The 70683-nt window shown below is 49.7% G+C and overlaps 1 protein-coding gene across 6 annotated transcripts; it reads right to left on the reverse strand.

The window, feature by feature from the left end:
• Positions 1–3870: 3870 nt before the first annotated feature.
• On the reverse strand, positions 3871–46989 carry ANGPT4 (angiopoietin 4). Of its 6 annotated transcripts, none has more exons than XR_015139194.1 (10): positions 46352–46989; positions 23523–23678; positions 21875–21996; positions 19526–19673; positions 18968–19200; positions 14809–14924; positions 12663–12764; positions 11030–11196; positions 5653–5783; positions 3871–4705 (listed from the first exon to the last, which is right to left on the reverse strand). XR_015139194.1 is itself a non-coding variant. In XM_086332631.1 (9 exons), exons 1-9 carry the CDS (start codon positions 46658–46660, stop codon positions 4545–4547), a joined length of 1497 nt encoding a protein of 498 aa, XP_086188757.1. In that variant the 5' UTR covers positions 46661–46989; the 3' UTR covers positions 3871–4544. The 6 variants fall into 6 exon arrangements, 1 of the variants encoding a protein (XP_086188757.1); XR_015139192.1 differs by having other exon boundaries at positions 10217–11196; XR_015139193.1 differs by having other exon boundaries at positions 19526–19754.
• Between the last annotated feature and the right edge of the window lie 23694 nt (positions 46990–70683).

Raw genomic sequence — 70683 nt, forward strand, 5'->3', positions numbered from 1 at the left:
ACTTCTTTACCGTTCCTCATGACCACCCCAGGGCCTTGGCACGTGCTGTTCCCTCTAGTGGGAGAGCTCTTCCCACAGCTCCTCACCTGACAGCCGTTTCTCACATTTGGTCCTTGACTTAAGTGACTTTCTTCAGAGTCTTTCCCTGATCATCCTGCCCAGTTGGACCATCTGAAATCTTTTACCTATGGCTCCTATTTATTTTCTTCACTTATAATATATTAACTAATCAGTTAATTTAAATTTAAAAAATTTTGATTTTGGTGAGTCTTTCCCTTTAGTCTCTTAAGCACCATGATGTCTGGACCGTGGCTGTCTGTCTGTCTGTCTGTCTTGTTTGCTGCTCCCTCCCCATCACTGAGGCAGGCTCTGGCCCAGGCAGGTCCTCAGTACATACTCGCTATATGAATGAATGGATACGTGCATGAATGAATAAATTCCCGAGTGAACGTGCCAAGCCTGGACATTCACCACTGCCCTGAACCTGCACGACTTCCCTGTGACTAGATCACAGTCTCCCCATTGTACAGATGAAGAAAGTGAGGCTCAGAGAGGTCTTACAGGGGAGGGTAGGAAAGTGTGGGATGCTAAAGGCCATTGGACTTCCCTGCCCTCTGGACACATCCAACAGCAGCTCATAGGATACGTTACACATTAATCTAACACAAGAAGTAACACATTTATGCTGGTTGTGGCCTGAATCAGACTCCATTCTCTGAAGGGCTGCTCCATCAAAAGATGCTGATGCTGCTGTTGCCAAGGCAACACTGTTAGCTTTCCAAAGCATCTTTCATGAGAGAGGTGAAGGCCCACATGGACACTGTGGAGGGGGGACAGTCTGGAAAAAGGAGACAAATACCCTTTTCTACTGAGACAAACCATCCTGATGCTGGCTGCTCCCCTGCCCCCTGCAAAGGGCCACCTCATACCCCACCCATGGTTGCTGTCTCTGGGCTGTGCACAGTGAACTCTCTTCCCCAGTGTGGAAACTGCTTTTGCTGGAAACATCCAGAGATCTCAGGAACAATGTGTTCTCCCTGCCTGGCTCCACTGGGATTTACCAGACACCAGTGGGAAATACAGAGTAGTCTTGGAAAACTTTCCAGAAGGTTCGTTCATCCCTTGATATAGGTGGAGAGGACACCACTCCAGCCTTTTTGTGGTTGATGCCAAGATGCCTCCAGAGAGCTCTCGACGAGGGAGGCAACTGAAAGATGCAATGCACTGGAGGTGGTGTTGGCTCAGCTACTTGGATGAAACTCTTTCCCCTCTCTGAGCTCTAATTTCTTCATTGCTAAGGTGGGGAGAGTGCTGGTCTGATGCAGAGAGAGGTGACAAGGCTTCTAGGTAGGCATCGGCAGATGTAGGTATCCTTGAAGTTTCTGCAAGCAGTGGCTTCAGGAGACCTAGCCAAGGCCAAGGACATGCCAGCTAGGCCCCAGGGCCCTGTGCACTCCAAGTCCTTTATCTGGTCATGTCTACAGCTGTGGTGAGTCAGTGTTGCTGTCTTTTAGGCCTCCGCAGGTGCTCTGTCCTTATAGCACAGATGGGAACTGTAAAGGCTCAGAGAGGGCCAGGGGTGCTGCTCCAGGGGCAGAGCCGGGACTGTGAATTAGGATGTGACACCTCTGGGCAGGACACAGCAGTGTCCTTGATAGTCTGGGGCAAACCGGGGATTAGCTAGAGCCCGAGGGACAGGCCTTGGGGGCACGGAGGCTAGGAGAAGGGGCAGGGATAGAGATGAGAGCCAGGAATCTGCAAGAGGGAAGGAGAAAAAGTGAACCCCTGTTCTCGACTGCCCAGCATCCCTGCTTCCTGAAGCGGCTCCTCATTTTCTCCAAGGCCAATCCAACGCCTTGGAGGGGACTGACCTCAGTCCCTGGTTCTAGGCATGATCATGTGACCCAGGTCCGGTCAATCAGAATCACAGTGGTAAACGCAAGGATGGACATAGGACGAGTCCTGGCTGGAAAGAATTCTGCTCTTGTTGGAATCACTGGGACAGGGGAGCTTTCTGGCTGAGGGATGTTAAGCAGGCAGAACACGAGCCTGCGGTTGCTGGAGCCATCGTCAGGAGGGAACCTGATGGAGAATGAGGTCAGCATGATGGATGGCAGGCCTGAGAGGTGAGGAGCGACATCATTTGAGCACCCAGATCTAACCACACCCGAATCTGTCCCTAGACTCCCTGTATGTGAGTCAGTCCACTCCTCAGGATAAGTTTTCTGTCCCTTGCACTTGAGAATCCTGGCACAGAGAAGGAAGGAAAGTTAAAAAGGAAGGATGGACATTTTCAAGAAGAGATACGTGAGGGTTACCCCAATTGGGTTCTTGTGTTTTTAGACAACTGGAATGCAGGTAGAGATTGGAGCCTTCGCCCCACCCAGAGGAGCTCTGTTCCTGGGGCTCCCAGCAGTGCCTATACACTTGCAGTGAAAAAAAAAAAAAAATGCTGTAGCTACAAAGATAAAGCACTTAACTTCCCTAGGTCCAGGAGAAGGGGTGGCATGTACTACTAGGGCCGATTTCTCCACCCCATTCACTTCTTTGGGAACTAACATTTATTAGGCACCTGCTTCCTGCTGGGCTCTGCTAAGAGGCTGAAAGACAGTCTCATTTCCTCCTGCCCCAGCACAGTGAGGAGGGAGAATCACCATCTCCATCTCACAGACCAGACGATCGACCTTGAGAGGCAGGACCACTGGTTTCAAGCTCAAGAGCCGCAGCAGGTCTGTCTGAGTCCAAAGTCCTGCCCACGGCACCACGCTGCATACACTAGATGCTAAATGAAGGCTCGCCTAGCAAATGCTGGATAAGGTGCTGTCAGCCTTCTGGGCAGCAACCTGCCCCTAGGTACTTTTCCCTCCTGCCTGAAATGCCACCATTAGCAACCACACCCCTTGGTTTCCCAGAAGGAGATCAGCACTAATCTGTGCTGGTTTGGCACAGGGGATTGGCAGAGGTGGGACTCAGGAGGTGGGACAGAGCCAGGCGAAACGAAGGTGCCCTGCTCCACCCCACAGCCTTATGCAGGAGAAAATCTTCTGAAGATAGAGGGGTGTCCGGGCGGGAGGGCAGGTCGGTCCTGGCTGGACCCAGGTGTTGGCTGAGGATGACAGGGCTTCAGTGGCCTCATCAGGATTGAGGCCAGTGACACAGTAATGGGAGTGGGTGGCAGAGTGGCCATGGCCCCTCTCTGCTCCTCTCCTCTGAAAGAAGCTCATGAGGAGCCCCTGGTTGCCCAGACTCAGCAAAGCCCTGTCTCCATGGATAACTGCAGCATCGCTCTTGGATGAGAGAGGAGGAGACTAGGAGTTCTGGTTTGGAGGCAGAAAGGATCTGGACCCAGCGATTGGTTTCCTGCTCAAGACAGAGTGGGCAGTCCCCAAGAGTCCCTAAACTTGAGAGCTGGTGTGAGTTGGGGACACAAGAAGGGTGGACGGCAGCCCCAGCCAGAAAACTGGCTTCCTAGGGTCAGAGAAGCCTAGAAGCACTTAGTTCTAAGACCAAAGACTTAGTTCTAGACTCTTCTTCAGTGACAGCATGTCTGTTTCAACCCAAAGCCTCTTTCCAGTTGTTTTTAGAGGCTGTCTGAAAATGTTATGGTGGCCCTCATTGCTGAAAATGGTGAAAACAGCTGGGGATGGGGATGGGGCCTGGGGTTTAACTCATGACTCGGGAGAACCAATTTTCTCCAAGGGCATCCACAGCCCCAGGAGATGCTCTGAGATAATCAGGTCCCATTTTCAAATAAGTAAATTTGGGGAAAGTGGCCCACTCTAGCCCTTTCATGGGTGGTCACAAAGCACATGACCACAGTGATGGCTCTGACAATGCGTCTACATTGATTTAACCTGGTGTTTCCCTCCCTCATTAGACCACAGGTACCTTTATTCTCTCTGGAACATATTCTAGAACATTCTAGGGGTAAAGGAGTACCTCTTGGATCTCCTGGAGCCCCTGAGAAACCATGTCTGAGCTTTAGATGCTGGGGCCTAGGAGTGATGGACAGTGTGGGTGCAAATGGCGATTCCCATTATAGGAGGGACACAGCTCCTTCAGTCTTGAACAGAAAGTTCAAGGATGTGAGAAAGCTTGAAATAAGAGATGGCCTTCCCAACAACCCGGGGACAGAATCTGGGCCTCCACCTGAGTGGTTTCCTCCTGTAAATACCTTCCCACTTGCCTGAAATTCCACCACTAGCTGCATATTCCTTTGCAGAGCCCAGTTAAATCTGCTCTCCGCTTGTTCAGGATACTGCAGCCCTCAGGTGGGCAGGAGGTCCCTGCAGGAGGCAGGAGGGAAGAGGAGGAGGGACACTGAAGAGGCAGGAACCCCCAAATGTCCACCATTTCACAACTTGAGGGGAAAAGGGCTAGAGGCGACTCTTCTGGACTCCTGGGGCAAGGAGGGCTGGCTCAGGGGACCCCCAGGCTGTCCGGGACAAGGTCCTGGCATTGTGTCCTGTGTTCGAGTCCGGCTTGTCCAGGGGATACCATGGCCATGTCCTCCCTTGGGACCAGCCTCCAGGCGTGGCTGCCCCTTAGATGCCCGAGGGGCGCACCATCATGCGAGTGGCGCGCAGCGAGTAGCTGGGGCCCTGGAAGTAGTGCCAGCGGATGCCATTGAGCTTGCGCACGTGGTGACGGGCTGGATAGTAGATGCCATTGAGGTTTGAGAGGCCACAGGCGTCAAACCACCACCCTGGTGGAGGCGAGAGAAAGAGGCTTTAGGTAAATGGGGATGCAGTTAATAGGGTGAGGGCAGCCCCCTACCCCAAAGGTGAATCAGGGCTGCTGGCCCCTGAGAGAAGCCAGCTTGCTGAGGATGGGGTTGGGTGGGAATGGGTGGGAGATTCCCAGACCCTCTCCTCAGCCTGGGGCCTCCAGAGGCTGGGAGCTTGGGTCTGTCTCTCTGATGTCTCTGTCTCTTTGCTCCCTATGACCCTGCCTTTCTGGGTCTCTCTGCCTCTCACCCCGTTTCCATCCGTCTTTCGTGGATGAAACATGATCTGTGATTCTCTCTCCACCTTTCCCTCTGTACCTGCCCCTGTCCCCATGCAGCTCTGTGTCCACCTCTCTGTCTGTTCATCCTGGTGTTTCTCTCATTTCCGTCTGTCCCTGTCTCTGTGTCTCCTGAGGTCCCCTCCGATCTCTGTCCCTCTCATTCTGTCTCTCACATCCCATCTCCCACTCTCTGACGTAGCTCTCTGCAGAAAACACTGCCTGAGTCAGAGTTGGTGGGCAGCTGCCCCTCTGCCCCCAACCCAGGTCTCCCTCCTCCTGATCCTGCTTGGCCTGGAGGAGGGTTGCGGGGGAGTCTCAAATCTGGGGTTGGAGCAGATTAGGCATTTTACCCCCCTAGGGTGCACCCTGGTCCCCAGCATCAGTGCTGCTCTGAGGTCTTAGGGGAGAACTGGAGGTGCCAGCTTTAGGGGGCGGTGAGACCCTGGAGGGGACCTTAAGGACTCAGTGGAAGTAGGGAAGTTTGGATGAGGTACAGCCAGGCCAGCCTGCAAGTGAGTGAGACCCTGACCTGTACCCACTTCTTGATGGCACCTGGCTGCACAAAGACCCAAGTGGGGAGGCGATAAAGGTGTTCAGCCAGGTGAGCCTGTGCAGAGGCGTGGGTCCACCCCATCTTGCACCCACCTCCGGACAGCATCTGGGCGCACTTGCAGAGGCAGTTGTCATTGTCTGCGTCGCGCGTGCTGAAGTTGGTGCCCTGGAGGACCAGGCTGCTCTGGCGCCCTGCTGAGCCACTGTACCCACTCAGAGAAAGCCTGGAGGCCACCCGGAGGTGGTGATGGGAGAGAGGCACAGAGTCAGGTTGGGGCTGGTTGAGGAAGGGGCTCCCCTCTGGTTGTCCTGGGAAGGGAGCCCCATCCTGGATGCTGGGCCATCTTCCCTCCTGGATTGCCGTCCCTGCCTGCTGCCTCCAGGGACAGAGTCCCCATGTGTGCCAGGCCCCTCTCAGCTGGACCTGAGTCTTGGACAGTTGTGAGAGTGATCATGATAATAATAATAATAATAATAATGACTATGGCTAACACTTTTTGAACATGGACTATGTGCCAGGCATTGTTTAAAGCACTTAACGTGAGTTAACTCATTCTTGCTTAATCTTCACCATACCCTAAAACTCCTGTTTTACAGAAGAGGAAACAGAGCTCCTGTGAGCCAAAGGAGCCTTCCCCGAGTGTGAGAGCTGTGTGCCTTCCCTCCCCAGCTGACCATCCTGCAACCCCAGCCCTGTCACACCTCCTCATACTCATCCCCCCGCCCCCACTTCCAGGAAGACTTCCGTGACCACATCAGCCCACATGGATCGGGCCCCAAGGCACCCCAATACCTGTGACTTCTACCCTTGCAGCCAGGTGGGGAGGGTTTCTATTTATCAGGCTACAAGACCCTGGCAGACACCTTGAGGCCTGTGTGGTGATTGCAACCATGAGCTTTGGGGACAAAATGCCTGGATTCAAATCCCAGCTCTGCTGCTCGCCAGCTGCATGCCCTTGGGCAGATTGCTTCACCTCTCAGCTTCAGTTTCTTCACTTTTTAAAAACGGTAATGATAGCATATTAACCGTCATTGTGAGGGGGTGACCTCAGCATGTGACGAGTGTGGAGCGGTGCTGGCGCGTGCTAAGTGCCCAGCACGTTCAGGGCTTGTTGTTATCCGTCCTGTCCTGTCCGTGTGTTCCCAGCCCGGGGCGCGCGGCTGGCACAGGCTTCCACTGAGCCTGGCTGAAGACAGTGCTGGGGGCTTGTGGTGGGGGAGGGCCTCCACTGACAGCTGCGGCGGGAGCCACTTTGGGAGCAATCAAGGTCTTCTGGGTGGAGGCAAGGGGACACCAGGTACAGCCAGGGCAGTTCAGGGGAGCTCTGGTTCCCCAGGGCAGGGCCTGCGAGATGCCCCCAGAGGGATCTAGAGGGAAGGTGGTGCCTGGGCATGTGGCCTGGCTCAGTCCCTGTACCTCCCACCCATGGACTCTGCCTGCGGAGAGGGCAGGGCCAGCTCAGGGCAGACAGCCATGAAGCCTCAACAATGCCCTTAAATACATCACCCTGGGCTTGCATGACAGGTGTTGCAAACCCCCTTCCAAGAGGCCCACCTAGCCAGGGCCTCCCTGGGGTGGGAATAGGCTGGCCGGCCCACTTGCTCATATGGTCCCAGCTTCTTGTGGCTGTTGACGGCTCCCCTTAAGGGCTCAGACGTGTCACTTCAAGGCCAGGCTTGGGGCTCAGGCTGAGGTTGGGGGTCATGTTTAGTCTGGGGCCGCATGAAATCAGTGTTGGACAAAGCCAAATGATCTCATGAGGTCATTCAGCGGCATCAGCCCCTTACTGGGCCCAAGTCCTCAGCCTCCCTTCCCCGCTCCTCTGGGAGCGAGAAGGGGGATCTGCAGTCTCTAGGGGACCCTCAAGTCATGGGCCAGGAAACCCCACTTGACCCATTTTTCAGACACACTTTGAACATGTTCATGGCCGAGGCCTGGGGAACCCAAACAAACACACGGGTCCTTGGACGTCCCCAGGTGAGATACAGAAGGGGTGTGAGTTTGTGTGTCTGAGGTCGTGAGCATCTGGGTACGCGTCTTTGTGCCTGCGTGTGTATGTGTGCGTGTGTTTTGAGTTTGTGTGGCATTATCTATGGTGGATCTGGTGTGTGCTCTGCAATCTGTCTTTGTGGCTGGGTTGTGCATGTGTTTATCTGCAAGGGCTTCTCTGAGGCATGTTTGCACACGTGCCCGGTTGTGTGCTTGTGCTTGTTTGGGTAGCTATGGCACTTGTATGAGTCTCTGTGCTCTGAAGGCCCACGATATACCAAGGGGTGTGGTGAGCCCCTCCACACGAACATGTGTGTCTGTGCGTGTCCCTGTGTGCCTCTGTGTGTATCTGGTGCTCGTGCCGGGTCTGGGTGGGTGGCACCTCGGGGAGGCCTGTGCCTGCTGTCAGTGTGTGCTGTGCCTTGTCTGTGCCTCCCTCACCCCGCTCCATGGCTACTTCTCTGCAGGCTTCTGCATGCACCCCAGCTGGGCTCCAGAGGGTCCCCATCATTGTATCTGACATATAAGCGTGTCCCTCCTGCCCATGCCCCAGCTGCTGACTGCCAGGCTTCCCTGCCTCTGGGCATCCTTGAAAGGATCCTCCTCATCTTGTCAGGCAGCTGACTCTGGACAGTGGGGGCCCAGGGACCAGCGTTTGTTTCTGTCACTTTCCCCTAGCCCTTCTCTCGCAGTTTCCAGGCCCCTCTGTGTTTTCCAGGATCTTCCAAGCTGTTCCTGAATGAGCAGGGCCTATTCTTTAGGATCCCAGCAGCCTTTGAAAGAGCGTTGCTTAAGTTTAGGGTTTCTGTGGCCAGCTAGATGGCAACTCTTCTGTCTCTGCCTGGGGTGTCCTCTCTATCCTCTCTTTGTCTGGAGAATGCCTACTCTTCATAGGCATCACCTCCTCCAGGGAGCCCTCCTTGATAGCACTAGTGTCTCTGCTCCTGTGCTGTCCCCTTAGGCAACTCCTGTACTCCTGGGGGTGTGGGAAGACACACTCACCCCAAGATACACATGACGCACTGGACTGTGAACAACTTTGAGGGGTAGAGCGCAGGTCTGATTCTTCTCCAAATGACCAAGGCCAGCCCACACTTAGCTCAGGGCAAATGTTCAATATATTGTTATTATTATTTGGGGTCTGCTAAGGGTCAAATAGATGTGGGCCCTTTGAGACCTGAGAGTAATGGGCAGGGAGCTTCTCCAGATCTCAGATAAAAAGTCAGAGGCAGCACATCAAATTCACATAGGAGAGCACAGCAAGTGGTTCCAAATTTAACATAAATGCATATGTTCGTATAAATGGACATAAATAACTGAGATATGCATAGATGTAGAGATATTGTATTTCTGTCTTTGGATATATTGTTTATATATCTCTAACATTTACTTAACACTAACCATATGCTAGGCATTTTCCCACAGGTTATCTCAGTTATGACATAGATAGTGTGTTTTACTGAAGCACAGAGAGGTAAGTAACTTGTTTAAGGTCATGAATCCAACAAGTCAAAGAGTCAGGGTTCATACCCTGGGCAATCTGGCTCTAGGGCCATGTTCTTTAGCACAATGAGATATAATACTTTCTTGATATTTCTTCCCTAAGAAAAATGGCAGATCATGGACTTGGGGCCACAGAAGCTGCTGCCCCAGGACTGGGTCATGGAGATGAAATGAAGTTTAACTGTTACATGTGTAGGAAAGGGAGGCACCCCCACTTCCTGTTATGCACTTACTATGTCCCAGGCACTGGGGATGGGAACAGCAGTGAATTCGCACAGAACAGGCCAGCCAAGTGTGTGAAAGGATGGCTTGGGAACAGTAATTGTAATATAATAGTATAATATTATTTGTTGGATATTTACTAAGTGCTAGTGTTAATGCTCTATGTGTAGTATTTCATTCAAGCTTCACAGCACTTTGAGGTGAGTATACTTTGGGCACCCATTTCACAGATGAGACAGTGGAGGGAGCAACTTGCTCAGGGTCCCTCAGGGAGATAAGGATAAAGCCAGGATTTAAGCCTTGGCTTTGGTGGTCAGTGGCTTAAAGAGAGGTCAGCCAGGTGTTGTGGCTACTCACTGGTCAGCTCAAGGAGTCAGGGGGCATTCAGCTCAGCCAGCCTAGCCCAGACCTGGGGATGTTTCATTTAGCTCTAGACCTTACACTTTATGAAAGAGCATTATCAGATTGGGTTGAGTCCCATAAAGAGGGATGTCAGAAGCAGCCAACTGGATGAACCAGGAACATTTCACAGAGAGAGGGGCTGGGGGCACATCCCTGAGAGGCCATCAGAGAGGGAACTATGCATACAGTGCAAGGAGCCAGAGAGTCATGAGCGATTCTTTGGCAGGAAGTGGCTTCCCATTAATGGGAGCATTCCAGCATGGTTGGATGCTGACTGTGGCTGTAGAGGAGGTTCTAGCATCATGTGAAAAACCAGATGACATGTGAGGTCCCTTGTGGCCCTGGAACATGAATCTGTGAATTCAATTCTGTCCTGGTTCCAAGATAGCTTATCCTAATATCCTCGAGTTTCTCAGAGGCATAAAATGATGGGGGAGAAACACGAGTTTTGGCAGCAAAAATGAGTTTAAAACTATGCCTTCCCTACCTTGTAACTCTGGGCAGTTCCTACATCACTAAAGCAGGTATAGCAACACTTACCTCAGAAGGTTATGAGTGTGTGTGCTCTGTCACTCAGTCGTGTCCGACTCTTTGTGACCCTATGGACTGTATCCTGCCAGGCTCCTCTGCCCATGGGGAGTCTCTAGGCAAGAATACTAGAATGGGTTGCCATGCCCTCCTCCAGGGACCTTCCTGACCCCAGGGATCGAACCCAGGTCTCCTGCATTGCAGGCAGATTCTTTACCGTCTGAGCCACCAGGGAAGCCCTCAAAACGTTATGGGGAGGATTAAATGGAGCTATGTGCCTGGAACATAGTAGGTGCTCAAGAAATGCTCATTTCTTTTTCTGAATGGGACCAAGAACCCAGGCTGAGGGGGATGGTGGGAGACCTTGGTGATTTTATAAGTTGCTCATATTTAAGCCCATCCTGTGTTACAGAGCTACGGAGAAGCTGACTTGACTCGCCTGAGTTCACACAGCGAGCTGGAGAGAGTGAGAATGAGCCTAGGTCTCTTACTTCCCAGCCCGGAGACCTTTCCACTTCCCCTCATAACATAGGACAGACTGGGAACATCACTCCCGCGGTTCCAGGCCTCTGCAAAATGACTGACTGACCTTGGAAGGCCCCTTCCTGCTCCCGGCATGGCAGCGTCAGTGGCATTCTTTCCACCCCACCCAGTGGCCGGGCTGTGCTGAGTGCTAACCAGCTGCCTCCAGAGCCCATGACGCGCACCCAGATGGGGGACAGATGGCAGGAACAGGAGACGCCCAGGGACTGACCCCTGGCGCAGACTCTGTAGCCACTAGCCCAGGGTCCCCCACCCACCCACCAGCCTGGGCCCCGAGACCACCTGTACAGCTGCGCCTCGCTGCCCAGCTGGAAGTGCTCATACTGGGCGTAGGCCTCGTTGCCTTCCCAATCTTGCAGCTCCACTCGCAGAGAGTAGGTTGCCCTGCTGGTGAGCTGGTGCACCACTTCATTGCCTAGCCAGTGCTCTCCGGCTGGGTTGCCAAAGCCCTAGGGAAGGGGAGAATGCGGGTGGGTTGCATGTGGAGGACAGAGGCTACGCCTTTGGTTAAGGATCTGGGCTGGGCCGGGCTCTGGGGACATTCACCCAAAGCCACTTTGCTAAATGACCAAGTTCATAAAGAACAGTGTGGGCAGGCCTAAGGGTGGAGCTCCCCAACTTCTAGAGTAAAATGACTAAGACTTTTGTAAATGTAAAAACCTTTTAAAAGCAATTGAAATCACATTTCTACGAAGTTCAAGAACAGGTCAAAAAAAGTCTGTGGTGGTAGAAGTCAGAATAACCACTACTTTGGGGGTGTCTTGACTTGGAGGAGACACAAGGAGGTTTTCTGGGGTGCTGGGAATGTTGCATATCTATCTTTGAAAGGTGGTCACATGGGTGAATACATATTCACTGAAAGGTCACTGAATCTTACTTACACTTAGGATTTGGGCACAGAAATGCATGTATATTAAATCTCAGTTAAAAACTAGCTAAAAACTTAAATCCGCTGCATACATGGCTGAGCAAACTTTGTTCAGTGACATGGCAGCTACTGCAAAATTTCAGTAACAGAATTGTAAAACAAAGAGCACTGAGGTGGAAAGTGTCCCAGGGTGACAAGTATCCAACACCCTTAGCCAGGACAGTAATTCAGCACTAAGGACAGGGCACACCTAAGCCCCACTCCCCATTTTAGTACCACTGATCAGCCTAATGGTTTATAGTCAGCACTCTTGTGTATTTCTGCTTTTGAGCACCCTCTTGCTTTTTGCCATTTGAATAATTCTTTAAAACCCAATTGGTTTAAGAACAGTCATAGCTTAATTTGCTATTTATTTTCAAGTATTTATCAAATGGACAGCAAACAGACACACAAAAAATAGTATTGTTATATTTCCGTTTGAGTATCTTTTTCTATTTCTTTTGCTCTTAAAAACTTTAAGAGCTTTTAAGTCAGCTTGCCAAAAATCCTTTACTCAAAATTTAATTAAAAAATTGGAAGACAATCAGGCATTATCCCTCATCTTGTAAAATGCATGGGGTCTTTGAGCCAGCAATTCTGCATTAAAAAATCTCTCCTACAGATGTAGTCATGTATGTGTGTTAAGACAAAGACATTCATTTAAGCAGTGCATCCCGGGGTGGGCAGCAGAAGTTACTTTTTTCTGTTCCATTTTTTGGTAAAATTTTTCCATCAACATGTATCTTTTCCAAAAATTAAAATAAAATGAAAGCTAAACTTTCATTTTTAGGATATACGTCAGGACTTGCAAAGAGAAGGTTCAATTTTGGGTGTTGGAGTCCTTGACAGTGAATGTGCGCTGGCTAAACCTGTTTGAAGGGAGTTGGTTTAGGCAGGCTGATTTTTTTTTCTGAGAAGGGTTGAGGGCAAACCAGATGCCTGCCCACACCCCACATCCTGCCCCAGGTTTCAGGACTGACAAGATCCTCCCCAGGGCAGCAATGTTACCTGTTTGTAATCCTTCCAGTTCCGTTGGAAATTCACGCTACCATTCTCACGGCGCTGAATGAGGGTCCACCCACCTCCACTGGCCTCCATGTCACAGAACACCTGGAGAGAATTGAGAAGGTGGGGAGTTGGAAGCCCCTGGAGGCAGCCAGAAGCCAGGTCTGGGCCAGCATGAGGGTCATCTGACTGACAGAACATCACAAAGCAAACAGTGAGCTTGGTGGTCAAGGGCATCGCACAGATCCAGGCCCAAACCCTTCCTTTCTTCATTTGTCAAACGAGGATGCTAATACCTTCATCTTTTTGTGCCTTAGGTTCTTATCTGCACAATGGAATTGTCGTGAGAACTAGATGAGTCATCCATCTAAAGAACAGAACTCAGTAAACGGAGGCTTTTCATTCACTATTATTGCAGGGTTCCTTTAAAAATGAAATGCCAAGAGGTGTAAAGTGCTTGATATATGGCGTAGACTCAGGAAATGTTATTACAGGGGTTCCCTGGTGGCCTAGTGGTTAGGATTCAGTGCTTTTATTATGGAGGCCTGGGTTAAATCCCTGGTTGGGGAACCATTTTGCATGCCGCACGGTTGGGACAAGATACCAAAAAAAAAAAAAAAAAAAAGTTATTACATTTGGTGGACAAATGTTTTCTGAGCACTTAGTAGGTAGCAGGCTCCATTCAAGGCATCAGATCAGATCAGATCAGATCAGTCGCTCAGTCGTGTCCGACTCTTTGCGACCCCATGAATCGCAGCACGCCAGGCCTCCCTGTCCATCACCAACTCCCGGAGTTCACTGAGACTCACGTCCATTGAGTCAGTGATGCCATCCAGCCATCTCATCCTCTGTCGTCCCCTTCTCCTCTTGCCCCCAATCCCTCCCAGCATCAGAGTCTTTTCCAGTGAGTCAACTCTTCGCATGAGGTGGCCAAAGTACTGGAGTTTCAGCTTTAGCATCATTCCTTCCAAAGAAATCCCAGGGCTGATCTCCTTCAGAATGGACTGGTTGGATCTTGCAGTCCAAGGCATAGAGAGTGCCAATATGGATGAGACAAAGAGTTCATTCTTTTGAAGAGCTTACCATCCATTGCAATCACATCTTTCAGTTTAACTTTTGTTTACATATTAATTTTTCAGCCAGTTCAGTAGATTTCAATGTTTGATGAGGAAATACTTGGTATCTAGTCCCATATTATTAGTAGACAAATCAGAGACAAATGAGAGATAAATCAACCCCCAGGGCTGGTTAGATCTGGAGGAAGCTAGCAGACTGATATGGCTAGAAGGTCTAATACAGCTGGCAGACTACCGAATATGAACATCTGGGCAGCTACAAGATGAGTTCCCAAGAGTCAGGGACAGCTCGGGAAGGCTTCCCAGGGGAGTAGCATTGGAACAAGGCTTTGGATGTTGACATGCCTGCCAGGTAGAGATGAGTGGAAATAGCATTTCCAGTGGAGGAGGGGAGTAGCTGGAATAGAGGTTCTGAGATGTTAAAGGTCTGTTCAGGAGAGAAGACAGTGGTATATGTTGTGAGGGTAGCAGAGGTTGCAGGAAGGGAAACTGAGGTCCAGAAAGGGGAAAGTATATGCTCAAGGTGAATGGGTCAAAGTAAAGCTGAAGTCTGAGCCCAGATCTCTTACCTCCCAGGCCAGCTCTTCCCTCTCTATCAGTGCTCCCAAATTTTAGCTATTCACACTTCCCAAATCCCACCATAGCTGAATTTACTTAATTCCGTATAAAATATTTACTTTAAAAGTGGTGTCTTTTTTCACTTAAGTAAATACTCAGACTGAATGCATCTTAAAAAGGATGTCTCAAACTCTTCCTCTTTTGGGTTTGGCCCCCAAACCCTCCCTCCTGACATCCACATTTTGCCTTGACTGCGCTCCCTCCACACATTTGATAACTGGTCCTCAAAGTTCAGGGTCTCCATCAGTCCCAGTCCCTAATATCCCACATGGAACAAGCTAGAAAATATCTGCTTTAACCACATGATCTGACCCCTGATTGGGTCACCCCTACCTTCTCTGGGATCTCAGATGTTGGACAAGGCCTGAAGTGAATGTGGGGAGCAGGTGGGGGTGAGCAGGGGTCCTTTGGCTCAGCACCGTCTGATAGCCTCAGTCCCCAAGGAGCCCCCTAACCTTTCTGGGCTCTGTCACATTGGCCACATGGATGGTGTAGATGCCACTGGCATTGGCCCCAAAGCGCTGGATCTCTGCACAGTCCTGGAACAGCTGGTCAGCTGCCCTCATGGAGGCTGCAATGGGACAAGGTGAAAACAATTAGCAGAGAGCAAAACGCTTCCCAGGTGGCTCAGTAGCAAAGAATCCACCTGCCAATGCAGAGACACAGGAGATTCCGTTTCGACCCCTGGGTTGGGAAGATTCCCTGGAGCATGGCAACCTACTTCAGTATTCTTGCCTGGAAAATCCCATGGGCAGAGCCTACAGACTAGTCCACGATGTCACGAAGAGTCAGACCCGACTGAGCATGAATGTACATTGATGAAGATGGGGGTGGCTTAGTGATAAATAATTCACCTGCCAATGCAGGAGATGCGGGTTCGATCCTTGGGTCAGGAAGATCCCTTTAGAAAACTTATGAAATTTTGCCTAGCTAAAAATTTATGACAAATTTTGATTCTACTTCTTTGACTTAGTATGAATAGAACAGTATATTTCTAATTTAAAAGAAAATGGACACACAACAAGCAACAAAGGTTTACTGTATAGCACAGGGAACTATAATCAGTATCTTATAATAACCTATAATGGAAAATAATCTGAAAAATTATATATGTGTATATATATAACTGAATCATCTTGCTGTATACCTAAAACACTGTAAGTCAACTATACTTCAATAAAATATATATATTAACATTTTTTTAAAAAAGAAGGAAATAGTAACCCACTCCAGTATTCTTGCCTGGAAAATCCCATACAGAAGAGCCTGGCGGGCTACAGTCCATGGGGTTGCAAAGAGTCAGACGTGACTGATCAACTAAATAACAAGGTGAGAGGGAAAGGGCCAGGTGGGCACTTCTGCCTGCTCTGTGCCAGGTTCTGGGCTGGGAGATGTTGGGGACACAGAATGTATCAGGCCCGGGAGGGTTTCCTAGAGGAGCTGACAGTGAATTGGGACCTGGACGAGGAGCAGGGACTGCCCAGGCGTAGAAGGGAGGATTGTCTCAGGCTGAGGGAACAGCACAAGCACAGGCTCCAATGTGGGAACAGGACTGCTGTGTGCTGGGGTTGGGGTATGGTGAGGGGAATTTGGGGCTTCCCAGATGGTGTTAGTGGTAAAGAACCCACCCGCCAAAGCAGGGGACCTAAGAGACATGAGTTCAATCTCTGAGTGGGAATATCTCCAGTATTATTGCCTGGAGAATCCCATGGACAGAGAAGCCTGGCAGGCTACAGTCCATGGGGTTACAAAGAGTTGGACAGGACTGAACTGACTTAGCATGCATGCACGCGCCTGCACATGCATGCGCGCGCGCGCACACACACACACACACACACACACACACACACACGGAATTTGCCTGAGGCCACGGAGAGGAGATGACTCACACCCTGATCTCAGACCTGAGGCCAGAGGGAGCTCTAGCTGCTCAATGAACTGGAAAGTGTCATCAAGGAAGGAGAGAGGAGTCTTGAGATTTCAGTTTTGAACATGGGGCTGAGGAGCGCAGACTCTGGCAAGGAAGAGTGCTCTGGCCAGAGATTAGGACAGAGACTGGGAGGGATGAGACTCAAAGCAGGAAGGCCAGAGATGAGGCTGTTACAGTCTTTCAGGACAGGTACTGGGGCTCCAACTCCACTGAGGTACTTCTCTATTTCATAGACCAGAAAACTGAGGCCCAGGAGTGAGGTAACTGGCTCAAGGACACACGGCTGGGTCGGGTGGGAAGGGATGAGCAGGGCTTGCCTTCTCTCTGGGTCTCACTGGGGAGCTGTCCTTAGAGCTCCCTCGGGGTGGGTGGCCCAGAGTCTCCTCCACAGTCCACTCTACCAGCATCTCCTAGGTGGGCCCCTCCCCTACATTCTGCTTTCCCTGGGAGCTGACCATTGGCCTTAAGAGAGGATATGAATATAATGGCCAAATTCCACCAGGGCTCTGGGGGCCTCCAGGCTTAGCAAGAAAAAAGTGACTATTGGTAAATAAACTATTCAAATCCCCTCTCTGGCTCCTTTCGTGGAATCCATTAGAGCTTTGGGCTATGAATCCACCAGAATCCAATCTTGGGTAGGTGGGTATCCAATAACTAATAATGTTAGTCACTCAGTCTTGTCTGACTCTTTGCCACCCCAAGGACCCCAAGTAGTCTGCCAGGCTCCTCTGTCCATGGAATTCTCCAGGCAAGAATACTGGAGTGGGTAGCCATTCCCTTCTCAGGGGAATCTTCCTGACCCAGGGATCTAACCCAGGTCTCCCACATTGTGGGGAGATTCTTTAATGTCTGAGTCACTAAGTTTAAGGTGGGTATCCATGGACAGGGCTAAAGTTCCAGATGGATAGGTATCCTGGCGAGGGACAAACCAGGAAGCTATCAAGTGTGTGACTTCCTGTTTTTGGCTTCATACTTGAACCTGGATCCTGGATCTTGGAGCTGAGGCACTGTTGAAAGGAGGCTATTATTCCCAGATCGCAAATGAAAAGACAAAAGCCCCCAAATCCATCCCAGTCTGTGCAAAAACATTCCCTGGACAAGATCCCCATGGTCTCACTGGCCAGGCCCCTGGTCCCTGGGGAAGGGAAGCAGACATTGGGCCACAACTGGAGACTGGGTTGGCAGTGAGCCGGTGGGGTGAGGTGTTGGCCCCAGGCCCCATGCCTTTGGCTGAGCTACAGGATGAATTTAGGCAGCCTCATTGCCACTATGCACAAGCCAGTGATGGGTTCGGGTCACTGTTAATTACGGACGACATCCAATTCTCTTGCCTGTGGCCACCTCAGACCTTTTCAAACCTCCACCTCGGGGTGCCCAGCTTAGATGGCGCTATGGTGCTGTCCTCTGTCTCCACAATGCTGCCAGCCAACAGCGTCTGGAATCCATCACTATTGTTTGACTCCTGTGCCTTAAAGGCTTTCCAGCTTCCCCCTATGGTGACCCAGCAGCAGTAGGAACCCTTTCCCTGTCTTTCTCTCACCAAGCCATTCTCCCTTCCCTGGTTCCAATCACGCTTCCTAAATGTTAGTCCCTAGAAAATGAGTTAGTCCCTTCCTGCAGCCCTCAGATTAAAGTCTCCTCTCCTGCACACAGCCTTTTAGGCCTTCCATTGTCTGGAAAAGACCCTGAAGCTGGGAAAGATTGAAGGCAGGAGAAGAAGAGATGACAGAGGATGAGATGGTTGGATGGCATCAGTGACCCAATGGATATGCACTTGAGCAAACTCTGAGGGATGGTGAAGGACAGGGAAGCCTGATATGCTGCAATCCATGGGGTGGCAAAGAGTCAGACACAGCTGAGCGACTAAACAAGTCTGGAAACTTCAGGGACACTGCTAGCAGGGCACCTAGCACATACCAGGCACTTAACAAATATGCAAGTCCTCCTCCTTCCCTCAGAGACCCACAGAGAGGGGCTAGCCATGTTTTGTTTTGTTTTGTTTTGTTTTTGGCAAGAAACAGTTGTGGAACTATGCTGTTCACTGGTGTACCCCCAGCACCCAGCACTGGGTGGCTCAGTAAGTGCTTGTTGACTGAGTGACTGACTCTGGAACTGAGTGATTGAAGTCGGCCCCATTAGAAGTGGGGGCTGGGGAGCAGGCCCAGCCATTGTCCTTTCTTAGGAAACTGATCCAGAGGTGCCTCTCCTCTCCTGTTTGGTCCTCTTGGGTTAGAGGGGAGAGAAGTCCTTGGGGGGTAGGGTGGGGCTGAATCCAACCTCTCCATTCTGTAGACAGGGAAACTGAGGCTTGGGGATGAGGGGGCAAGCCCAAGCAAGCGGGGATGGAGGGTGGATCCTGGAATCCCCAACTTGTCAGTCTGGGCTGGTGGTGTCCTTCTTATCACCACCCGTATTGAACAGATGGGGAAAGGGAGACTAAGGGAGGGATGGGGCATGCTCAAGGTCACTCAGGGAGTCAGGAGGAGTCTGGATTGGTTCCTCTTAGGACTGTGGTTGTTGTCACCATGATGACTACTCTTTGTTGTTTCTGTTTCGTGATTGGGGGCGGGGATGGTCCTTCCTGCAGTGGCTGCCAGAACAAGCATGAAAGGGCAGGAGGGTAAGCAGGGTCTCCCTCCCCTCTGCTGCCCTCCTCCCACACCCCGGGCGCCCCGGGCGCTCACCCGGGCCCTGGGCCATGACGCGCACCAGGCGCTGCACCGACTCGAGCAGCTGGTGCTGCTGGCGCTGCAGGAGGCTGGAGTTGCTGCTGGCGGCGCGCAGGGTGCGCTCGAGGCCGGCGAGGGCGCCGTTCTGGCGGCCCAGCAGGCGCCGCAGTCGCTCCTTCTCGCCGCGGAGGCTGGCCAGCTCCGCCTGCTGCTGCGTCTCCAGGGCTTGCACCCGCGTCTCCAGCGCGCTGCAGGGAGGGGAGGGAGCGCACAGGGGTGAACCCGCCGCCCCCACCGTGCAGTCACACTCAAGGCTTTCCCCTGGGTCCTCGGGTGAGGCTCAGACCGCACCGGGGCTCGGAGAGGTAGCGTCCTGCCTAGGGTTCCACAGCCGGGAGGTCCGTGCCCACGGATAGCAGAGTGAGGAATGGAGGAAAGAGAGACCTGGCCCTGGAGTAAAATGCCTTGGGGTCCAGCAGAGGAAACAGGTGGGGTGGGAGGGACACACCAGCAACCAGCTAGCCGTGATCAAATCCCAAATACGTGTGTCTTTTGAAATAGCAGTCCACTCACCAGAGACAAGTTCCAGGGGGCATGGGCAAGAATGTCCTTTGGGAGAGTTGGTTGTAATGGGGAAAAACAAAACAGCCAAAACGCACAACAGCCAGGAGTGGCTGAAGCTCTTCTGTTCTGGTTTCCCTGGAAATGATCTGGAGCAGTTCTGAAGAGCAAGGAGGCTGAGCTCAGTTGTGCAGAAGGGAAAGAGGCCAGGGACTTGGAGTGGCACATCACTGCCTCCAGTCTAACCCCGCATGTGAGAAATTAAAAGAGAAAGAAAATGGTATTAATGTAAATTGTTGAGGGATACTCGGGAGCTTATAGGAAGAGGCGTGGATAGACATATGGAAGGACATGGTGGTACCTGAGTTTGTAGAGAATGTGAAAGAAAATCCACTAAGTGCTGGTACTTCTGTGGATCAGGTTTGAGCAGATGGAAATGAAAAGGAAGGGGTGGGTGGAGGGGGCCAACTTTACCTTTCATTTTGTACAAGTGTCTATTGTCTGAGGATATAATAAGCATGAGGCATTTTTGTAATGAGTTTTTTTTAAAAAGAAAGAAATTTTTGACTCAGCTTTTGCACTTCTGGCATTTTGTCCTACAGATTTGTTCACATGTGTGTTCAATAAGGTATGGGGAATATATTCATAGCACCACGTGTTGGAATCATAAGAGACTGGAACAACCTCAGTACCCATTAACTGGGCACTGGGAAATATATCTGGGGACAGGCGTCCAGTGGAACATTATGCAGCTGGAGAAAAGAATTCACAAGTGTGTCACGTAGCTATGGAACCATCTCCAGGATAATTGAAAAAAAAAAAGAAAATATCATCTTCCAAAGAATAGTATGTTCCACTTGGGTTTAAAAAGGGTTAAAAAGGGGACTGTGCATACATACTTGCCTCTGCTGCCAGTGGGTGGGTAGCTGAGAGATGACGCAGGAAGGAGATACTTTCTTATGCATGAGGCTATGCCAACCAGTCTCCAGTCTAAGAAAATGAGTCCAGCCAGGGCCGGAGGAATTTCTCTGGACCCCAGATTATGCCTCAGGAAGAGACAATTCCACCTGGACTCTAGAATTTTAGCTGTCTCCATGGGCCAAGCGTGTATTGATGACACCCTCCATCTTCACTGGTTTCTGTATGTGGTGGTCGCTCAGTTGTGTCCAACTCTTTGCGACCCCATGGACTGTAACCTGTCAGGCTTCTCCATCCATGGGATTTTCCAGGCAAGAATACTGGAGTGGGTTGACATTTCCTTCTCCAGGGGATCTTCCCAACCCCGGGATTGAACCCGGCTCACTGGTTTCTAGGCACTTTAATTCAGTTCAGAGTCATTGGTAGTATCCCAGTGCTTCCCCCTTCCCTTGGGATGGGGAGTAAGAATAAGGAGGTATACAAACTATCATTAATGGCCCCCAGATCACAGGGAGCTTGAGGATGCTTGTATCCTTATCTTGACTCAGCATATGAGCAACAATAACATCTCATTCTGTACACAGGCCTGTGACTGCTTACCTGTGTGGGTTTTGCTTTCTCCACCAGCCTGAGCTTGGCAGTTTTTTCTCCACTCAGCTCGAAACTGAGATGAAATCAGCTTCAGAGGTCCATGTCTCTGCCTTATCTGTACCCCAGGACTCTTTCTTTGTAATTTAAAGGGTGTTCCCTTTGTGTTTATTTGCTTATAAATGCTGAGACTCTCTGCTAATACAGACAAGAAACATATCACTGTGGTTGTTTCTGGGAAGGAGAGGAGTTGGTAGGTGAGATTATATTTATTTATTTACAGATATGTAGATCAAATTAAGATGTACAGGGTGAATTGTATGTTATCCAAATGGTGATTCAGAAAAGCTGTTAAAATCTATAAAATAAATAAAGGAAGATAGAAAAGAAGGAAAGAAAGAGAGAGAGAGAGAAAGAAGAGAGGAAAAATCAGGGTTTCCCACGTCCCAGGAAAATGCCTGTCTCCTGTCCCCACTCAGGACAGGGTGGTCAGGCCCCATGCCTGCCTAGCCCCTAGCCTCAGCCTCAGCCAAGCCCCAGTGTCCACCTTCACTCTCAACTTTAGTCTGATCTCCTACCCTGGTTTCAGGCCTTGCCCTAGCCCTGGCCACGTCCCAGCTCTAGCCCCAGCCCTAGTGCCCCCTCACTCCAGTCTTGAGGCCTCTACCTCTGGCCCTAGCCCCCATCCTGGGCACTAGCTCAAGTCCACCTTTTCATTTTGCCCCCTGACGGAGCCCAGCTCAGGCTGGTTCTGGGGCTCACCCCAGATCCCCAGCCCACTTGGGTCCCAGCCCAGCCCTGGAGCTCAGCTCTGGTCCCTGCCAGGGTGTCCCGTGTCAGGGTGCCAGTGCCCACCTGTTGTGGCCCTGCAGCCGGTGGAGCTCATGGCCCTGCAGCAGCAGCTGTTTCTCCAGCTTGTTGGTGGACAGTGAGGTCTCCAGCAGCTGGATCTCCATTCGTGACGTCTGGTTCAGGACCTGCCCCGACAAGGGAGGTGGGGAGAGGGGGCTTTGTAAGCCCTTTAGGAGCCCTGCCCAGCAGCCACACACTTGACCTCAGGCCCTGACATTCCAGAAACTTGCTGACCTATTTACACCCTCTCACTCATAGACCCTAATATCGTGGTCCTTTCTTTCCTTCTGCCTTGTTTCTGGAAATTCTTTCCCAACCCGTGCACAGACCATGACACCTAGCTAGGCTTGTGATTATCTTAAATTTGCTCTTCCCCATCCCTGTACATGGAGTTCCATTCCTCCTGCCATGTACGTGGGAGGAATCAGCCTTGACCTCCCCCCCAATATCTAATCCATCAGCAGTTAGATATTTGCTCCACCTCCCGAATGGCTACATGGCCACTCTCCTGGTCTCCTCTATGACCCGCTTGGCCCTGACCTCCATCTCTCACCCTGTGTCTTGTACTGGCCTCTTCACAGGGCTCCCAGTCCCCGACCTTGTCCTCTATAGGCCTCTGTTTGGTTGGTAGTCTGGGGTAGACTTTTAAAATGCGGACCCTCTGCTCAAAATCCTCCTGTGGCTCCCACCGCACATGGTGGTGGCTGGCAAAATCCTGTAATGCCACCTGTCCCCATCACCTCTGATGCTGGCCCACAAGTCTCCCTGGGTCATTCCAGCCATACTGGCCTCCTTGATGTTCCTGGAGCTTGCCAGCTCTGTTCCACCTCCAGGCCTTTGCACATACTGCTCTCCCTGTTGGGAAGGCTGTTCTAGTAAGCCTGGCCCCAACCCTACCTTCCCAGCAGTGCCTTCCTGGCTGTATTGTCTAAGCTTGCAACTTGTCCCTCTCGCCACTCCTGGCACACACTCTCCACCGGTCATTTCGTCCTTGCTGTTGTCTCCCTAGCACTATCACTGTCTCATACACATGCTATTTATCCTGCTTGTTTTCTTGGTGCTCATGAGAAGGAAGCTCCAGGGGCGTACGGATGCATACCTATTTTATTTACTGCTGTAAACTAGAACCAGGCATCGCCAACAGGGCTTGGCACATAGTAAGGTTTAAGAAACACGTGGCCCTTTGTCAGCTGTCTTTTCAGCCATTCATTTACTCACTCTCTCACTTATATTCCTGTCCCTTTCCTACCTCCCTCTCTGCTGCTCCCTGTGGCCTCCTCTTCCAGAGTTGTTGTCCCCCTGAGGTCTAATAAATAGGTCTAATTTATTATCCACATTTTCCTGAAGCGTTGTGAGCCCCCTGAGGGCAGGTGTGTTTGTGCTGCTGAATCCCAGCTTGGACCGGACACAGGACTCACAGAGGCAGAAGAGCCAAACCCAGTGTCTGCTGTCCCCCACTTCCTGCTCTGGGCTCGTGGCCTGGTGGGAGACAGTTCTGTGATGGGGTCATCAGGGAGGGGTCCCGGGGGCTGCAAGGTCAGAGGAGGCTCTGACCTTCCCCAGGGACAAGGGTCAAAGCAAGATGACCAGGGTTATGAGCCAGCCTGGCCAGCCACGGTGCCCCCAGTACCACCCCCTCACCCTCTAGTACCTGAGCCTCCACGTCAGTCAGCTTGCGGGTCTGGGCGGTGGTCTGGGTCAGGAGACTGGTGCCCAGCTCCAGCATGGTGGCTGTCTGGTTCTGGACCATGTGCTGCTGGGCCTGTGCCAGCTCCAACCTCAGGTTCATCTGGATGTACCTTTCCAGCTGTGAGGAGATAGACGGTGCACTGGGGTCATGGGTAAGGGTTAAAGGGAGCTTCCTGTCCCTTCCACATGTCCCCTGGAAGGATGTAGCGCAACTGGGGGAGGCCCTGATGCCAGGTCAGGCTGCCATCACCTCTTGCTTACTCTATTTGTTGCTTTCTCCTCAACCTCTCTGCCTCCATCCTTGTCCCATACACAGCCCATTCTCTACTCAGCAGCCAGAGGGATCCTGTTAAACTGAAGTCAGATCACACTTCTCCTCCGTTCAGAGCCCTCCCAGGGTTCCTATCTCACCAAAGTCTTCCTTGGAAAAGTCAGGGAGGAAAAGCCAGTCCTCCGTGACTGCAGGTGGTTTTACGACCTGGTCTCCTGCTACCACTCTGGTTTCCTGTCCTAGTCCCCCTCACTCCACTCCAGACACCTTGCCTCTGTGACACCCTTCCAACACAGCAAGCATGGACCTACCTCAGGGCCTTTGCACATGCTATTCCCTCTTGTCTGGATCCTACCACCCCACACCATCTACAAGGCTCACTCCCTCATGTCATTTCAGTTCTCTTCCAACCCCTTATCACACCCCAACTTTGTATTACATATTTTTTGTTTGTTGCCTTTTAAAACTTGCCCTTGACATGTCAATGCCATGAAGCCAGGAGCTTGGGCTTGCTCTCCACTTTATCTCCATGTCTAGCACAGTGCTTAACATACAGTGGGTGTTAAAAAAAAAAATGTGTTCAATGAGTCACTAAGAGGGGAAGCAACAATTGTCATCACAGTCCCCAACGTCATGCCTATGACTTAGCTTCGTAGGACTGAGTCAACAGTGGGAAGAGGGGATGCATCTTTCCCTATACCGGAGTTTGCAAGTCCATCCATCAAACCGGACTTTTATTTTCTGGCCCCCTCCATCTGTGAAGTGGAGTTGAACTGGCCAGTCTCCAAGGGTCCTCCCAGCTCAGATATCTTGGGATCTGACAAGCTAATGTTCATTTCTTTGACAGGGCTGCTTTTTCCCAAGAGCAGGAGAAGCTGGCATGAGACCAGGATCAAATTGCAAAGGTGAACGGCCTGTTCTCAGGGCTCAGTGCCTGAGGACAGAAAGCCGGTGCCTCTCCTCCACTCGCTCTCCATTGGGCATATTTGCTGGCCTCTCGCCACCATCTCGATCCCCCAGCTCTGGCTCCTTCCCACCCCCTGTCACTCAGCCCTCCAGGAGGTCCAACAGGGCAGCTCCCAAGGTCCCTGGGAAGACTGGTGTTTCCCAGGGAGATGGGGTGACCTTGGCTGGGGGTCAGGCTTCAGCTGCCTCTTCCTGAGTTCTTCACCTCTCTTCCATCTCAACTGTCTGCTCCCATACCTCCCTCACCTCTGTGCTTTCTAAGGGGGGCATGGCTCGTTGTAGTGCAATGTCAAATCCTGAAGGGGGCGCAAGTGGTGTAGATCAGAGCCTTGCTTCTTAAAGTGCGTCCTTGGGGCAAGCATCACCAGGGAGCTTGTGAGAAATCCAAGTTTCCAGATCCAGACCTACAAAATCAGAAATTCTGGGGAGAGACTCAGCCAACTGATGCTTGCCCAAGTGGAGAGGTCACAAAGGGGACTTGAGGACCAGGGAGATAAGTGTGTCTGAACTTCTCAAGCCTTTGTCCCTTTGACCCCTTCTTTCCTCTCCTGCCCCAGCCTCTGCATCAGGCAAATGTGTCCAAGGGTCCCTAGTTAAAAATTAAAGAAAAAAAATATCCTTGACTCCACAGATTCCCTCTATCTGTGTCTCCAATTTCTCTGCTCACCCCCAAACAACATAACTTCTTGGACAAATTATCTCCATTTTTCCCTCCCTCTCCATGCTTGCTGCTGCTAAGTCGCTTCAGTTGTGTCCGACTCTGTGCGACCCCAGAGACGGCAGCCCACCAGGTTCCCCTGTCCCTGGGATTCTCCCGGCAAGAACACTGGAGTGGGTTGCCATTTCCTTCTCCAATGCATGAAAGTGAAAAGTGAAAGTGAAGTTGACCCCATGGACTGCAGCCTACCTGGCTCCTCCATCCATGGGATTCTCCAGGCAAGAGTACTGGAGTGGGGTGCCACTGCCTTCTCCATGCTTACTTTTAAAAAAATAATATTATTATGGTGTTCTTCACACACACACATTCACACAGCATAAATAATAGTATAATAAAATCTGTGTTTTTACTACACTCAAGAGAAAAAATACAACCCATATGGTTGAATCCTGTGCACCACTGACCTGTCCCCAGCCCTGGAGAGACTCTTTAACACACCTCGTTGTAACTGTCTTTGACAAGGGTGGTCAGAAGACACTTCTGTGTCCTCAGCTTACTCTCCGTCTCAGCAGCAGTCACCCATATGGCCACTCCCTTTTTCTGGAAGAACTTCCCAGGTGTACCCTCCCCTAGTTTTTCTTCTCCCCTCCCTATTCCTTCCCCCTCCCCTCCCATCACCCTCTATCTGATTCCTTTTTCAGGCTTCTTGGGGGGCTCTCATGCCCTAATCCTGGGTATTCTGTCTGTAGGTCACAGGTGCCTAACTGGGGACCACAGGGCCTGTGAAGAGAATTCAGGGGGTCCATGAACTTGGGTGAAAGAATAATTACATTTTTCTTTTTTGTTCACTAACCTGTAATAAAAATTTGGCATTTCCTTCAATTACAAGCCAAGGTCCAAAATCATAACACTGTTAGCTGATCCTACAACTGGGCTTCCCCATAGCTCAGTTGGTAAAGAATCTGCCTATAATGAAGGATCTCCCCAGTTCAATTCCTGGGTTGAGAAGATCTGCTGGAGAAGGAATAGTCTACTCATTTCAGTATTCTTGGGTTTCCCTGGTAGCTCAGATGGTAAGAGTCCACCTGCAATGTGGGAGACCTGGGTTCGATCCCTGGGTTGGGAAGATTCCCTGGAGAAAGGAAAGGCTACCCACTCCAGTATTCTGGCCTGGAGAATTCCAAGGACTGTATAGTCCATGGGGTCGCAAAGAGTTGGACACAATTGAGCGGCTTTCACTTTTAATTATGAGCAGAGATTCCAAATCATAACACTGTTAGCTGATCCTGCAACTTCATTACCAACAGAAATCACAAATATTTCCTATCACAGCATAGATATTACAGTGTCATAAAATACCAATCATGACTTCAGAATATTGGACATTCTCAAACCCACCACTGGGTAATGTTACAACTACAGCGCATTATAATCACAATGTCACTAGGTGTTCTTATTTTATGCATTTAAAGCAATATTCTGGGCTTCTCTGGTGGTAGAGTGGAAGAGGAAGAATCCGCCTGCCACTAAAGGGGACATGGGTTCGATCTCTGGCTCAGGAAGATTCCACACACTGCGGAGCAACTAAGCCCGTGTTCCCCAGCTACTGAGCCTGCAAGCTCTAGGGTCCACAAGCCACTAGTACTGAGCCCTCGTGCTGCAAGTACTGAAGCCTGTGCGCCTAGAGCCTGTGCTCTGCAATAAGAAAAACTACCACAATGAGAAGCCCACACACTGCGACTAGAAAGGAGCTCCTGCTCTTCACAACTAGAGAAGAAAAGCCTGCAGGCAGCCACAAAGACACAGTGCAACCAAAAAAGTATGTAAATTAAAAAAAATTTTTTTAAGTAATATTCTGAAAAAGTATCCATAAGCTCCACCCAGGACCAGCAGCCCAAGTCCCCAAACTGAGATCCAGAAAACTTGCCTAAGGTCACCAGCTGATGGCCTGGGTTCCAAGACTCCCTCCCCAGGGGGCTTCTCAGGTCTGCACAGCAGGCCTGGGGCCTCAGGGTAGCTTGGGGTCCTCTCTAGTAATGGGAACCCCCTAAGCACTCTTATTAGTCCCCTATTTGTTCTGTGGCTACAAATGGCTGGGTGGGCGAAGGCCACCCACAGCTGGGACCCATCACCGAACTTGCATGCCCACTCGTGGGCTCTAGGATGGTAATCTGGGCAAGAAGGGCCTCAGTTCAGCCAGCCTGCAGCTCTGATGAGTAATGTCAGCCTGTGTGTAGGGGTTGGGTCCAGCCCAGGGCTCAGGCACCAACTGGAAGGGTGGGAAGGGAAAAGTCCTCATGGAGAGGAAACCCCAGATGGGATCTGCCCCAGCCCCCCAGCCCCACTCAGGATTGGACCTGCCCATTCTCTGTCACCCTCCTGCTGGTAAACTCTCAGGCCTGAGATGGGAAAGAGGGGCCCTGCATCTCAGCCACCTGACACCACCCACCCCAACACACACCACCCCCGGCCTGCAAAGAGGCTGATCTTTGGCCCTTGAGCTGCCCACTTCTCGCCTTGGCCCTGAGTTTGGTTCTGGCTCTGCTACGCCCAAGTGTGGGCCTCTTAGCAGTTGAAGGCTGCCTTTCCCTGAGCTTCACTTTACCAACCTGTGACACAGGGACAGTAAACCCTGCTTCTTTTGTGGGAGGGAGCATTTGAAAAGGGCCTTGAAGGAAAGGAAAAAGTTTTGATAGGCAGAGCCTGGGGGAGAAAGGAAAGAACTCTGGATAGAATATAGCTGAGCACATAGGCAGGAGAGTCTCAGTGGCCAAGGAGATTTGCTGAAGTCTGCTTTTTTCCTGCATTATCTAAATGAAAAAGACTTCATCTGGTAAATGGATAAGCAACTGTGGCCCAGTCATCCAATAAACTCTACTCAGCAATAAAAAGGAATGAATTACTGATGCATTCAACAGCATGGAGGCACCTCCAATTAGACTGCATTGAAAAAAGCCAGACTTAAAAGGCTACAGACTGTAGGATTCCATTCATATGACTTTCTGGAAAAGTCAGAATCACTTGTTGCTAGAGGCTGAGGCCCAGGGGTGGGGATTCACAGCAAAGGGACACAGGGGAACTTTTGGGGGGTGTTGGCAATATTTTGTATTGTGTGACAGTGGTTACATGATGATATACATTTGTCAGACTCATAGAGTTGTACATTAAAAGGGTGAATTTCACTGTATGTAGACTATATCTCAATATAAAATCCATCAACACAAGGTTCTATAAAATGTCCCATATAAAATATGTGTTATAATATGTATTATATATAAATATGGGCTGCCCTGGTGGCTCAGATGGTAAAGAATCTGCCCGCAGTGCAGGAGACCTGGGTTCGATCCCTAGGTTGGAAAGATTCCCTGAACAAGGGCAGGGCAGCCCACTCCAGTATTCTTGTCTGGAGAATCTCATGGACAGAGGAGCTTGGCAGGATACAGTCCATGGGAAACGTATGTTATAAATGTGTTTCCTCAAACTAATCCCTCACCTTCTGAGTTTCATTTATGTAGTCAAGAAATTATTTTTGAGTACCTATTATATGCTAGATCCTGTTTTAGGTACTCAAGAATAAGGAATGAACAAAACTGGCAAGCTTTCTAATTCCAGGACACTTCCATTGACTATATCAGTTAAATTCCAATAGTGATGAGCGCTACAAAGAAAATAAGACAGGGTAGTGAGTGGGGTCAGGGGCTTGTTTAGCCACAATGGCAGGGAAATGCTCAGCAGAGGGGGTCATCTGAGCTGAGCCGACGTGAAGAAGCCAACTATGGGAAAGTCAGGAGGAAGGGAATTCCAGGCGGGAAAGGCAGTGCAAAGGCCTTAAGGTGGGAATGTGTCTGGTGTGTCAGAGAATCAATAAGATCAATAACAACGATATGTCCTGCCTGTCTCTTTTGTAGAAACGGTTCAGATTTGGGAAAAGCGTTTTGTCAACTACAGATAAAAGCCAAGGCAGAAAGAAAGAGTAGTGCCTTATATATGGTGAGCCTGGGTTTGAATCACAGCTCTTTAGCTTAATGGCTCTGTGACCTTGGGCTATGTGACCTTGGGCTATGTGACCTCTACCTCTTTGGGCCACTTCTCTAGAATGCAGATAATCGTAGCTCCTATCTCCAGACGGTAGGGAAGATTCCAGGCATGATCCATTTAAAAGGCCTAGAGCATGATTACGTAATTGACACATGAAAAATTCTGGTATGTCTGTAAGTCTGTATCAGGGGTTACCAAGCAGCTGTTGAAAAGAACGAGGTCGACCTTCATCAGGAGTGGACGTGAAAAGATGTCCCAGATACACTCTTGAGAGAAAAAAGCAGGATACAGAACATTACCTACAGTGTGGACCCCTTTGCATGTAAGAAATCCCAGCTAATGTGTTTCCACGTGAACTCAGACAAAGGTCTAGGAGACACAAACTGGTGACCGCGGTGCTTTGCTTCAGGGAAGGCGATTACAGTGGTGGTGATGGTAATGTTTTGTTTTTGTTTTTTATATTCTGTATCTCTAAATTGTTTCTATTCTAAAAAAACCAGAATGAGATTGTATACAGGCATGCTTCATTTTATCATGCTTTGCAGATATTGCCTTTTTTCTTTTTCTTAACAAATTGAAGGTTTGTGGCAACTCTGTGCCAAGCAAGTTTGTTGGTTCCATTTTCCCAACAGCATTAACTAACTGCATATCCGTGTGTCATATTTTGGTAATTCTCACAGTATTTCTTTTTCATTACTATTATATTTTTATAGTGATCTGTGATCAGGCATCTTTGATGTAATTACTATGAAAGATTATGACTCGCTGAAGGCTCAGATGATGGTTAGCATTTTTTAGCAATGAAGTATATTTTAATTAAGGCCTGTACTTAAAAAAAAAGACACAATGCTATTGTACACTTAATGGACTACAATATAGTGTAAAAATAACTTTTGCAATGCACTGGGAAACTACAAAATTCATGATTCTCTTTATTGCAATATTCACTTTATTTTCAGCAGTTTGGAACCAAACTCTCAATATTTTCAAGGTCTGCCTGTACAGATATAATTACTGTAATATTGAAAAGCCAGTATGTCAGCCAGGCATTCTTAACAGCTATTCCTGGATCCCTGAGGGATCTGTGAATAGAATTCAGGGAATCTGTGGACTTGGATGGGAAATAGTTGTGTTCAGTTTGTTTTTTTATTTTGCTCATCTCTAATTGAAAGGCGCTTTTCCTACAGTGATGAATGTAGGCCACAAATTACTGCAGCGGTGGTGGTGCGCGTGACTTCACCAGCAGACGTCACAGATAATCCCTTGTCTCACTCCAGGGGTTGTGGACATTCATGACATACTGTTTATACTTATTACAACTTCAGAATGGTGGAAGGGGGACTTCCTGGCAGTCCAGTGGTTAAGAATCCATCTTCTAAGACAGCGGTTGTGGATTCGATCCCTGGTCAGGGAACTAAGATCCCACATGTCATGGGACAACTGAGCCCACACAGTGTAACCTCTGAGCTCACATGCTCTGGACCCACAGCTAGAGAAGCCCAAACGCTGCAATGAAGAGCCTGCACACTGCAAGACCCAGCACAGCCACAAAAAAAAAAAAAAAAAAAATGACAGCAAGTACTAGATCCACCAGAGGTCTTGTTATTTAATAGACTAGTACAGAAGTACTATATGACTGTATCACACATCTGCTCTTTTTTCTTTTAATTTAGTTGTTAATTGGAATATAATTGCTTTAGAATGTTGTGTTAATTTCTGCTGTACAACAGTGTAGATCAGCTCTATGTATATATCCCTTCCGTCCTTACTCTTCCTCCCGCCCCTGCATTCCACCCCTTTAGGTCATCACAGAGCACCGAGCTGAGCTCCCTGCGCTATATAGCAGCTTCTCACTAGCTGTCTATTTTACACACAGTAGTGTGTGCTACTCTCTCATCACACATCTGTTCTGAAAAATATTTGATATCTGTATCTCAAGGCAATTTGTTTCCTTTGTAAATCTACGCATACACACTTAATTTTTTTTTTTTTTGGCTGCACTATCTTCATTACTGCTTGCAGGCTTTTCTAGTTGCGGTGAGTAGGAGCTGCTCTCAAGTTGCAGTGTGTGGGCTTCTCATTGCAGTGGCTTCTCTTGTGCAACACAGGCTCTAGGCACCCAGGCTTCAGTAGTTATGACAAGAGGGCTTAGCTGCTCCAAGGCATGTGGAATCTTCCTGAACCAGGGTCAAACCCAAGTCCCCGGCATTGGCAGGCGGATTCTTAGTACCTGGACAACCAGGGAAATCCTGAAGCATGTAATTATATAAGTTTAAAGACATTCTTCTGAGAGAGGCTGTAGATCTTTATCAGATGCCAGAGGGACCCAGGGCACAGGAAAGGCTGAGACTCTGAAAACCCCTCCTACACACATCTCTGCATGAGTGGACACTCAGTGGGCCACTAACTCTGGGTGCAGGGCCTTTGCTAGCAATTCTTCTGGAGCTTGGAGGATGTCTGGCAGTTTCTAGGTGTTCCATGAATATTTGTTAAGCTGAATGAATGGATGGATTGGACATCTCCCCTCCTGAAAGAGTTAGCTCTGAAATAAACCACCCCATGTAGATCTGTGGTATAGCCACTGGCAAACAGAACAACAGGAAAGGAGAGAAGTGCTTTTATAAAACCATGGAACCCCAGCCTGAGCTGCTTCATGGCTTGCCACTTTTCACCTTTGTGCCTCCACTTCGCCATCAATAGATGGAGTGGTAACAGTACCACTATGTGGGGTTGGAGTGAAGAGGGAAGATGTGGACCTCGTAGAAAAGGGCCCGAGCAAATGGAGGCTCAGACACATAGAGTCACTTCCCTGAGGTCACCCAACAAGTTGGCAGTTGCTGGATTCATATCCAGTTCTGCTGATTTGAGAGGCCAGGAGGTCAGGTCCGGTGAGCAAGAAAGAAACTCTAAGCATATACCAGCAATGAATAGGCTCCTTTTCCCCTGCTTCTAGTCTATACCAATACCAGCTCACCATTCCATACCTTGCATCTTTTTTCTTAATGTAATTTGGAGATTGCTCTATGTTCATCCAGATGAACTTGCCTTGCTGTTTGAAGTGCCCCACCGTTTGCTCCTCTGGTCCCCTATAGCTGGGTCTGCAGGTTCATTTCCAGGCTTTTGCCATCACATCAGGGCTGCTGGGAACATCCTGCCCACTTGTCACTAAATCCCTCTGCAAGGCTGCTTGGGGATAAATCCCTCAAACCATAGCAGCTGCTTTAAAGGATAAGGACACTTGAGATTTGGACGAACTGCTCTGGGCAGAGGGTTGTGTCTGTGGTTCGCACACTGTGTTTGGAAGAGGGATGCCGGGGTCTGGCCATGGAGCCAGGGTGTTATCTACTCAAATCCTCCAACACACATCCACACGCCCCAATCTCAGGAGCTTCCAGAGCTTCTCCTGTCAGCTCTCTTCTGACTTTAAGGTCTGCCCACAAGTGTCACCTCCTCTGATGGCCACCCCATCAAAGGTAAGTGCACCCGCAGCCCTACGACACCTGCCATGACTGTGGTTTCGTCACAGCATGTCACGTGTTTGAAATCACTGCAGTCGTTTCCTATTTGCCTCTCTCCCCCCATGGGAATGTCAGCTGCAGGAGCATAGGGGTGCCCTGTTCATAGCTATACCCTCTGTGCCTCAAGCAGTGCCAGTAGCTATACCAACTCAGTAACAAATAAGAGGGGCTCAGTAACTATTTGTTAAAAAAAACACAAATAGGTCAGTTCTATGTAAAGGGCACCAGATTTCCATGGAATATTAGTTTGGGTGCTAGAAATAAGTTTGGAGACTCTGACTCAGCCCCAGCTGCCCCCTGGATCCCTGTGAGAGGCATGGTCAGAGGGGTCAGAGAGTTTGGAGAGACCACTAGTTCAAGGGCAGGAAGAAAAGGAGAAGCGAGGGAGGCTCACAGCAGGGGAGAGAGCCAGCTTGGGGCATCTGAAGGAGAAAGTTCCAGAAACCTGACACAGTCTTGGGGCTCATTTGTCTGTTGAGCTAACTCATTCAGAAGCGCTGGGACCCATGCGGGGCACTAGAGGGAGAGCAGTGACTAGAGGAGGCTCGTTCCTGCTCCAGAGGTGGTGCCAGGCATTACCCTGAGGGCCTTATTTGGTCTGTTTAGATCTTGACTGTCTCATTGCCCCCATTTCACTACCAAGGAAAAGGAGCACAGAGAAGATGAGCCCGTTGCCCAAGTCTCACAGCTTGTGAGTGGGAGAGGCCGGCTCGGGACCAGGCCTTCACGGCTGCCACCACTTCAGTGGGCTGCTTGTGGTCTCCGGACTCCAAGGCAGCCCCAGTGATCTCCCTTCCCAGTTCTCATGCCCCTGTGTCATCAGACTGGCCAATGTGAACAGGATACTGTAGACGTGGTGGTGAGCCAGGCTGACATCACACTGTGGCAACATCACTTTGTGGCTTCTGCTTTGTCCCTCCTGAATCTCTTGCTCTGGAGGAAGTTGACCACCATGTCCTGAGGAACCAAGCAGCCTGAGGAATCAAGCAGCCCTGAGAAACCATCTGGAGAGGAACAGAGGCCTCCCACCACGGGCCAGTACTGCCCTCCCAGCCCTATGCTGGGGCCACCTTAGAGGCTGATCCTTCAGTCCCAGTCGAGCCTTCAGGGGACCACAGCCTCAGCTGACACTCAAGTATAACTGCATAGAAAAAAGACCCAAGTCAGAACTACCTTATTAAGCTTCTCCAGATTCCTGACTCCCAGAAACCGTGAGAGATAATGAATGTTTGTGGGTTCAATTAACTTGCTGAATGAAAGTGTGAAAGTGTTTGTTGTTTGGTTTGTGTCTGAATCTTTGCGACCCCATGAACTGTAGCCCGCCAGGCTCCTCTGTCCATGGATTCTCCAGGCAAGAATACTGGAGTGGGTTGCCATTTCCTTGTCCAGGGGATCTTCCCAACCCAGGGATCGAACCTGGATCTCCTGCATTGCGGGCAGATTCTTTACCGAGCCACCAGGGAAGCCCAGCTTGTTGAATGCATTAGGGTGACTTGTTCTAGATAAGTACTGTCCTGCTTTCGCAGAGGTCTCAGAGGTCAGACACTCTTGCTCACAGGCCGCCCACCCTTCTTGCTGGGCACATTGCATCCCACCGTCACCTCCAGGCTATAGTTTCCCAATGGAACTAACTAGTTTCATCTTACCAGTGGAACTAACGTTGTATCTGTGGACTTGACGGTCAAGGTCGGCCCCTCCTCTGCCCATCTCCAGCCCCTCCCATCCCCTTGGGCCCACACAGGCCCTGACCCCTGGGCTCAAGGCAGAGGGGATTTGTCTTGTTTTTTTCAAGCAGCCAGGCCCAGCCTTCCTCGGCTGTTTTCCTCCCTGCAAAAGATTCTGTTGCTTTCCTTCTAGGTCAGGGCTCAGTGGAGTGAGTGGGCAGGGAGCCAGGGCTGGAGAATGTCTTGCACCAACAGCCTGTAGAGGAGGGATGCGCTTTTCAGCTCTTAGCGTAAGTTGTAATCCCCGGATTCCCGGCACAGGCCTGGCTCCGCCACGCTTCCAGCTGCAGCGTTGAGTCTGGCGTGGGCCTGGCGCACGGCACTGTCAGGCGCTGGTTCCATCACTGCGTTGCTGTGTCCTTTCTGGACCAGTGACAGAGCTTCTCTGAGCCTCAGTGGCCTCATCAGAAAATGGGGCTGACTGATTCCTCCTTGCAGAGGGGCTGGCATGGGCCCCTCTGCCGCCTGGATGTGGATGCTTCTCGTCAGCTGGGGCGGGGCAGCCAGGGCCTTGGCCTCAGCTGTCCCTTTATGGTTGTCTGTGTCCAAACTTTGATCTTGAGAGGACTGTCAACAGTGAGGCCCAGCACATGAGTCCTTCTTACTCTCCCAAGTGTAGAAGCCGGGAGTTTAAACAACAGGGTGACGTTTCTTGCAGTTGCTTGCTCCCCGCCACTTGGGCATCAGCCCTTACCTGGAGTGGGACTGTGTGTCCATTTTGCTTGGCAAATGTCTAATTAGTGCTTATTATGTGCTTGTCACTGTCCTAGCCACTATGTGTGTTAAATCCCTGTTGCCACCCTCTGTGATAGGAGATACTATCAACCTATTTTACAGATGAGGCACAGAGAGGTTAAGCAACTTGTCCAAGGGCAAGTCCAGGTTCTCTGGGAATGATTCTCTTAGGCTACACTTCAAAGCTGGCATGACTGAAGTGACCACGTGACAGCACTTCCCCTCCATCACCACCCCAGCTCCCCCTGGGGGAAGGGAGTCAAGTGCGCTCTAGATGGAGGGAAGCCTTACTGGAGTATCTCCGCCAGGGAGCACCAGACTTTCCTGTCTGAGGAACTCTGGTGGGTAACTCTGCCCTCATCTGATCTTCCTCTGCAGCCTGGAGGAAAAGAGCGATTGCTTTCCACTTGACAAATGAGTTTAAACCGAGACCCAGAGAGGCCGAGCGTTACCCACAGCTGGTAAGTAAGGAACTGAATCCAATGGCTAAGCTCTTTCTGCTCACTCATCACTGGTGGGCGAGGCTGACCCTGAAGACAGGGTGACAGGGATAGGACCAAGGTCAGGCAAGGAGGAGAGGAGCAGGTCCAGATGTCCACAGCCACTGCCCATCACTGGGGGTGGGACAGAAAAGTGGCCATGTCAGTTTCCGGCACCCCAGAGCCTCAAGAGCAGGGTAAGATCTGGGGAGGTTGGTCTCATCTGGGCCACATTCTCCTAACTCTCTGCATTCCAGCCACTGTGAACATTTTCCACTTCCTCGAAATCCCTTTGTTCTGTTCTACCTCAGGGCCTTTGCACTTGCTGGTCCCTGTGCTTGAAATGTTTTTCCCTTCTTTTCCTTGCCTAAGAACTCCTAATCTACTCTTCAGATCTCAGCTCTGTTCTTCTTCCTGGAGCCATTCCTCCATCAAGGTTGGGCCCCTTATTATTTACTCCTTGAACAGGTGAGCCCCTTCTTCACAGCATGTATTAATATCATGATTGATCAGTATACATGAGAAATTACCAGGTTAGTGTCTTTGCCGCTGCTTCTGGAGGCGAAAGACCAAGTCTTCCTTGCTTACTGTTGAATTTTCATCATCTGCATGTAAGTGACTAGCATGTAAGCTCACGGTAAACATCAATGGCTACTGCTTATGCTTAATCGCTCAGTCGTGTCCGGCTCTTTGTGACCCCATGGACTGTAGCCTGTCAGGCTCCTCTGTCCATGGATGCTCCGGGCAAGAATACTAGAGTAGGTTGCCATGCCCTCCTCCAGGGGATCTTCCCAACCCAGGGTTAGAGAACCCAGGTCTCCCGCACTGCAGGCAGATTCTTTACTGTCTGAGCCACCAGGGAAGCCCTACCATCAGTGGAACGGGTGATTAAGCATGTGGAGGAATGAACACTCCACCTGGCAAATTAAGTTCAGAACGGTGCACACAAGTGTGTGCACACAATCCCAGAGTTTCCTAACTGTAAGGACACATGGCTTTTTCATGAGTTACCTGACTGTGTGTCCTCTAACCACTAGGGAGGAGAAGTAAAGTTGTCCCTGACAATGACCCCAGGGTGAATGTAGTCAAGTCACTCCCCCCGCCCAGGGGAGTGTACCCATCTGTAAAATGGGTAGCAGGGAGAGGCAGTCTGTGTAGTGATTAAGAGTGTGAGGTCTGAAACCAGCTTGCCTGGGTTCAAGCCCACCTCCCTCACCTCCCAGATGTATAAACTCTTTGGGCCTCAGTTTCCCCACAATAAGTGGAGATCATAACAATCCTCACCTTTCAGGATGTCGTGAGATTTAATGAGTCATGTTTGTAAAACACGTGTACTAGTGCCTGGCTCAGAGACAGTACAGTGTATGGAGTCTCTACAACAATGCAGGGGCTCCAGAAGACAGAAGAAGCGACAGCAGAATTTCTGATTTCCCTACAAGCAGATGTGGTGCCAGACACACTCCCAGACTCAGCAGGCACTGGCTATTTGGGCCTCACAGCAAACTCAGGCACGTGCTTACCACATCCCCAGCTCACGGATGGAAAAACTGAGACTCAGGCTTTTCCCATATTTGCAGAGCTATAAATCTCACAGACACAAGGTTGGGCGAACAAAAGCAAATTGTAGAAAGAGATGGACCGTGTGACCTCTTATACAGAATGTGGGAGGGATCTGGAGTAAGGGGTCAGCAACACAGAATTCACGGTAGCTATCTCTGGTCAGGGAGGGAGGTAGGAGTGGGGCAGGGGCTTAAAGGGATTGGTAAAGTTTTGTTACTTAAGCTGGGTTTTAGGGACAAGAAATTTCATCTGATCTTTCTCTATACCTTTTCATCCGTCTGAAACATTTCAGTAACCATTTAGAATGCACAGAATGAGCAGCAAGGAAATAACCAGGGGATAGTGATGACAATAATTTTTTTTCCCTCTGCGTCTTCACACAATTCCATATTTCTGAATTTTTGCACTCTGAAAATTAGTCAAAACCTGAGGAAAACAACTAGGGCTGTTGGCAAGAGGTAGAGCTGGGATTGGACCCCAGGTCAGCGTGACTCTGGAGGAAGAGGCCCCAGCCCCTCATCTGCAGCCTCTCTCCAGCTCATCTCTTAGCCTGGGGGGCCCACTTACAGCTTTTGCAGAGATTTCCTGTGGGGGTTCCCCTCAGCTGCCTGGGAATCACCTTCCTTCCTTCAGCCTCATTTAGCAGACCAACAAGTGCTAGACTGGAGTCAGGAGCGAAGGGCCACAAGTCTCCGCCATCCTAAGCTTCTGAGGCTCTGTTTCTCTGTCCAAGGGACATAGTTTCACTTTCAGCCTCAAGCCCCAGGCATCTCCTCACCTGCCTGCCTACCCCACCAGGTCTCTGCATGCTTTACTTCATTTTGTCCTCACCTGAGGTGCTTGGTTCCAAGCCCCACCACTTTGAAGAAGAGGAAACCGAGGCCCAGGGAAAAGAAAAAGGGACTTTCCCAAGATCACACAGGCAGGATGCAGAAAAGTTAGCATTCCTGTGCTGATTCCGAGATGGATTCCTTTCCTGGGCCGAGCATCCTCAGTAAGTTTTCCTTTCTTTCTTCCTTCCTTTTTTTTTTTTTTTTAAAGATTAAAGAAAAATGTGGACCATTTTTAGTCTTTATTGAACTTGTTGCAATATAGTTTCTGTTTTATGTTGTGGTGTTTTGGCAGCAAGGCATGTGGGATCTTAGCTGAAAGGCAAAGTCTTAACCACTGGACTGCTGGGGAAGTTCCCCCAGTGTGTTTACAATAGCTGGATTTCCTGGGCTCTGTCAGACACTGTCTTCAGCCCCGCCTGTATATTAATTCATTTAATCTCCATGACAACCTGCAAAGTGGCTTCTACTATTGTCCCTGTTTCACAGACAAGAAAATTGAGGCACAAACTGGCAAAGGGAGAACACACAGCCAGCAGGCAGCAGATATGGGATTCAGATTGAGTCAGTGGGACCCCAAGGCTCATGCTCGGTTTCTGTTGGATTTACCCTGGTACAAGGAGAGAGGTTGTAACAGTGAGGATGCCTAGATGGAGTTTTGCAGTCCGCTCAGTTCTCAAGGGCTGTCCTTGAAGACTGAGGTGCTATGGGAATCTTCTCTGGCAGAAGTTCTCCTTGGCTGAGGGCCTCCTGGGTGAAGGGGAAAATCTAGCCCCTGTGAGTTTCCCCTCTGGCGGCCAGGGGCCTCTGTTCCCCAGGCTGGGTACCCAGGGACCCAGGACACAATGGATGGGTCTTGTCAATTAGCCAGGAACTGGTCCAAGTGCTGAGAGTGTGGTTTCTGGCCTTAGACAGTCTAAGTGTGAACATGACCCACTTTTCCTGGTCATGGGACCTTGGGCAAGTCACCTCACCTCTTGGTGCCTCAGTTTTTTCATCTGCGAATGGGCAAGCAATCTTCCTTTATAGACTCATTGTGAGAATTCAGTGCAATCATTCTCACAAGGCACGAAGGACAGTGTCTGGCACACAGGAAGGGCTTCATAAACGCCAGCCCTGGCTCCTGGTCTGTTTCTTTATCCTACCCTCTCGCTGGGAGGCAGCATTTTAAATTCCACTTTGCAGAGGCACTACTTGAAGCAGGTGGCTTCCCCCAGGCCCACAGCTGGTTGGCAAGCCCCCCTGGGACATGGCCCCTGATTCAGGCTCCATACTAGGCATTTCAGAGCCAACTCCAGGGCTAAGCAAACACTCAGAGGCCAGAGTCTAAGCAGAGGTACAGGCTTAAGGGCAGACCTGGGGCCTGTTTTCTCACATTTCCCGCTCAAGGAGCAAAGGGGAGAGAGGATCTGTGTATCTTCCAGCCCAGACTGAGCTCTGGAGACTGGGAGGAGAGAGTCAGAAGTATAGGGCCGGCCGGTTCCTCTGGGGAATCCCACGTGAGGGGCCGTGCTGCCGCTGCTCCCTGATCATCCCTAGGCCCAGGGCATCTGTGCCAGCTGTTTCTAGGCTCCGTTCTTGGAAAAGGGAGAAGCATTCTTCCAAGAAGCAGATGCTGTTCTCCCCACCCCCTTCCCCAGGCCCGAACTGTCTAGAGGAGCCAGCAGTGAGGTTAGGAAATCAAACCCCAAGACATTTTGTTCGGCAACCGAGATCCATTTCTTGTTTGGATAACCAAAGGCCGAAAATGCCAAGAATTTACGGGCAGCCTGGGGAGGCCAGGGCAGTTGGGAGTCCTGGCCAGTTTGGGAGGATCTTGGGCTGGGCCAGGACCCCACGCTGTGCTCCCACTGGATGCGCTTCTGACCCACATCCAGCCAGGCAAGGCCTTACGACCACTGGGCCGAGGGGCTGAGTTATTCTGAGGTTTGACGTCAGGGTCCTGGAGAGAACAGCAGAGGCTGGGGGGCTCCTGTCCAGCCTTTGACCCTTCTCTGATTGGCTTTGGGCACAGAAGGGGAAGAGAAGGAGGCCCCAGCTGAGCCTAGCTGGGAGTGGGGTGCTGGCCATAATGCCTGTATGTCCTCCAGTGTGGATGGAGCATGCAGACACCCTGGGAGGTAAAGGCAGGAGAGATGGATGGCATAGGAGTGGGCGGACCAGGGCGAGCCTGAGTGCGAGACAGGGAGAAAGCTGAGGAGATGCCAGCCAGACAGGAGAGAGTATGAGAGTGACAGACACCTGCAGACTTAGAGAAGGTGAGTCAAGCCACCGTGAGAGCCACAGGACAAGAGACAGAGAGACACAGAGAGAGAGAGAGAGGCGGAGATGCACAGGAAGACAAGCAGAGAGGGCTAGCTGTTCTTGGTACAGACGAGAAAATAGAGGGCTCCCAGGTTTGGGGGTTCAGAGTCTGCCCCACTCCTGGGACCCTGGAGACCCAGCAGAAGCTCTGCTGCCCTCAGGTGCTGAAGGTGGGACAGGAGCCTGGGGACTTGTGTTTCCTCACACTTCTCATGCAACGAGGGCTAAGTGTGGCACTTCCTGGTTGAGAGGCCCCTGGCCGCTGGGGGATGACAGGACAGGAGAGGGTCTTTATTAAGCACCTGCTCTGGGCGGATGCTTTCCGGGCTCTGCCTCTCTTAACCCCACATCAAATGTCAGTAGGTGCTTTCCCTCTCTTGTCTCACACACACAGCAAGTATTCCTGAGTCTGTGGTGGACTCAGGAGCCAGGCGCTAACCACTGGAAGGCACAGCCCAGCAAGGGATGCCTGCTCTCCAGCTGGCTCTGCCCCCCACCCCCCATTCTCCTCAACATTCCTGCTGCAGCTCTTCACCCAGATGAAGGAGTGGAGCAGAGCCAAGAGCTGATGTGCAGCCCACCGAGCTGATGGCTCCAGACATGAGTCATTGGGGCAGAGGCTTCCAGGAGGAGGGGGAGGGGGAGGAAAAGGAGACCAGTGGGAGGAAGGGAAGGGTAGCAGTGTGTGGAAGGGAGTGAGGAAGGGGGAAAGGGAGCAGGGATGGGGCATCCCCATGCACCCTGAGCACAGGCGGAATAGCTGGAAGAAGAGAGTGGGTATTAGGGAATTTGGGATTCTGGAAGGGAGCACCCCATTGTCTCAGATCTGGCCTCCCCTACCTCCTTCACACCCTCCAGAGTTGTAGAAGGAACACAGACTTTGGAGAAGTGGACTTTGGGTCTCCCTGCTGTGCCATTCTGGCAAGTTCCTTCCCCTCTCTGGCCTCTCAGTTTGCTCATCTGTACACTGGACTGGGAACAGGGAGAGGGGTTGAGGCCACGAGGGAGGGAGGCTCTTCTCTGCAACTTCCCAGATGAATGAGACTTGCTGAGAGTTTGGTCTGGAAGGCCAGTCTTCCCCAGGCATCCCCGATGGCAATGGTGATGAGACTATTTTAAAACTCATTTTTTTTTCCTAAGAGATTGTAGCAGAAGCCAAAAAAAGGCCCTCAAGTTTCAAAGACCCTGAGATAAGCCCAGACCAAGAGAATGCCTGAGAGAAGAGCCAGAAGAAGGTCACGGTCACAGAAGGTAGCAAGTATTCTTGACTGGAGTGAGAGAGATGACTGTCCAGGTGCCTCATACCCCTGAGCCAGGGGCCCTGTGTCTTATTTCGGAAGGAAGGACTCAAGAATTTCAGGATTTGTCTTTCTTTCCAGGGAGAGTTCCTCATGGAAACAGCCAACATTGATTGAGAATTTACTGTATGACAGGTGCTGGGCCAAGGACTTCATATGCGTTATCTCATTAAACCTTCTTAGAGGTAGGTAATGTTGTCACTGTATTTTATCGGCGAGGAAACGGAGATTCAGAGAAGTGAAGCAACTTGCCATAGGTTACACAGTTAGAAAAGGGCAGAATGAGTCTCGAATTCAAAAAGTTGGGCTCCAGAGTTGGAGCTCTCACCTTCCAGGCTGTGCTGCTGCCTAAAGAGGTGACGGGACCCAGAGAAAAGTGACTGCTGATGGGGTCTGACCTTGGGGCAGGCTCCACTGGCACAGGGTGACCTGGAAGTAACCCAAAGACCAAAGGGCCTGAAGGGAACACTCAACCCAAGCATACTCAGGAGATGGCAGGACAAACCTCTGCTTGGACCCCAATAGAGACTGGGTAAGACTGGGAACTGCAGAGAACACCAGCGTGGACAAGTGACTCTCCCTGCCCTAAGCTACCTGCCACCCTTGGATTGACCAGGACCAGCGGTGCAGGGCTCCGATAGAGATGATGCTGAATTAAGTAATAGCCAGTTGAGCTACTGTACCCCTGCCCAGGTGAGTTACCCATGCAGCCGAAAGGGTGAGTTAGCGGTCTCCCTGATCCTCGCAGCCAACCCTCTACCATACTATTGTTGTATCCACTTTGAGGAAGGGAAAACTGAGCCTTGCTCATCCACAACCACGTGGCAAGTAAGTTCTGGGGCTGGGATGTAAACTCAGGTCCACCTGATTCCCACATGGGAATTCTTTAGCCCCACAGTGCTCCATGGTGAGCCCTGCCCGGGATTATCAGGCTATGTGGACAGATATCTGGGGAGGACACTCCACTGCCAGATGAAGAGGTGAGCTGAGCGACCTCCTAACCTGAAACCCACTGGTTTAAATCCATCATCTGGCTCAACCAATGTTATTCAAGCACCAGGCACCCAGGGGAGTTGAAATGGATGAGAAGGTGAGGCTTGGGGTAGAGAAAGCAGGTGCAAGGTGAGAGCAGTGTCCAGGAGAGAGGTGACAAGAGCCAGGGCAGTGAGGAAGACAGGAGGATGACCTGAGAAGCTGAGGGGATAGGATGGATAGGATCTGCTGCCTGGGAGTGGGGTGGGGTTAAGGACATCCCAGGGCCACAGATTACCTGTTGGCTGGGTGGTACTACCTTCAGCAGAATAGGTGGGGGGTGGGGAGGGAAGATCTCAATTTCAGGCGGCTTTGGAGTTGAGAAACTGTGAGCCCTCAGAGGGGAGGTCGGGAGCCCCTCAGACGTTGGTTTGGTATCATCATGGGGGTGGGGGGAGATGGTGCTGCGGGAATACTGGGAGGGCAGCCCTGGGGGTTGTGCCACAAAGTATGAGAGGAAACAACAAACAGAGACTCTGCCCTGGGAAACAGCAACATTTCAGGAGAAGGGGAGGAGCAGGATTGGCCTGAGAGATGGGAGGATCACTGTGCATCCATCCATTCAACAGACATGCATTGCATACCTACTATGTGCCAGGCACTGTTCTAGGCCCTGAGAACCCAGTAGCAAACAAAACAGACTGGCCCCTGTCTTCTTGGAGCTCACAGACCGAAAAAAATGTTTTTAAGAACAGGTGGTAGTAGGTGCTAAGGGAGGAAACCAAAGCTGGGTAAATGGACCATAAGGAGGGTGGCTATTTTAAATGTGGTGGACAGGAATGGCCTTTCCGAGGAGGTGACGTTTAAGTAGCAGACCTGAGGTGCGTCAGGAGTGAGCCACATACATGTCTGGGTGAGGGGTGTTGCAGCTAGCAAGGATTTTCACTCAATAAGAGAATAACTAAAGAGAATGGGAGCCCCAGGAGGGTTTTGAGGAGAAACTAACCTAGCTTAGGTTTTAACAGGACCCCTCTGTCTGCTGAATACAGAATGGACTACTGGGGTCTGGGTGGAAATGGAGCTTAAGACAGCAGTTGTGATGACCATCCAAGTAGGAGATGGAGGTGGCTGGTCCAGGATGGAGGTAGGGAAAGCAGTCAGAGTGGTAGATGAGGACTGGTTGATGGAGACAGTTTCTGGAAGGATGATATGGGTTAGCGATACTAAATTTGCCAAGAGGTCAAGTAAGATGAAGACTGAGCCGTGGCCACTGGATGTAGGAAATGGGAAGTGGGAGGCTACTTAGGAAAAGGATGGGATGAAGGAGGAAATAGAGGCAGAGCTTGTAGACTTCTGAGAGCCAGGCCAGAAGTCAGAAGGTATAGGCTGGAGAAGGGTCTTGTTCTGTCTCCTCCTCCTTCTCCCCTTCCTCTTTCTTTCTTTCTTTAACATGGGAAATGCAATTAAAGACTGAGAGGAAGGAATAGCCTAAAGGGAGGAGTTGTTAGAGACACTGGAGGAATGGTTTGTTTGAGGAAGTTCAGGGGTTGCAGGGGATGCGACCCACAGTTGTGAAAGAGTGACTTTGGTCCATGGAGGAACCCTTCCTCTGAGTCAGAGAAAGGCCCTGGGGACTGGTGGGTGCATAGGTGAATCTGCAAGTGTGGGGTAGGCCCCATGTCTCTTTGAAGTAGGAGATCCATGGTCTGGTGAGAGGATGGGCACAAAGTGAAAATGGAGGCTGAGGAGGAGACGAGGCTTGGCATGACCCTTACAGGACTGGAAACAGCTGCCTGAAGACACACAGATTTCAAGGCAGCATGGAGCCCTCTGGGATCCAGTGTATGAGGCCAAGAGCTCCCTTGAGGGGGGACCTAAGCATGGGATGGTGGTGGCTGTAAGTGTTGCAAGGTAGGAGGGGCAAGTAGACAGTGACTATGAGAAGATGGTGAATAGGAGGCTCAGGAGATAGATGGTCAGGGCAGGAATGAAACAGGAGTTTAAGTGTGTATTTGAGTATGTGCACAAATCAGCTTGGTTAGATAAGTGTAACTCTCCACTTGGGAGATGGTCAACCCAGGGTATGCAGAAGGTCATCCTTTAGAAAACAGGAGGAAGCCACTGGAACTCTAATTTATGTGATTTCATGTTATCTTCTTAAAGTTTTCATTTGTGTCATACCTTGTACATATTATATTAATAAGGTGCACAAATACTAAATAAATATGCACGTACTGGGGGAGCGAAACATTGTCTGCTGACCAGGCAAACAATCTGAACAATTTGAACCATGGGATAAAGAGGGACTGCTCCCCATCTTGGACATCATAGGATGCTTTCCTCACCCCACCCAGGGCTGAACCTGCTTTGTTCACCTCGGTTTCTTGCCTAGAGCCTGGCACGCAGTAGATGCTCAGAATATCTGCTGAAAGAATGAGGGCAGGGGATCCTAGAGTGGCCCTGGCATTGGGCCAAAATGGCAATGGGGTCCTCAGCCCCCTCATCTCTGCCACCCCATATCCAGTTCATCAGCAGAGCCCATTAACTTCCCCTTCAGAATATACTAGTATCTGACTGGCCACACCCCCTCCTGCTGTCCTGTCTCATGTCACGCCTCCATCACTTATTGCCTGGTCTCTTCCTTGGGCTCCCAGCATCAAATCTGTCCCTTATAGTCTATTCTGTTAAAACTAACTCAGGTGTGTCTCACCTGCTCAAAACCCTGCAATGGCTCCTGTGAAGCTCAGAGGAAGAGCCAAAGTTCTTCCGGTGGCCCTCAAGGCCCGGCATGGTCTGCCCTCCCCTCACCTCTTGGATTTTGTCCCTCAACCCTCTATTGCCCTCCTTCTCTGCTCCAGCCATGCTGCTGTTCCCCAGGCACCCCAACTACATTCCCACCACACAGCCTTTGCACTTGCTGGTCCCCCTGGAAATAGCTTCCCCCTAGAAACCTTCCCAGGTTGCTTCATCACTTCACTTGTTCTCTGGTCTAAAACGTCACCTCCTCTGAGAAATCCTCTCTGATTATCTGACTTCAAATAGCCACCTCTGGTCACCCCTTGCCTTTTTCTTTCTCACTTTGCTTTACCTCTGACAGAGTACATATTGTTCATCCCTTTATTGTCTCTTTCCTATCCTGGTCCGGAAGGGAATGTACTCTTCTGCTTACTGTTGTATTTGCTGCTCCTAGGACGGGACTGGTCCACACTGGAGGAATGAATGGCAGTTGGGGAGTTAGGTTTCCAGTTCTGTCTTCTCCCAGTTTGTCGTGTGGCCTCAGGCTCATCTCTGCCCCTCTTTGGGCCTCATCATTCCAATATGTACAATTCAGAGACAAGGGCCCTATTAGCCTGGCCATCTGTGTCCAGGGCAGGGCTCTGGGGTAGATGCTCCACCTGCTGTTCGCTGCCCTCACCCCCCTGCAGACCCAGTCCTTACCTTCTGCAGCCACTGCGTGTTGTTCTCCAGCATTTTTTCCAGCTGTCGCATCCGCTGGCTTGGCCAGTCTCCTAGGTTCAGTGTGGCCGCCGGGGAGTCCCTCTGGAGACTGTTAGAGCCCCCAAAGGCCTCGGGCTCAGGTGGGCAGGGCTCAGGCTCTGGCAGCACGAAGGTGTAGCTGCATTGGCCGTGCTGGACTCGGTGGGCCCGGCGGCGCCCAGCGGCCTCCTGCCCCCTCCGCTGGGCCACAGTTGTAGAGGCCACAATGAGAAGGAGGCCACCCAGCAGCATGGCTGGTGGGGAGGGCATCCAGAGATGTGGTGATGGCGAGGGGTGTTGAGTCAGAGCCCTGGGGCTGGGCCTGTCCACCACCTATCTCTGTGCCGTTTGCACCCGCCGCTGGCCAACAGTGGCCAGGCTTGCCTGCACAGCCGCCGCAGCTGCAAAGCCCTGTTTGGCCAAGCTCTGTCCAGGCGGCTATTTATAATTGCTCCAAATACCACAGCTGCTCCGCTTCCTCCCACCGCCTCACGCTCCCGCCCCCAGACACCCCCTCACCTCTACTCTTCCCTCTTTCCCTTCCTGCCTCCTCGCGCGTGTCCGCACGCTGCCTCTATGTCCCTGCACTGGCTTGCTCTGCCTGCCTCGCCTCCGAGTCCTTTTATGATCCAGTGGAGGCCTGGCCTCCCTGCCAGAGGGGAGGAAAGAAAACAAGACACACACACGCGCACACACACACACACACACACCAAACCCGCAAGCTGCCTGCTTCGGGAAACCAAAGGCAACTGAATTCTCTCTTTCTGTCTCTGTCTTTCCGTCTCTCTCTCTCTCCAACCTCTCCTTGCAAGGCTGAGATCTCAAATTTCAGCCCCCAGCGCCTTCTCCTTCTCCCCCCTCCACCTACCCCTTCTGATTTCGTGTTAGCCTTGGAACACAGCGGAGTGACCTTAAACAGAGCAACGGGGAGGGGGGCAGAGGGGTGAGGCTGGGGAGGAGGCAGCCAGTTCGATCTGTTTCTAGAGACAGAGAAAATCCTTGCAAGGCTAGGGAAGTGGGCGCCCCAGCCAGGCTCCCATCCTCACTTCTCTCTTGGGGCCTGGATGGGCTCCGGTGCTGTGATAGAAACGGGAGCGTGTTCTTGTCTTGAGGCAGATAGCGCTGCGGCTGCCTTTGGCTGGAACCGGCAAGTAGATTTTGGGGAGAAGAGCCTGAGGTACAGCAGTGTCTTGACCAACCCCCAAGTTAGAGGCAGTGGGCTCTAAATCCTACTCCCCAACCACTGACCCTGAGACTTTGTGCGGGCAGCTTCACCTCTCTCAACCTCCATACCCTGAGACGGAAACCTCATCTCGTGCATGAGGAATGTATATGAGTTCTCAGCATGGGGACAGAGGAATTTTTGATTTACTTGTTGACCTGTTTACTGATTCAAATCCGGGCTCCACCACTCATCAGCTGTGTGTTTGGGCAAGTCACTTAACCTCTCTGTGCCTCTGTTTCGTCTTGGTGAACTGAGAAATAATATTAAAACCACCCACTTCACTGGGTGTGAAAATTATGAGTCAAAGCAGTGCTGGCACAAGGTGAGTGCAGAACAGAGGTTTTGGTTGTCGTCATAGTTACTATTATCTCCCCTTCTCCAACCTACTGGAATATAAACCCCAAGAGGGCAAAGATTTGTCCTTGGGAGACCTGGTCACTGGGCAGAAGATGCCCAGGAGTTGGTTGGGCCCCTCCTCTGTGGGCTGCCTTTCTTTGCTGTTTTCCCAGAGTAGGGGCCTATCCGGCTGTTTGGTATTGTTTTTTTTCCCCCTTTGTTTTCCCAAATCCTGATGAAATTTTGAACTGGACTAGCTTGGGACGGCAGCAAACTAGGGGCTCATCCGGGACTAAGAATATGAAACCAGGTGTGTGATTTCCTTTGGCAGGAAAAGGCAAGGCAGCTGGTCCTCAGCCACCAGCATTCACGGGGCCCTGCTCGCCCACCTCTGCCTCTACTTCCTCCACTGTCTCCACTGTAAATGGGGCCACACCACCTCCGACCTTGCAAGGAAGTATGTTAATTCAAGTCTCATGAGTTTATCACAGGGCCCTGTACAGATGAGCCCAGAGTAAAGGCAACTGCTATTAGGATTATGCCGGCTAAGACTCAAGATAATCTCAGCGAGGCCAGCAGTATTATCCTTCCCATTTTACAGAGGAGAAAACTGAAACCCAGAGAAGAAAGTGATTTGCCCAAAGTCACACAAGACATGGAATCTAGAAGAATGGTACAGATGAACCTGTTTGCAGGGCAGGAATAGAGACATAGAGGTAGAGGGTGGACTTACTTATAGACACAACAGCAGAAGGAGACGGTAGTAGCAATTGAGAGAGTAGGACTGACATACACTCACTACCATGTGTAAAACAGATAGCTAGTGGGAAGCTGCGGTACAGCACAGGGAGCTCAGCTCAGTGCTCTGTGTTGACCTAGAGGAGTGGGATGGGGGGTTAGAGGGGAGATTCAAGAGGGAGGGAACATATGTATACATATAGCTGATTCACTTCATTGGACAGAAGAAAATAATGTAATATTGTAAAGCAATTATACCCCAATTCAAAAAACAAAACAACAAAACCCTAAAACAAACGAAAAAACTCTGGAGGGACTTGACCGGGAACTAGGAACTGGCCAGCCACGCTGGCCCCAGGACCCATTCCACTTCCCTCCACTTACCTGTCAAGGCAGTGCGTGAGGACACCGCCTCTCAGCCTTGGCCTCCTCATCTGAACACTGGAGGGAGCGTTAACACTGGAAGATGGGCTTCCCAGGAGGCGCTAGTGGTAAAGAACCCACCTGCCGTTGCAGGAGACCTAAGAGATGTGGGTTTGATCCCTGGTCATGAAGATCCCCTGGAGGAGGGCATGGCAACTCACTCCAGTATTCTCACCTGGAGAATCACATGGACAGAGGAGCCTGGCGGGCTGTAGTCCATAGGGTCCCAAAGAGCTGGACACGACTGAAATGACTTAGCACACATGCATCGACATGACAAGGGAAGCTCCTGGCACAGGTAATGCATTTAATCTTATTGGTTAAAAGAATGAATGAATGTTAACTACCCCCTCCCCCTACTTAATTAAGTAGACATGGGCCCCATAATTGCAGGAACACAGAATGGCGCTCTGCACAGAGAGGAAATAGGATTACCTACTCACAGGAGAAATGCAGGTAGAATCAAAAGAAGAGTTTTGGAAAGCTTGCCAGCCTTCTCACCTTCATTTCAGCACCTCCTTCTCACATCAGGCCCTTTGCACATGCTGCTTTCTCTGTCCAGAAACGACTGTCCACATGTCCTCACCTCCTCCACCTTTCATCAGCATTCCAGTTACTGTGGCTGCCAGAAAAGGACCTCAACACTTTAGTGGTTTAAATAAAAAATAACCATGTATTATCTTGGGGTTTCTGTGTGTCAGGAATTCAGGAGAAGCTCAGCTGGGCAGTCTGCTCCAGTCTCTGATGAGGTTGAAGTCAGATGGTGGCTACTGTTGTCGCTCAGTCGTGTCCAGCTCTTTGCAATCCCATGAAATGAGCACACCAGGCTTCCCTGTCCTTCACTATCTCCTGGAGCTTGCTCAAGCTCATGTCCATTGAGTCAATGATGCCATCCAACCATCTCATCCTCTGTCGCCCCCTTCTCCTCTTGCCTTCTATCTTTCCTGTCATCAGGGTCTTTTCCAATGGGTCGGTTCTTCACTGGTAGCTGAATCAGGGTCATCTTGAAGGCTTCTCTCACTTGTCAGCACCTGAGTGAGCACCCCCCTCACTCCCTGCAATGATGTCTCCAGCATGGTGACTTTGGGCAACTGGCCTTCCTTCCTAGTCCCTCAAGGCTACAAACGCATGTGTCCCCAGAGAGCCAGGTGGAAGTTACATCACTTTTTTTTTTTTGGCCACAACACAGCATGTGGAACCTAGTTCGCTGACCAGAGATTGAACCCGTGCCCCCTGCACTGGGAGCCCGGAGTTTTAACCACTGAACCACCAGGGAAGTCCCTACATCACCTTTTATGACCTAGCCTGGGAAGTCATTCAGTGGAAGCTCTGCCATATGATCAGGGTGTGCCCAGGTTCAGGGCAGGACCTCATCCCTCAATGGAGGAGTTTCACTGTCATACAATGAGCTTGCAGGACAGGAAAGTGCATTGAAGTAGCCGCCTCCGGGAAAAGTACAGGTCAGAGAACTGACTTAGGCAGCTCATCACTGTCCAAGCCAGAATCGCTCCTCTTGGAGCCCCACCCCTTTATCTTTAGCCTTCTCAAAGTGCTCAGAGGTTAATTACTTGTGTAATTACTATCTCCCTCTGTTCCCAGCATTTGATATACAGTATGTTCTCAGTAAATAAATATCTGTCGAATGAATGAATGAATGAATGTTTGAACCGGGCGCTTTGTGTCAGACTGACGAGGGGCAGGAGTCTGTGGGGGTCCCATGGCGCTGTGGCACCAGGGCAAGTCCCAGCTGGCACGATGCTAGGAAGCCTCGGGCAGATCAGCATTTGTGGCTGAAGCTTCCTCTTCCTTGGCCGGACGACATAAACAGGCTTGACCACATCTTCTGAGATCCTGTAGAGGAGAGCTCTGGGGGGAAGTCTGCACACTGTCAGGCCACAGGATCTTTGAACACAGGGCCTCGGGGCCAGTGTTGGAGATGGTTTGGGCATAGGTCTGCCTGGGAGGTGGAGGGTTTACACAGTGACCTCTTGAACTTCAGGGAAATGGGAGCCAGCCATTCCCACGAGAAGCAGCAGGTACCTAGGTGACAGTAGGCAGGAGGAGCTAGTGGCTGAACCTGGAGAGGAAACTGGAAAGATGCCACCTGGGGTCGGTTAGCAAGCTCAGCAGTGAACTTTGGACCTAGAACGGGCTTTGGTGACCTGCGTGCTGTGTGCTGTGGACTCCCAGTCCTGAATTTCCTTCTGAGCACCAGACCCAGAGCCATTTGCCTTCTGGAGGTAAACCCCTTAGGTCTCAAACAGAACTCCTCATTTTCTTCTCCTCTGACTCTACCCCAAATGAGTTTCTTCTGGATTCTTCCATCTCTGGGAATTGCCCAACCTCACCAGGCACCTGGGCCAGAAATCTGGAAGCAGGCTTGGCTTCATGGGTGTGTGACCTCTGTAGTCACACAGGGCTCCACTCTTAAGAAGGCTCCCACGGCTTGGTTTAATGCTCTGCTGTTATCATCTCAAGATTCTTAGTAAGTTCTGAACACAGGGTCTGGCCCTTTTTGTTCTGCACTGGGCCTTTCAAATTACGTAGCCAGTCTTGCCAGGGAGACTTGAGGTCCCACCATCCACTTCACCCCGCCTGTCATCCAATCAGACCTGTTCTGCCAACATGACCCTTTAAATAGTTCTCCGCTCTGTGCCCCTCTTCACTCTTTGGGGCGTACCGGAGCCAGCCTGTCTGAGTTGGAATACTGACTTCCCTTCTCCCAAATGTATGTTCTAGGCCAATGTGCTTCATCTGTTTGTGCCTCAGTTTTCTCTTCTGTCAAATGGGGTTGATGTTAGCCATTACCAGTAGGGTTGTTAAAAGGATTAAAAAACTGATGCCTGGCACATACTAAGTGGTCAATCAATGGCAGCCAACGTTGTCATCATTCCCCCACCGTCACTCTTTTAGCCCAGCATCTTCATCCCTTGCCAAGGGGAGAATAACAGCCTCGGAACTGAACTCTTCTTTTTAATCCATCTTTGATGCTGCAGTCAGTGATTTTTCTAAGACACAAATGCAGCTCCCAACTCCTTTGCTTAAAATCCTTCAGTTTGAAACTCCAGATTATTTATATGATTTATAAATCCCCACAGGATCTGGCCTTCAGCCTCATTGCTCTTATCCTAGGACTTGGTACTTTATAATGAGGTATTGCTTTTACTTTCCAACACTCTCTCTGCTCTCTCCAGCTCAGTACCTTTGTTTGTAGTAACCTCTGCTTGGATAATCCTCTTCACCTTTATTTACTGAGTCCCTTCTACCTGTCTTCTGGGTCTTAACCTCTGGTATCACCATCTCTGGGAAGCCTTTTCCATCAACCTCCCTCCTTCGGTGCATACAGGTCCTCTTTCTCTAGGAGCCCGAGGCCCCCTGCCTGTGCTTCTCACAGCTTTCTCCCTTGTTTACAGGCTTTTATCCCCCTCTAGTATGAAAACCTTTGCAGAGTATCAACCACACTTTTGATTTCTGTGTTGCCTATTCAAAGGTCAGCTTCACAGTAGGTTCTCAAGAGTGCTTGTTGAGCAGTCTCCTGTGCCCTACAGTCTCCACTTGGGGATGCCAGTTGGAGCCGCAGTCCCCAGGTGGAGACTCAGGAAATCACCCTTTCCAGAGCAAGGGCTGCAGGAACTTTGTTTGGGATATTTCAAGTATCTTGCCTCCAAACACTTAAAACAACCCCTCTACCCCTACTTGATTTTCCCTTTGCTGGCCTGTTGTTGCCATGGAGCCAGAGTTTGGAGAAAATACTCATATCCATCTGGAGAATTTGGCTTTTGTTCAAATGTCTTGGAGCAAAAGAGAACTTACTGGCTGATGAAACTGAAAAGTGTATTTATTTAGCTTCAGGCATAGCTGGATCCAGGTACTCAAATGATATTAGGAATTCTTCACCCCTCCCCCTTTTCCTCCAACTCTAGGCTCTTGTTTTTCTCTGTTAGCTTATCCTCTGACAGTTCCCACCACCATTACCTCCACAGTTGATGACAGCAGCTCCAATCTATCAACTTAGCAACACCCCCCAACCCCCCCAAAAGTGGAGTCCCTCTTTCCTGATAGCTCTTGGGAAAGTTCTGGCTTGTCCCATGGCCATTCTTGAATCAATTATTGTAGCCAGAGGGACAAAATACTCTGGTTGGTCAGGCTGGGCTGTGTGCCTCTCATGGGTCAACCTCATAGTACCCAAAGGGATAGAAAGGTATGGTGGTTCTCAAGGAGACCTGGGAAAGAGAGACCAGGAGGAAGATGCATACTGATGGGTGCAGACCACCTGCCCACTGCCTCCCCATCCTAGTCACTCATCAGCTGGTTTCTTGGTCCCCCTGCTACCAAGCCAGTGGAGCCTTAGCATAACTGGGGATTCCGTGAGTTCCTACCTTACATTTATCTCATGAGGCAACTTGCCCCAAGTCACACACTGGAACTGATTTTTTTAGAAGCATGGCCCTTCCTGCTCCTGGGAACAAAGGCAGAGAACACGGGATCATTCTTGGAGAGTCACTTGCTGATTTTGGATCCAAAGAAGAGGATTCAGTCACAGGTCTGAGTCTCCCACTCCTGGCCTCATCTCCGCAATCCAGCACTTCCCCCCCATTCCCTTTCAAGCTCCCTACATTTCAACACCCAAGGTGATAATTGAGGGTTGCAAGTGGGCAACTTGCAGCTTCCCAAGCCTCTTGTTCTCTACTCTTCACTTCCCTGAGAACTTGACCTGGCATCTCCTAGGGCCTCTGGTGGCAACGGGGTAAGTTCTGGCAGGAAGCTCAGAGCTACTGACCACATTGGAGATGGTCAGTCAGTATCCTCAGAAGGCCAAGAGGGATCTTGTGGCTCAGAAGTCATGGTGTCCCCATGATACTTTCCCCTCAAGACAGCAGTCTGTCAACTATTTCCTGCCCCTCCTTTCTGCCACCCAAACCTAGAGCCACAATACAATCAATGGATCAGAAAGGACCCAGGTTGGATATTGAGGTCACTCCTGTGACCCACACCTATTGATTAAGAGCTCCCCACTCATGACACTGAATCTTGATTCTGCTTTAGGAGGTGAGACTTGGTTTCTTCATCTGTATAATGGGAGAACAGTCCCTCATTAACAAGGTGTTGGAGTGGGGCTTCCGGTTACCAGGGCTATATAATAAAGTACCCAATGCTTGGTGATTTAAAGCAACGGCAACACCTATTTTACTCATAAACATGCAATTTAAGCCAGATTTAGTGGGGATGGCTTGATGTGACTCCATTCAACATCAGCTGGGGCAGCTGAAGGCTAGAGCCTGGAATCATCTGAAAGCTCATCCGTTGATATAACTGAAACCTCAAATGGGGCTGTCGGCACTAATGGCTATGTATGGTCTTCCTATGTTAGAGGGGTGAGGGTGGTTCACGATTGGCCTGGGTATCGGGGGGATGATTTCAAGAGAATCAGGCAGAAGGCACATGACCTTTGCCACCTAGCCTCATGAATCATGCAAGGCCAGCTCTTCTCCACTCTATTCATAGAGGCAGTCACGAAGTCCCATCCGAGGTCAAGGAGCAGGGCAACAGACTACCTCTTAATGGAGAGTGGCCAGGTTTTGGAAGAGCATGTGGGATGGGAGATGTGGCCTTTTTTGGAAAAATATAATCTGCCACAGAAGGGCAGGACGAGAAAATGCCATTTAAGTGTTTAGTGCAGAAGTGCTTAATCGTTGGTAGCTGTTATTACTACCCCTGCTATTATGGGAAAGATCCAGCATCTCTTTGCACCAAAGTGTCCTCCAGACCTTCTGATGGCTAAAGGTATAGGAGGAAGTGAGATTATTTCCATTGGGAGTGCCAGAGAAATTGGCCCAGAAGTACTCTGGGATTTGTCCAAAGTCACCCACCGTATCAGCACCCAGGCCAGTGCCCACCAGACAAGCTTCACATGGCTGCCTCTGCTGTTAGCAACAATTGCCTCTCCCCAGAGTCTCCATCTGGGCCTTGGTTTCCCCTCTGAACGATGGCAGTGTGCGGGCTCTGCCACCCCAGAGGGGACCAGGATGGAGTACATGCACCGCGTGGCTGTGCCGCTCAGGCTGGGCCACCATCCATATCCGTCCTTTCTCAGGCCTGGGGAGCCCCACTGCCTCTGAGCCCACGCCTGGCACTCACTGCAGGACTTGAAGAGTGAGGCTGCCAGGTCGGAGGGCAGATCTATTTTGGAACCTGGCATCCCCGGGAGGCCCAGGGGAGCCTGTGACCCAGAGAACCAACAGGCCCCTCTGTATTTTGTTTGTTTTTATTAAACAAGCACAGCATGTCCCTCGCAGAAGAATCAGAAGATACATACTAGCCAGAAGGGAAAAAAATACATGGTGCCTGAGCTCTCCCAAGCCAGGGGCAAAAACCATAGCGAACATTTTGGAGTATCTTTCCCCCAACCATTCTACAAATAGATGCATATATTTTGGGGTGGTTTTGTACGAAAAAAAAAACGAAACCATAAACAAACCTCCCCCAAACCTCAAAGCAACATTTTCTAAGTCATTTTTAATTTCATTTTACTTACACTGGATTTATTTTTTTGACACAGGAACTTAAAAAAATGCACAAGGTAATATAATACCACCCCCTATACCCATCACTCCAAATGGGCATCTGTCAACATTTTGCAAGTTTTCCCAGATTTTTTAAAGACATGAAATACTATTACAGGTTAAGTCGGCCTCCCCGACATCCTCCTCCAGTCTTGTTTTCTCTCCTCCAGGCCCACAGGTCCATATGCACGTATCCGTAAATAGTGATACAATTTTTGTGTTTTCAAAACTCAAACGTATGCTATTAAACTATAAGCAGTGTCCTGCGGGCACACTGTGTTTTCCAAATCTACACAAATATCACATATAGATCCTGTGACTGGAGTCCTCGTCTTTCCATGGCTGTGCAGCTGTGCAGCATGTAATCACACTACTTTCCATTTATTCAGCCTCCGTGGATGGACATGGGGTGAATGCAATTCTTCAGTAGTTCCTAACCAGGCTTCTGTGGCTCTTACACACTAGCCCTTGTGCCATGAGCAAGTGCTTATGTAGGGTATTAATGGAGGGGTGCTCCTTCTGGGACATGGGGGACATGTGTGGCCAGTCTGGGTAGATTTCCAGTCTGTGCTTCCAAGTGGAGTGGCTGCACAAGTTTCCATTCTCTACACTCCTGCCATCCCTTGGTACTGTCACACTTTACTTCTGTAGCAATCTGATGGCTATGAAATGGTATATGTAATTTCATAGCCCGCACTTCCTATGTATTTAATGCTCTAGGCGTGCTGCAGTCCACGGGGTTGCAGAGAGTCAGAGACGACTGAGTGACTGAACTGAACTGAAGTATTATGAAGTACTTTCTACAGCAGAAGAAAGTTCTCAAAGCACATGTTTAATGGTGACATGAGCCTCCACTTGTACAGCCAAGGTTTTCTTAATTCATTCCTTATTGTTGGATACTGGGTTTTGTTTTGGGGCAGACTGCAATACTGACCACAGATCTCCACCCCTGTAAGCATGTTTCTTTGCAATGTGTCTTTCCAGCTCCTCCCTTTAAAAGATGGAGCCTATGTCTCCACCCCTTGAAGCTGGCCTTGGCCATGTGACTTGCTTTGGCCAGAGCAACACTTTCAAACGTGAGGCTTGAAAGAGGTTGTGCCCTGGGGCCGTCTCTCTTGCTCACCTGGAACCCTGGAACCGTGGTGTGAGCAAGCCCCAGCTAGCCTACTGGATGATGAGAGACATGTGGTCAGGTCATCCTATCACCCCAGCTGACATTAAACTGAGCTCCAGATGACTGAGGACATTTCTGACCACCCAGACCTAGCTAAAGACATTCTAGACCACACAGTCCAGACCAGAAAAATTGTCCAGGTGACTCACAGAACGATGACGATAGTAGATATTTGTTTTATTAAGCCACCAAATTTGGGAGAGTCAGACACGACTGAAGCAATTTAGCACACATTAGCACAAGAGCTGATGTGGCTCCAGCTTTTGTTCTCTTTCTTTTGTTCAGCTCATTGAGGCTGTGTATCATAGGCAAGTTGCTGAGTCTCAGTACCTCCTCAGTAGAACGGGGGATAATACCTATCCCCCAAGTCACTATGAGGATAAATAAGATGGCACATGTGTCACCCAGAGAGGCATTGGTACCCGGCAGGTCCTCTTTCAGGTTCTGGTAGCCTTAGACTTGCATATTTTCTCATGTCCCCTTGGTTCTCCCTGCTTCCGCTCTTTATCCAAAGCTTCTGCATTCTTCCAGGTTTTCTGGAGGATATCACCATTTAAATGTAAAAGCAAATGTGAGAATTTAAGTATTTAATGTTCACTTAAGTTAACCTCCCATCCCTACCACTACATCTCCAGGTCTTGCCTCCCCTCAGGACACTCCTCTTGAAGTTAGGCATGGCCATGTGACTTGCTTTGACCACTGGACACTTTAAAGAATCTTTGTGTGATTCTCTGCTTCCTTTCCTTACCGCAGAGAACCTGAAACCCTGTGTTGAGACAGCAGTAGCATCGAATGGTCAAAATTTTTGGTTCCAGTGAGGTTCCCATGAACTCACCTGATGATTCCCAGTGGGGACAAGAAGGATGAGAAAGAAGAAAGAAACCATTGTTGTATTGTGCTGTTTGTTAGGTCAGCATAACAAATGCTATTTTGGTCTGACCTGAGTCCCTCGAAATATATATTGAAGTCTTAACCCTCCCAAATGTGAGCTTATTTGGAAAAAGGAATCATTGAGGATGTAATTAGTTATGATAAGATCATAGTGGAGTAGAACGGGTCCTTAATCCAATATGCCTGGTGTCCTCTTAAGAAGATGATGTGAAGATACTGTTACCAAATGGAATTCAGGTCCGCTCACTCCCCAGGCAGCAAAGTCAGTCTACTGACACTAGGTTCTACTAGGAAAGTACGCTGTTTATTGCAGGGCACAAAGCAAGGAGACTGGGCAGTGCATGCTCAAAAGGCCCGAAATCCCTACTGGCTCTCAGGGAAGGTTTTTAAAGGCAGCATTTGGGGTGAGGGTTGCAGCTCATGTATTTTCTTCTGATTGGTTGGTGGTGAAGTAACAGGGTCATGTTTCAGGAATCTTAACCATCAATCTTCTGGTTCCAACCAGTCTGGGGTCTCCCTGCTTGTGGTCAGTGTATAGTCACCATCTTCCACTTGTTATTATATATCCCTTGGGGAATATGTAATTGTTATGTATATCCCTTGGGGAGGAACTAGGACCTTGCTTTATCATTGCACCATTGTTCACATTATCATCAGTTTTCTTGCTTGCCTACTTTTCCTTTGTTTCTATGTTCCCTCACTTTCCTAATTAGTAACTGTATGAGTCTGCTCTTTGGAACTCAGGGAAGGCCTAGGAGACTAAAACTTTTTCTCTACAAGTAAGAAACGGGGAACACTGAGGGGCTTTTGTACCTGGGAAGATCCCACAGGGTCCTACTCAGTTCCACTACCAGGGCAGAATACTTGTGGAGTAAGGCAGCTGCAAGCCAAGGAACTCCAAGGATTGGTGGCTATCACTAGAAGCCAGAGGCTGGGAAGGACCCACATATTTCTCTGAGGAAACATGGTCCTGCTGACACCTTGATTTCTAGCTTCCAGAGCTGTGAGAGAATGCATTTCTGTGTTTAAAACCTTGTGGTTTGCTGTACTTTGTTACGGCAGCCCCTGGAAATGAATCCACCAACATACTCCGGCTAATGTAACAGTCAGTGAAGGTTCCCTCTGGTAGTCATCATAGTGTCTGTTCAGTGAGATTTTCTGTGTACCAGGCACAGGGCTCAATGCTCCACATACAGTATTCATTCATTCACTTTTGTATTATTTATATTTTTATTTATTTACCTTTTGCATACTGTGCCCAGCACTTCTCTCTAGGCAGTGGGGAAGCACTGTGAACAAAATGGCCCCTCCTCAAGAGCTGGCTGACTAGACGGGTTGATGCTGAGTAGGGTAACTAAGTGGATGTGTGTGTGGATTTTCTGAGGAAGTGGCATATGTAGAGATGGGAAGGAGACCCCACTGGTCCAGCTTTTGGGATTTAGTGGGCCCTTGCCTGAACTCTTCTTCCACAAGGGGAATAGGAAGCCTTAGCAAGTTCATGGGCTGAAAACCAAGGAGCTATTAAAAGTGAGGTTGCTGGAAAGATCCATGATACATTAATTTACAAAAGCAACCTAAGCCAAGATTTCTAAGGACGCTAAAAGCATGACTCATAACAGAAAAGTTTGATAAATTGATAAAACTGTGGTATTGGCACAAAAAACAGAGGTATACCTCAAAGACTGATAAACTGAAAGTCATCAAAGTTAATTGTTTTTATGCTTCTAAGACACAATGAAAATAATGAGAAATCAAGTCACGGACTACGAGAAAATATGTGCAAAATATATATCTGAGAAATATCTGAGTATAGAAAAAAGTCTCAAAACTTAAGAACAAGAAAACAAACAACCCCTCACAAACATGGCCAAAGTTTTGAACAAACTCTCAATGAAAGAAAAGACACAAATGGTAAATACTCACACGAAAAGGTCTTCAGAAGCATTAGTCATTAAGTGTTAGTCACTCAGTCATGTCCAACTCTCTGTGATCCCATGGATTCTAGCCACGCCCCCCCCAACCCCCAATGGTAAAGAATCTGCCTGGCTCCTCTGTCCATTGGATTCTCCAGGCAAGAATCCTGGAACGGGTTGCCATTTCCTTCTCCAGGGGCTCTTCCCCACCCAGGGATTGAATCTGAGTCTCCTGCATTGCAGGCAGATTCTTTACCGTCTGAGCCACAGGGAGGAACCCCATTAGTCCTTAAGGTAATGCAAATTAAAGCCACAGTGAGAGACTACCACATATTTCACCTAATGACTCCAGTCAAAGAGACTGAACATGTGGAGCAAATGGTGCTCCCGTTCATTTCTGGTGGGAAGGCAAAATGGTACGGCCACTTTGGAAAACAATTTGGCAGTTGTTTTTTTTTTTTAAGTTAAACATATACTTACCATAAAATTCAGCAATTCTCCTATTAGGTATTTATCCAAAGGAAATGAAAACATATGCCCACAAATATGTATACATATGTTCCTATAAATAGCATTATCCAAAATTAAAAATTGCCCTCAAGTGAAAATTACCCTCAAATGAAAACAACCAAATGTCCCATTTTGTGACTGGATAAATAAATTGTGGTATGCACACGCCATGGAGTACTACTTAGCCATGAAAAGGAATGAACCATGTAGAACAACAAAGATGAATCTCAAAAGCATTATCCTAAGTAAAAGAAGCCAAAACCACAAAAGAATTCATACTGAGTGATTCTATTCATACAGAATCCTAACAAAGACAGAGCTCATCTATAGTGACAGGAAGCAGGTCAGTGGGTGCCTGGGCTGGGGACTGAAAGGTAGAGATTGACTGGAGAAGAACATAACAAAGGAACATTTGAGGGTTATGGGGGTGCTCTATTCTGGATCAGAGTGGTAGGCACACAGATGTATGAATTTTTAAAATATAATGAACTATAAACATAAATGCACGACTTTTATGGTATGTAAATTATACCTTAATGAAGCTGATTAAAACAGTAACAGGTAGTGTCAGGAAGAAGAAGCATGACTCTTGGTGATCATTAAGGTGTTGGACTACCAAGGAGAAGGCACTGTGCCTCATCAGCAAATGAGAATCACCACCCACCTCATTGTGCGATCGCCTGTGAGGACAGGAAATGAGGCAGAAAACAACACTGAAAGACCATAGTTAGTGATGGTGATGACTGTTACTCCTAATAAACATTAGGGTGGGCTTCCCTAGTGGATCAGATGGTAAAGAATCTGCCCGCAGTGCAAGAGACCCCGGTTTGATCCCTGGGTCGGGAAGATCCCCTGGAGAAGTAAATGGCTACCCACTCCAGAATCCTTGCCTGGAGAATTCCATGAAGTGGGTTACAGCCTCTGGGGTCACAAAGAGTCAGACATGACTGAGCGACTAACACTTTCACTTTATTTTCAACATAAGGATGAGTGAAGGTATTCTCCGCATCTACTAAGAATTCATCCATCCATGCCTCCATTCATTTACACATCCATCTGATACATATCTATCGAGCAATTGCTACACGTGCAGAACTGTGCTTGGCCCTGTGGATTCAAGAACAAATGAGAAGAAATGTGATCCTTGTTGGTTCATATTTTAGTGCAAGAAAGTGATGTCAAGCAAAAAATAGAAAATTAATCCATTTGTGACAAATGCTGGAAAGGAGGCGGCTCCAGGGAACCCTGAATCAGTGTAATAGGGTCTCAACCTAGTCAGGGTTAGGAAATGCTGCTTTGGTAAAGAAGTATTTGAGCTGGGTTGGAGGGGTGGTCAGGGGTGGTTGGGCACCTTCCAGCAGAAGGCAGAGTAGGGGCTAAGGCTCAACACAAGAAAGAAAGTGTGAAGAAGGAAGGCCTGCTTCGTATGTGTATCAGGAAGACCTGGGCTTCAAATGGGAGTGGAATGGTCCCTCTGTCACTTCATTTTCCCACAGGGCTGGGATCTGGACAGGCAGGGAGGCTGCCTCCAGTTTTCTGTCCAATAACTTCCCCATCCATCCCCACCTACTGCAAGAGCAGGGGGAATCAGATTCAGGAAGGTATTCGGGGTGCTGGGGACCTCAGGGAGGCCTGACAGGGTATGGGATGGGTTCAGATCTGGACCAGGAACATAGACTGGTGTGGGAGTGTGAGAGCTGGTGGCATGACCTCCCCTGGGATGCTTCAGGTAGGGAAGAAATGCATCTGCCAGAGAGAAGAGAGTGTGGCACGAAGCCATCATTTTGAGCTCAGCTTTATAGACAAGCCTTCCTTGGGCACCCTATCAAACAAACTCTTTATCCCTTTCCCCACTGGAGTTTCTTCATGGTACTCGAACCATATGACATCATATTTTAAGTTTATTTGTCTGTTGTCTGTCTCCTCCATTATAATGTGGGCTCCCAATAGCATGGACTGTGTCTAAGGCATTCACCTCTGTCTCCCCACCGTACACCTGGCACACAGTAGGAGCTCAGTAAACATTCGTTGAGTGGATAAGTGAAATATTGCAGTCTCCAGGCATTTCCTGAGTATCATCGATAGCCTCTGGGCTGTGGATATGAAAATAAATCAGACACAGTCCTTGGCCTCAAGGGGCACTTGGAGGAAAAGGAAAAAGTTGGACAAATGCCACTGCAAAACACAGCTAGAAAATTCATCTTCAGTTTCTGCAAACTGAATGATAGGAGGGAGGAAGGCAGTTACTATGGGCTGAGGCCCACCTGTGACAGAACCTCTCGCATACCACGTTTGGCTTAATTCACACAGTAGCCTGTTTCACAGTGTAAGCACTGGGAATCCATACCAGTGAAATGATTTGGCCAAAATCAAACTCAAGGCAGAGCCAGCATTGGAAAGTGGGTAGCCTGACTATAAACTCTGAATAATATTTCATCTACCAATGAGGCCTTTCTTGCAGAATAGAAAAAAAGATCTGTATCTAGGTCAAGAAGCAACAGCTAGAACTGGACGTGGAACAAAAGACTGGTTCCAAATCGGGAAAGGAGTATGTCAAAGCTGTATATTGTCACCCTGCTTATTTAACTTATATGCATAGTACATCATGAGAAATGCTGGGCTGGATAAAACACAAGCTGGAATCAAGATTGGCAGGAGAAATATCGATAACCTCAGATATGCAGATGACTCCACCCTTATGGCAGAAAGTGAAGAGGAACTAAAAAGCCTCTTGATGAAAGTGAAAGACGAGAGTGAAAAAGTTGGCTTAAAACTCAACATTCAGAAAGCTAAGATCATGGCATCCAGTCCCATCACTTCATGGCGAATAGATGGGGAAACCATGGAAACAGTGAGAGACTGTATTTTTGGGGGACTCCAAAATCACTGCAGATGGTGACTGCAGCCATGAAATTAAAAGCCACTTGCTCCTTTGGAAGAAAAGTTATGACCAACCTAGACAGCATATTAAAAAGCAGAGACATTACTTTGCCAACAAAGATCTGTCTACTCAAAGCTATGGTTTTTCCAGTAGTCATGTATGGATGTGAGAGTTGGACTATAAAGAAAGCTGAGCGCCAGAGAATTGATGCTTTTGAACTGTGGTGTTGGAGAAGACTCTTGAAAGTCCCTTGGATTGCAAGGAAATCCAACCAGTCCATCCTAAAGGAAATCAGTCCTGAATATTCATTGGAAAGACTGATGTTGAAGCTGAAACTCCAGTACTTTGGCCACCTGATGCAAAGAACTGACTCAAAAGATTGAAGGTGGGAGTGAAGGGGACAACAGAGGATGAGATGGTTGGATGGCATCACCGACTCTATGGACATGAGTTTGAGTAAGCTTTGGGAGTTGGTGATGGACAGGGAAGCCTGGAGTGCTACAGTCCATGGAGTCACAAAGAGTTGGACATGACTGAGCGACTGAACTGAACTGAACTGAAAAAGGCAGGCAAAGGATCGGGAAGATCCTCTGGAGAAGGAAATGGCAACCCAGTCCAATACTCTTGCCTGGAAAATTCCATGGACGGAGGAGCCTGGTAGGCTCCTGGGGTAACAGAGTAAGACACGACTGAGCGACTTCACTCACTAGGTGGCGCTAGCAGTAAAGAACCCGCCGGCCAATGACTTAAAAGACTCCAGTTCGGTCCCTGGGTTAGGAAGATCCCCTGGAGAAGGGCATGGTAACCCACTCCAGTACTCTTGCCTGGAGAATCCCGTGAACAGAGGAGATTGGCGGGCTACAGCCCTTAGGGTGGCAAAGAGTCGTATATGACTGAAGCGATGGAGCATGCACACACATACTGTTTTATATGAAAACAATTATATAGAAAATAAAGACTATTTGATTATATATTTTTATTTTTTAAATTTTAATAAAATTTAAAAATTAAATGAAATATAATAATATGTCATTGTTATTAATTTTTGCTTATGTAATGAGTATATTCACAAGGGGCAGTCTTCAGGCATGGTTGGATCTAGAATCTTGAACAGCATTACCAAAATTGACTCATCCATTCTCAGATGACCTCTCACATCATAATAGCAAGAAGGCAGGCTGTCTGCAATGCCAGCCCTCCCATTCCTTCCTCACGTCCCCGAAAAACCAAGCTTTAAGGGAAAGAATATCTAAAGACAGTCCTTGGACGTGGCTAATCAAGTGCCCATTCCTATCAGTTTCCTTCCACCATAAGAGCTGTGTAGCCAAATAGCCACCGATTCAGCCTCTTCTACAGCTGTGAGTGCACACGGCATAGTGCTGGTCAGTGAGACATAAGTCAAAGCCAGCTGGCAGGAAGAGAGTTCTTGCTACTTTGATAACAAGGGCAGCAGTGGCTGGAGCCGCCTTTCTTCACTTTGTCTTGTGTTGAACATATAAAAAATTAATAAACAGAAGCCTCAATTAAATAAGAGGCAAGAAACCAGAACAGGGAGGCCTCCCGGTCTGCGATGACAGCCGAGCAACAGGAAGAAGAAAGGCTTCCCTCCTGGCAAGGACCCACCCAATGAAAAGCCATTGGCTCGTTGTTTACTATAGCCCTCTAACTTCCAACTTTCATTTCTTCTCTCTGAAAGCATTCCCCTTTCCTTACCAAGCAGGGTCTTGCACATGGCTCAACCATGGTTACCAAACCCAAATCATAATCCTCTGTGGATCCTGAATAAACCCATCTTGCAGGAGAAATATCTGGCTGTCTATTTACTTCAGGTCAACAAACACAAGCATGATGCTTGGACCATGGACCATCTTGCAACCTTGAGGGAAACACCAAAAAAATCATCATGGTATTAGCCCTGACATTGCTAATCTGCTGAATTCTTACCTGCAGACTTCTTCCTAAGAGAGAAAAATAAGCCTCTGCTGTTTAAGCCACTGCATTATTCCCAGTTACTTAGAGCGGAAAGCATTCTTGACTGTTGTACCTCTCTGTCCAATCCTTGTGAGATCTCTGGGAAGGCATCACACTGGCTCCGACGGGGTCCTGTCCCACTGCTGGACTGACTGTGGAGGCCCGCAGGGAAAGAATATGCCAGCTGACTGCCCTGGCGGCTGCCTTCACCACACAGGCTGATAGTGGGCAGGAATGGTTCCTCTGTGGGCAAGCGGAGGGCTGTCAGCAGAGGAGGGAGATGGTGGCTGCCCTCCCTACACCCCAAGATCCATGGAGACGATAGACACCTGCTAATGGCCCAAGTTTCCCTCCATCATTTCCTGGAACATGGAGGGAGATATCAGCTCATTTATCCTCCAGACATTTCATTGGGGAGGTGGAGGGAGGATAATTCAGGGGAACTGTCCAGATAGGGGGTCTCCCTGGGAGTAAAGCACAAGCCTTAAGGACTGCATCAAACACCATGTTCACAGTGTCCTGTCTGCTCTCAGGACCAGGCTGTGACCATCCTGAACCCATCCTATTATATCCTCTGACTTTCAGACAGCCCTGAAAGTCCGGCTCTCATAGCCCCTGCTCTGCCTCTAACTGTGTGACCTGGGGCTGGTCTCTGCCTGTCTCTGGGCCTCCCTTCTCTCTTCTGTTTGAAGAGGGGGCTGGTCTGGCTCTACTCTTTCCTGGCTGTCTGTTCTTGGGTGAGTTATTTAACCCCCGGTGCCTCAGTCTCCTCATCTGTGCACTGGGGATGGCCAAGTCCCTGGGGTTATGGTGAGGATTAAATGTATGGTGACTGGCACTCAGTAACTGCTAGGAGTTAGTGTCATCTGACCATTCTATTGCTATTGTTATTGTTGCTGTAACCATTAATGCGGGCTCTTTCTGAGGCCCCTTCCAGCTTTCAGACTGACCCAGCTGTTGCCTGTGCCTCCTCCTCTCAGCCAGTGTCAAGGAACAGCGCTTACCTACCTCACGGATGCCCTGCGTGGAGTTGGGGTGGGGAAAGGGGCTTGACCTCCTCTCATGAAATGGACCCAGCCCCTTCCTTCCTGCTCCAGCCTTGCCCAGCTCCCTTCTGCTGGGACCCAAGATTGCTTCCAACTTGAGGAGCAGTCAGGAACACAAATCAGCCCTGAAGCCTAAAATTTTTGAGAGCCTGGAGGGAGCAAGGATGAGTAGGGAGGAAGTGAAGCCCAGTTCTGCCTCCAGGAGGACTGGTCTCGGCCCAGTGGACCAGGTGCTTCACATTCTTTGGGCTTCTCTGCCCACCCTTCCATCCCCTTTCCTGAGCGGATGCTCCTTCTCTACCCTAAGTCCTGCCTCAGTCCCACTGGAGAGCAGAAACTTGGACTGGTCTCTTGATGCCCTGCTTGATTAAAATGCAGAAGGCACTTCTGTCCAAAAAATAAGGCTAGGGTCTAATGGCTCCCAGCCTTCTTGGCTAAGCAGCCACTGGCTTCTGGCTGCCCTCACCCAGCACTGGAAGGGGCTGATAGACAAGGGAGCAGAGGCCAGAGTGGGTCATGAGCTGGGCTTCGGACTCCTGGCCCAGTGCTCAGGCTGGGCGGGAGGTCTGTGAGCAGAGTTCTGAGTAGAGGGCTGTGAGCTGAGGAGTCCTGAGTGGAAGGTGAGGTGGGCAGCCCATGGGTCACCCCCCAAGCCTCAGTTTCTCCATCTGCAGAATGGGGATGATAATGTAAGATTTCTTGCTTAGAACCTTGCCTAGCCCTTGCAAGCAATGATAAATCCTCCCTAAGACTTCAGTTCTCAGACTCCCGCTGTCCCCTCCTCTTGACCGTCTTGTCACCTCCATCCATCCAGCTCTCAGTCAGGTACTTGGAGCCACAGTGTAGGAAGGGGCTGCCAAGGGCTCAGAACACCTCCGCCCATTTCAACTGAGCTCCATATGTGTTAGGGTCAGTGCTGCCTGCTGCTCTCTCTCTGAGAGATGATGATTCAGTGAAGGACATTCTGGAAGGGTATAAGAGTTAAAACCATGTCCCTCTGTCCACTTGCACACCCTTCCGCCCCCTTCACCATCCCCTCTGTGCACACAGACCAGCCCCCTCCACCCACCCACGGCCCTGCAGCCCCTTTGACCGCCACACAGAGGAGTGGGCATGGTGTCCTCGCAGTGCAGGGCCCCTGCGTCAGGCTTTTCCATCCTCACATAGTTCACCACGGTCTGGCTGGGCCTCGGTCCGTGGGGCCAGTGTCCCAGGCAGACCCCTGAGCTGCAGTCCAACACCTTCCATTTGTGACAGGGTGTAGGGTCAGCCCACATTTGTGCTTCTTCATCCACATGGGCACCAGTTTCTCGAAGGCTGATCCCTGGACCCGAGGCTGACATGCTCCTTACGTGCCAGGGTACCATCAAGGCCCGGCTCCTCAGCAGGCTGCTCTAGACTAGCATACTCCCTCCCCCAGTGGGTGCCTGTGGCTCCCACCCCTCCACCCTGGCAGGCCCCAGCCTCCCTGCCTCTCTGGTTTGCTTGCTGGCTTCAAGGTGACTGGAGTTCCAGCATCCTCTCCCTGCTGTGTGTTGATGCTCGTCTCTCAGTCAGCCATCACAGCTTGAGACCAGTGTTCATCACCATCTCAGGGGACACTGTCACAGGCACCCACAGGAATCAGAGGTCAGTGGGGAAGAGGTTTGGGTCTGCAGAAGTGGTGTGGGGAGCACTTTGGAGTAGAGGTTCTGGAGCCCAGAGGCCTGGGGTTCGAATCCTGGCTGACCCTTGCTGGCTGGGTGCCTTTGGAAAAATTATTCAACATCTCTGAGCTTCAGCTGGGTCATCAGAAAAGCCAAGTTAGTAGGAGCATCCAGCTCTGATGGTTGTTGTGAGGAGTCAGTACATACTCGGTGCTTACAACAACGCTGGGCATGTTAGCTGTTGACCTTTGAGCCCCTAGAGTACAGGAATGAAATGTGGAGGGGTATCAGAGACAGGAACAGTGTGGAGAGCTCGAGAGTCCCGTGGACTGCAAGGAGATCCAACCAGTCAACCCTAAAGGAAATCAACACTGAATATTCATTGGGAGGACTGATGCTGAAGCTGAAGCTCCAATACTTTGGCCACTTGATAAAAAGAACCGACTCACTGGAAAAGACCCTGATGCTGGGGAAGATTGAGGGCAGGAGGAGAAGGGGGTGACAGGGGATGATATGGCTGGATGGCATCCCTGACTCAATAGACATGAGCTTGAGCAAACTCTGGGAGATGGTGAAGGACAGGGAAGCATGGTGTGCTGCATTCAATGGGGTTGCAAAGAGTCGGACACCACTGAGCCATTGAACAACAGCCGTGTGTTGAATGCTGGTGTGCTGGGATCTGTGTATGAACTGGCTTGTTTAATCCTTACAATGACAGGAACCCAAAGCTCTGAGAAGTAAAGGAATGTGCAGTCTGGAACTGGAAAGCCACCGCCTGCTGTTCCCTTTGTGCAGGTCCTAGTGAGGAGGGTGGCTGGTGTGAGGGTGGCCTGGTCCAGCTGGGAAATGGGATTTCTAGGGCTGGAGCCCAGTTCAGAGCACAAGCCTTGATGAAGAACAGATGCACAGAGTCCGGGCCCTGCCCACCCTCCTCTGCAGCCCTGGATGGGGGTGGCGATGGCTTCCAGATGGGCTCGGCTCTGAGCGGTACCTTACTTGACTTTGTCTGGGTCCCTTCGGGGCCAGACTGCAGACCTCCTCCCTGGCTCTCAGCCCCGCTGGTCCTGGTAGATACCCAAGAGCGTACCTTGGTTTGGGCAAGGTGGCCTCAGGAATGTTGGTCCTGCCTAGAGCCTAGTTTCCCCCTCGGAGAAGCAGACATTGTCCCGCAATGAGCATTCTCCTTCTCTCTGGCCTGGCAGGGCCGTCGTGCGCCGGGAAGCTTGAGGAGCAGCATGAGAGTGTTTCCCAAGTGTGGGGGCCTGTGCACCAGGGGCAGAATCTTCCAGGCTACCCGCCACTGGAAAAGTAGGGACTTTGTGTTTGGCTTTCATTTTCTGAATGTATAATTCATATCCATAGTACAAGATCTTGAAGGTAAAAAAAGAAAGGGACATAGTGAAAAGTGAATTTCTTTCCCACCCCGTCCTCCAAACACCCAGACCCTCCTTCCTGAGGCAACCCTGTCACCAATTTCTTGTGAATCTGCCCAGAGATGTTTATGCACTTGTAAGGAAATACACAGGAATTTTTTTACCCAGTGATGGCAGACTCCACACACTATTCTGCACCATCCTTTTGTTGTCTAAAACTCCCTTTACACATCTTTCTATATGTTCCACGAAGAGTATCTCCTTCCTTTTGATGCCTGACCAAGGTGATAGTCAAAATATATTCGGTACAGACATTGACAAAGTAGAATGGATCCCAACAGTGCACAATCCCTGTGCAGAGCTGGCTGATGCCAGCTCTGTGTCTGCATAGTTTTGTCACTGCATGGATGTGTCAACATGTACTCAACCAGTCTTCAAGTGATGGGCACTTAAGTGGTTTCCAATATTTTCCATTTTCAATCTAGGTTGCAACTGCACTGAGTATCTAATTTATACATTTGTGGGAAGGTATGAGTAGGATATTTTTCTAGAAGTGAAATTGCATTCTTCATCAATGTGTAAAATAAAATTATTTTAACCTACAAAGCATACACAAGAATTAACCTCACACCATATACAAGAATTAACTTGAAATGGGTCATAGATCTAAATGTCAAAGGTGAAAGGGAAGTCGCTCAGTCGTATCCGACTCTTAGCGACCCCATGGACTACAGCCCACCAGGCCCTCTGTCCATTGGATTTTCCAGGCAAGAGTACTGGAGTGGGGTGCCATTGTCTTCTCCGTTAACAGCAGCTAGGCATATCATATTTACTTGGAGCTGGTATACTTGGTGACAGCCTTAGTGCCCTCAGGCACGGCGTGCTTGGCCAGCTCCCCAGGTAGCAGCAAGCGCACGGCGGTCTGGATCTCCTAAAATATCCAGATAAAAAGTAGGAGAAAATCTTTGTCAACTGGGGTTAGACAAACATTTTTTCAACAAGACACTAAAAGCATGAGTCAGAAAAGAAAAAAAAAATTATGTTTGACTTAATCTAAATTAGAAACTTCTTTTTTTCTAATGACACTGTTAATAAAGTGAAAATACAATCCACAGATTGGGAGAAAATATTTGCAAAAACTATATCTGATAAAAAAAACTTGTTATCTGGAATATATTGGACTGGCCAAAAAGTTTGTTTGGATTTTTCCTCAACATCATATGGAAAAACCCAAAAGAACTTTTTGGCCAACTCAATAAAAAAAAGAGCTTGCAAAATTCAATAATGAGAAAACAAATAATCCAATAAAAATGGGCAAAAGATTTAGAAAGATACTTCACCAAAATGTAGATATTGATGGCAAATAAGCACATGAAAAGACACTCAATATTATCAATCATCAGTGAAACGCAAATGAAAGCCACAATGAGATACTGTGCTGTGTTGTTCTTAGTCACTCAATCATGTGTGACACTTTGTGACCCCATGGACTGTAGCCCACCAGGCTCCTCTGTCCATGGGGATTCTACAGGCAAGAATACAGGAGTGGGTTGCCATGCCCTTCTCCAGGGGATCCTCCCAACCCAGGGATCAAATCCAGGTC

This window comes from Bos grunniens, chromosome 13, assembly GCF_055505025.1.
Source record: "Bos grunniens cultivar Pamir isolate PY7600 chromosome 13, Bosgru_T2T1.0, whole genome shotgun sequence".
Lineage (NCBI taxonomy): Eukaryota > Metazoa > Chordata > Mammalia > Artiodactyla > Bovidae > Bos > Bos grunniens.

Bases quoted from the DNA above. Each gene is read 5' to 3' on its own strand.
- ANGPT4 (XM_086332631.1), bottom strand. From the start codon at position 46,660: ATGCCCTCCCCACCAGCCATGCTGCTGGGTGGCCTCCTTCTCATTGTG. The intron at 19,201-21,874 runs GTGGGCACTGGC...CCCTCCCTGCAG, and splicing joins CGGCTGCAGGGCCACAACAG to CGCGCTGGAGACGCGGGTGC. The intron at 5,784-11,029 runs GTGGTCTCGGGG...GGTGGCCTCCAG, and splicing joins AGCGAGGCGCAGCTGTACAG to GCTTTCTCTGAGTGGGTACA.